A 71,354-nucleotide genomic window follows, 5' to 3' on the forward strand; every position below is an offset into this window, starting at 1 on the left:
AATCTCCTTCTTTCTTATTTCAAAAGTGTTGCCAAGAAGACCAGAAAGTCTCCTGCCTTCCTGAGCCAGATCAGCCGTGTGGTGTTGGTGAGGGCTCAGCTGCTCTGACCGAAGACTCCCACCCTGCACCTACAGCAGCTGCTGTGGACACGTGGTCCATGGAGCACTCCGAAAGTGGCACCAGCTCAATCAGACCCAAAGACTATTTTATTATCAAATCTTTCACTGTTGACTAAGAGCACTTTAGTAATTCTGGTGGTGATAGTAGGCTTCTTCACCAATGGCAGTTTTTGTATTGAACCAGGAAAAGAACTTCCCTTTCCCAAGGGATGTACCCAAACCCAGCCCACCGCAAATCACCAAGGGAGAGTCTTTTGTACAACACGGCGTTATAACACTCATCTTCTTTGGTGAACAAGGAAAGGAGGAAATGCAGAGGGTACACAGGTGCTTCTTCTGGATTCCCACCAAATCCTAGCTTGCTTTCAGGTTCAAAGAAGTGGGTGACTCCTCCCATACAGACACGTGTGCTCTACAACAGAGTTTGGCACAATTTAACACATTATCATGAAAAATGTAAAGGCTTTAACAACTTCAGTCTGTTATCCAAAGTATAAATTGAATTGGGAAACAGGAGGATGTTAAATTCAGAGACTAATTTTTATTTTTTAATACAGAAAACAATAAACCAAGTTTGCATTTCATATAGAAGGCTGCCTATTAATTTACACAGCTTGCCTGGTGCAGCCCTTCAGGGACTAGCTTGAGCTATCTCATTAGACCTTCTGAGCTCCCTGACATGACTTGCCAGCTGCCAAAACCTGCAGACATCTCTTTGTAGCCAGGAGCAGACCATCACCAAAGGAAGTCTCTTTAGGACACAATATGCTTCAGACCTCCAGCTCTTTGCTGGAATGCCACTGAGAGCACTGGGGCAGGCCCAGTCTCTCTTTGGTCTACCTCAGCATCTCAATTATTCCAAGATCATTTACATCATGATTTTTTCTCTTTATGCTCTTAAATATCCTTAGTATTTATTTTCTAAGCATGGAGCTTTTGATGCCAAAGCCCAAGAAGAACCAGCTTTGCTGTGACAAGAGGACTCTGGTGGCACTGTTAGGAGAGGCTCACATGCAGAGGGACACATGACATGCGGGAATAATGTAGGACAACACTTTATCTGGGAAATGTTCTAGAGGAACAGCTCTTCCTCTGGAGAAGAGCTCTGGGGGAAAAGCCCAGTGCTTGCAGTTTCAGCAGATGCCTTCAAAACAAGGTTTATGAAGACAATGTGGAACAGCTGTCCAGCTTTCTTCCATAAAATGAGGGGTAGGAAAGAGAAACTCCTATGTCCTCTTCCCTGGATGAATGGGGGAATTGGTCACAACACTTGAAGATCACAGCAGAAAGTGCCTAAAACTTTGGGTCTGGAGCTGTACTTGGAAATGGGGTCACCTTCTTTGTGCTCCTCATCACAGAAGTATGGGTGCTTCCAGAACCAGCCTTAAAATGGGGAAGAAACAGCTGGTGTTGCTTCATCTCAAAAGGCTCACAGTGACTTTGACCCTCTTTAGGATACATGGAACAGTTTTTAATAAACAATATGGAAAAAATTGATGATCCTTCACACAAGTATTTGTTGCTGGCTGCATTTAAGGATTCATCCTTTTCATGTTGCCTATTTTTTACTGCATGTATGTAAAACATGTTTTTTAGATGGATAATATCATATGTCTCCAGGGATAATACTTAGGCAGACTATTTTTTAATGCAAATAAATGGTATGTTCATCTGCCTGCATAATGTGAAATGGATCATGAAAGAATTAAACTGATGAGTTCATAACAAGGTGTGTATCTGCATGATCCTGCCCTCATGTTGCCCAGGTTTGATCTGTTCAGTGCTCTTTGGGTGTAAAGCCCTGAGACCCATGTTGGAGTTGCACAGTGATATTTCATTATATTATTCATCCAATTAAACCAACTTTGAGATTGGAGCCCAGGATTTGTCTGGACAAAACTCTCTTGTAGCTCACACCTGCCAGAAGGAGTTGTCAGGGAGAGCCATGGGCAACTTGGTGTGGAAAGGGAGCAGAGGGCAGAAAGTTACTCTAAATAATATAAATTCATATTTTATATATATATATATATATATAACATAAATATAAAGTCATGAAGATCAAGTGGAAGTGAATATAAAGCTTTGGCCACTTGATGGCATCCTCATCCCTGGCAGGGCATGTGCTGCGCACTGGAACTGCCAAGCAACCCCTCTGTGTCTTCTTCATTCTGCTGCCCAACCAGTACACATTCCCCTCCCCATGGGCAGCCCCACACTGCACAGCCTGTGGATTGGGATGATTTTGGGATAACCCTGCCCTGCTAAAGGCTGCCCTGGTCTGGCAGCACTGAAGGCAAGCCCTGGCTGGACACGCTGGTTAATCAGTGCATCACACAACTAGCATTCACAGACAAACCACAAAAGAGGCAAAGCAACTCCGGGCTACAGCACAAGGGTTTCAAGGGTGACAGCAGCACAGGCCACTGTGAAGGAGATTCAGCTGCTCTGGGCCACTGCTGGTGACCAAGGACACCTTAGGGTTGGGACAAGCAGCTTTTGAGGCACAGCACTCTGTGACACCCCTCGCTGTGACCGATCACACCCCTGGGAAGAGCTCAAGGCCAGGTTGGACAAGGTCCTGGTTTAGTGGAAGGTGTCCCTGTCCATGGTGAGTGGGCTGGAAGGAGATGAGCTTTAAGGTCCTTTGCAACCCAAACCCTTCTATGGGTCTATGATCCCTGCACATAGAGACTGATAGACTGGTCAGTCTTGCTTTTGCAGTAGTGAGTGTGTGGCTGTGTCACCAGTGAAAGAGGTCCAGTGGTGCTGGGGTTGTGTGACACCACAGGGGGCTAGCCCTATGACCCAAAGATGAGGGATGGCAATTAAAACTTATACACACAGAGAATTGACAAGTCTGTGTCTTGTGAATTATCTTCTGTATGATATATCAAATGCATTAATTTTTGGAAATAAAATCACTATCCCTATCCATGGATAGAAATTAGGATCTCCAAAGAATTTTTCAGAGACCTGGTGATGGGAGTTTAAAACAGCCTTTCCTGGGAGGCAGACAGACATACACACAGCTGATACAGTGGGGCACTGATTACATATGTTGGCAATTTTGTCTCTGAATTACAAGAAAGAAAACCATTGTGTCAACAGAATTCAGAATATGGACCCAGCTCCTTTGTCAGTGCTGTGTCTGTACTGACCTGCCATCAGTGGCACGCTCCCCACACATGCTGGAGTGGTAGAAGCCATCTTCTTGGTAGGTTGTTCAAGGTGTTTACAGAGCCCTCATTTCTAAAATAAATGCAGTACATCCTGAAATGGTTAAAAAGTGAGAAGGAAGACCGGAAAAACCATGGATACATACTTCTATGTGTTTGTTGCCTGGATTATGAAAGCATATTCAGACCTGTCATCCCTCAAATAAGTCTGTAATTGCCCAACTTTCACGTCTCTGGTGGCATTCCAACTCTTACAACAGCCTGTATTACTTAATGAGATGCAGGCTGTTTTTCACACTTTATAAACTATTTCGTGCTATGAAAGGAAAAAGTGGTAACAGCAGCTTATTGCTTTCATTGAAGAAAACCCAATCAAACAGGAACCAATTTTCCAGTGAGAATCTGTTTTTCTAGAAAACAGCCCTGACCTGGATTAAGGCCTTTGGGGCTGGGAGAAGCTTCGTGATGTCTAAAGTGCATAGAGTGGGAAGAGGCTTCCCAGCAGTTTTAGCATCTACTGAAACCCTGCCTGTAAAGGTCTTTTCCAACCTAAATAATTTCATGATGGCTCTAGGCCAGGCTGAGATTTTCTCATGCCTCGGAGTCCCTGCCTGGTGTTTCCCCACCACAGGGGAAGGCAAGATCACAGTCCACATCTCAGTTTCTCTTTTTCTGAGACAGAGGAGTAGGTGACGTCTTTGCAGGCATTAAGATATATCTCTTTGGTTTATCTGAAGATTTTTGTTTCATCATAGAAGTTGTTATAGTAGAGATTCTTCTCCTAGGCGTGGCATTCATGTCAGCCAAGAAGGCCAATGCCTGTCTTGTACTTGCTAAGGAAAAAAATTAAAAGTGTAGAGCCAGAAAAATTATGAGATCCAAGGAGACAAGTGGGAAGAAGTTCAAGTGCTAAATTGAATGTAAACTGAGCAAGAAAAGCTTCCTCTCTCTAAAGCCATTTTCTTCCCGTATATGCTCCTTCAGTCATGCACAGACTGATCACTGTCAGCTTAGATAAGCAGTATGTAGAGTATCCTTCCAGAGACGGGCTCCAAAAGGAATGAAGCCATGAAGTGAGGGGAAATTTAAGTAGTCACACTGATTTTCAAGGCAGTTTTCCTAAACTGTAGATCCTGTGACAGCTCCAGGATCAGACACAAGTGGAACAACCAACCTGTCAGGAGCCACTCGTGCAACAGAAGCATATTTTTAAGGAGTTTTAGAGGTCCCATGTGCAGTTTCACTGTAAGATATTAAGTGCTGGATACATCAAGAAATCCTTGCTTAGTAAGGGTGAAATTCTAAGGCTACTGGGCTGTACAACACCCAGTCTCTGAAGAGAATACAAAGGTCCTCTTTGAGTGATGGAGAAAGTAATGGATAACCTTGAGTCACAAGGAGAAAAATTTGGAGAAATCAGAAACTTGCAAGTAGGAAAAAACATGTTAAGGTGCCCTGCCACCAACACCTGCTGCACCAAACTGGCACATGCATGGCCTCACCTCTGTGAAAGCACCCGGACTCAGCTCATCTTCATGGACTGCTCTATTCTCCCATGTTTCAAAATATTTTATTATTAACGTAGCATACTTCACACACAGTATAGAAACACATGGCATAGAAATCCTGCCAATTCTCATGGATAAGGGCCAGCTTGTTCTTACTTATGCAACCAGGTGGGAACCAATATCCTTTGCTGTCAAATTACTATTCCTGTGTTTCCACGAAGCAGCCTGCAGGTGGATTTTCAACGCTTCCAGCATGAAAAGTGAGCTGCGGCGTGGGGCTGGCTGGTGAAGAGCTCTAACACAGCCATGGAGTGAATGCCTTGTGCTGTCTGTGTGTCCTGCATGTTCAGCCTCCCTCTGCATGCTGTGCTGAGTGGGAAATCCAGCACACAGGGTCATCGCACAGTGGGACAAGCAAGGAAGGGTGAGTGGACTTCTGATGTGAGGGCCCTCAGTGTTTCCCTTTCCTGGTATGAAAGGCCACAAAAGAAGACACTGGAAGAGGACACTAGGAAAAAATATTAAAATACAAGAGAATGGTGACCTCTATGATCAATTCCTTCTGCCTTCTGCCTGGTTTTAGAGATGGCTGGTTGTGGGAAGCATTTTCAATATGCATGACACACATCATGGCTGGCCTGTTGCTGTCAGGGCTTTTTTCTTTTAGATGTCTTGGCTCTTGCTAAATATCATCGCAAGCTGGAAAGCTTGGCTCAACCCAGGCCAGCTCTGGTGACTGTATTATTGCATGAAACAAGGAGGACTTGCAGTCCTGAAGGTCTCTCTCATGTGCTCTCCCCTCTCACAGCTCCTGAGTGCCACTAATGTTTGTTAATAAGCTTAAATGGTTTCAAATTAATTAAAACTCTTCTGAAAGAAATGAGAGTTCTATTACCTACAAAAGCTAATGTGAGTCCTGAGGACACCCTGTGGTCCACCTGCCAGTGCAGAGCACAGCATGTGCCTCTCAGGGGGTGCACTACCCTCTTGGATTGGATTGAATCTGAAATGTTCATCAGGATTTGATGCCTTTCTGTTATAAGTAATCTTGCTATTACTATGCTATGGTTTACCCTTTCACAAAGGGATTAGAATGCCCCTATTTTCCTTGATTTCTACATTAGCATATGTCATCTTTATTTAAGAGAAGGAGAAAAAAATACTCCAAGCCACCTTATCTCTGGAAAATGAAACTATGAATAGCATCTCTTCATTTGCGGTCTTTGCATCTCTTCTATCTTGATCAGTGCACACAGCAAACGTAAAACAAACTGCTTTGTTACCTGGGTGTTTTTCCTCTGCAGGGAATTGGTTTTTTCCACATTAGAAAACCCAAAATGTGTAGAGATTCTTAGAAACTCTACACTGGGATGCAAATTCTCTCATGATAACTGATAAACTCTGGAGGTTATGCAAACCAGATTAAAATACCAATCTGGAAATTGCATGTTTTATGCAGCATTTCTGGCCATTCAACCTAGCACCAAAGTAAAGGCATTATAAGAAAATATATATCCCAAAGTATTTACACATAAACCAAAAATGTGCCAGATATCAGGACATTAGAGCCTCCAAAGGAACCAGAACAAACTGCCTGTAAGCTACACAGAAATACATTGGAGAGTTTTATATATTAACCTTTTCCAAATAATCTGTTCAGGGTTGGAATCTTAATACCCCATCACTTGAAAGTTGATGGGCTGCCCTGGTGCTGGCAGTACCTGTGGTGATGCCTCTACCTCTTCCTTACTCTGCTCCTCCACTGTACCCTGCCCACTGCATCCCTCAGTGCGTAGGGAAGTGGCAGGACATGGGGACACTCCATCTGCTGCTGTGTGGCTCTGCCCCAGACTGAGCACAGAGCGTTTCCCTCCTCAGGTGTCCCCATGGTCATATAGGGGATGTTTCCATGAGCTACTCCTCTCAGTACCTTTAAGGCTGGTGATCATTATTTTATATTTTTGAGCAATGGATGAAAAACTTTTATTTCCTCACCTCCACATTTTGGTCTGTGTTGTTGAAAGAGAGATTAAGGGAGAAGAGTAGATGATCAGCTACCTAGACATGAGGACAGAAAATTAACTGGCAAATGACAACCTATTTGCGAAAATATGTTGCTGCAGCTTGTCATCATAATGAATATTTTTAAAATATCAAAGCTAAATGTTTGAAGATTCTATTAAAAAGTTAGTCTTTTTGATGGGATGGCATCAGATATTAATTTCTACAGCCTTGGATCAGCCTTTAAATGCCAGAAAATAATCTAAACTCTCTAAAGAGAAGCTGCAGCTGGTGCCTCTCACTCCTGCACCTCATCCACCTGGGCTCTAACCAATACATGGAAAGATCTTTCAGTGCCAGTTTGACTTCTGGTGATTTCTCTTTCACTGTAAATTGAATGCAGCTTCTCTGACAACTCATTTAGCCTGGAGCAACAACAGTGTGAGACAGATCTCACTAAGCAAAAAATAGACAAGCTAAGATGTAGAGATAGTGCTGGCACTGCTGGCAGAGTGACCGTGGGCAAGGAGGAACCACGGGCATGGGAACAGCTCAGAAGCAGCTCTGGAAGCTTGGCCATTCTCATTTGCACTTAGGAACAAAAATACAGACCTTGCCTTTTGGGCTGTAGGCTTGGGAACAAGTTCTGCTCACTGTCCAATGTCCATAATTACACCTTGTGTATGGAAATGTCTTAATTATGGGCTCTGTACACCTTCCACACTGAATCACCTAAGAGCAAATTGCAGTGAAAAGGCAGCAAGCATCCAGGCCAGGCCAGAGGAGGTGCTGCTGTGCAGGCAGGGAGGCAGGGGCAGGAGCAGCAGGCAGGTCCTCCTCTGCTCCCCTTGCTGGTAGCAGAGCCACACTCAGCCAGGTGAACCCATTGCTGGTTGGCAAATGCCAGAGAAAAACAGCTAATTGTAGCGCACTGTTTTCTCTTTCCAGGATAGTTTCCAGAGGGATCACACTTATCCTTCAGCCAGACTGACCTGAAGAAGTCTCAAGCTTTTGGAGGAGACCTTTAAGGCATAATGGGACTTATGGCAAACAGAAGGGATGCTTAGAAGTCAACACTGGGATTTAAAAGAAATCTGAAGGGCTACTTTTGCTCTGCCAAGGTGTGCAACTTGCAAAAAGGAAACTTCCGTGGCCAGGGAGGGCTCTCACCAACACTCAGCTGTATTTGGAGAGGCCACCAAATTTCCAAGAGAATTTCCAAGATAATAGCATTTGGATTTCCTAGGACTACTTTTGCATCCAGTCCTTCCAGCTCAAAAGGCAATGGTGGGATGCAAGGCTGTTTGCACTCTGAGGGCCCCACGCTCAGCCGCACACTGCTGCACCTGCGCTCAGCAGAGGTGAGATCATGGCCAAGGACTATGGGATGGCTCTCTGGATGCAGCAGCTGTAACTCAGTGTGACAACTTGTCCAGGCAGTGCTCCACAACTTCATCCATCTGTATGTCTGTGCCACGGACCCCTGCAGTGTCACCAGCTTTCTTTGAGCAAGGTCCTGCTCTAAATCTGGGGGAAGCCACCCTGCAGCACATCAGTTTGCTTTCTCAGGAGATTTGGCAATGCTGAAACGTTATAATCTCTTTGCTTTCATGTAACTATAATTTACATAAGTGCAGGAGGCAAACCCCACATGTGAAAAAAAAAAAAAAAGCTTTCATAGATTTTTAACCATTGTTTCCTGCTGGGGTGTGATATCATAATGTTCAAATTAATCACTCCTGAGGAGCATTTGTGAATTTCCGTAGTACTAAAGTCACTGAAGTAGGTGACTCAATTCCATGTTTGATTTCTTTAAAATGCTGTCCAAGCTATGGGAAAAAATAGTGGGCACCTGGTATCGATTTTATAATTGGGTTTTTCCATACTAGAATGGGAATTTTGTGAAGACTCAATTAAAAGGAGTGTCCTCCTGTTCTTCTGTCACCCATCAGACTGAGCTGACATGAATGCCAGCATGCTGTCATACATACTCTTCTCTTGTCTGCTGCTCTCTGTGCAAACAGAGTATTGTGGTGTCTGGGAAATTATCCGCTATACAGAGCGCCTACTTGTAAGTGGCTGTTTAGCACCTTAATCCTGAAAAATGCATGCTTGTGCAGGAGATGATAGTAAATACTGACTTCTCACTTGCTCTTCTTCCAGAATGATAGCTCCCTGAGTTGCCCATGTAGGCAGACAGCTACCAGCGTGAGTACATGGCTTTTGAGAATATAGTGAGACTAAAAAAATCTGTTCTTGTACATTGAATACCGGATGTTAACACTCATTCTTTCTTGTTTTCAGTCATGTTCGTGTCTCCCCATTCCTGAAGTAAGTATATTTCTTTTCAAGCTCTTGTAGATGTTAAGGAAGTTTGGTATTAACTAAGTCTAAGTTGGTTCACTTTGCTCCTTATGTAACTTTTGCTTTCAGTTATAAGTAAAATTTTAATACACCAATAGCAGCAAAACTGAGCTTGATGAATAGTTGTGGGGAGGGAAACAGAATCCTTCCCACTACAGAGCAATCAGAATCAAGGCCAGAATCAGACAAAAGTCCTCTGAGGGCTTGACTTGCATATCAAGAGATACAGGCTCTTGCTTTGAAAATCTCTGCAAGGCTTTGTGTTATGGCCTAAATACTAAGTGAACCTGGGCTAGAGATGTCAGGCCTCTGACTTAGCTCTAGGTGTATCCAGCACTATTTCATTGTTTTAAACCTCCTCAGATGTGGTGAAGCCCCAGCACTAGCTAAAACTATGCCTCAAAGAGGTAACTTTTACAGTTTGAGGGTTTCTGAGAGATGGGACAGTCGTTTCTTGTGGCATACATGAGATTTCACTGTTTTACAGTTTCCCCAAAGGTCTTCTATCAGTTTTCAATATATTGCAAAACACGTTGCATTTGACTGTGACATGCTGCCACATTTAGGAATACAAATTTCTTCCTTCTGTGGATAAACACAAAATGCATTCTTGGTTTTTCTAATGCCTTCTTTGTTGAACAGCGAGGCCACGAACTGGCATGCTTTGTGGATGGAACCAAACACCTGATGGAAAACAACACATCTTCCAATCCAGTAATTACAAGGCTTTACTGGACCTTCCAGGCTCTACTGGATAGAAGCCTCTGTAAAGTAAGACTTTCTTACTCTTCTACAGATCTTTATCTTTTACAAAAGAAAAGATTTTTAAAATAATTTAAACATTTTCAGATAAGTATTTCCTTAATATCAGTTGTGCTTTAAATATTCATATTGTGGAGGAGCCAGATAAAACTGCAACATGTGTGAGGCAGTGAAAAGTTTTTTAAGTTGGCAGAGGAAGAAGGGGGATGGGCTCTGCCCCACTGTGCCCTTTCTTCTCCAAACCCTTTGAACACAGATCTCTGGGAGAGGAGCTTTATTTAAATTGCTTTTCTATTCTCCTTTCTCAAAATGTGCTTTGGTATTAAATAATAATGACCTAACACTGGGGAGTGGATGTGCAGGAGTTGCATGGCTGGAGCCAGGTGGGCAGAGCATCCTTCTCCTCTGCAGCTTTAATTCCACCTAAGCAGCAGTGTCTTCATTGATTCTTGGCTTTGAAATACAGCTGTGACCTGCAGCATCTTCCAGCTTGTGCTGATGTTCAGGAAGGCTTTTGGGTGCCTCAGGTGTCTTTTCTGAGGCAGTGAAACATCCTTTATTCACAGACTGAGCAAAGCACCCGTGTGATTCAATGAGACACAGAAGATGTCTCACTGCAGTGTCTCCAGCTCTTAAAGCTGCCTTCAAACTTGCAAGGAGGAATAGTTAGGGTGGCCTTGAGACACTGACCCCTTGTCCCAATCTTATCCAGCGCCTCGTGGTATCCACACTGTTTTCTGGGTTGAAAAAGACTAGTTTAAATTACCTCAGCTATAACTGTATATATGAACTGAATATACAGAATTATATGACAATCCACCTGCCACCTTCTTAGTCACCAGGAAAAGCCACTCTTACACTCACTGCTCAAGGAACAATTCTCTGGGAAATTATTTTGAAATCCTTGTGTAGCTCCAAATAATGTATATTTTCATTGGTTCATCTAAACTCTTTATTTAATTTTTAAATCTTTGCAAACCCAATCTTTGTTCTTTCTTTCACAGAGACTGGCACATGGCAATCAATGTCAGTATGAGACCAAGGGAAATGTGAAGGAATTTCTGGAAAAAGTCCTGAAAACCTATCAAGAAATCAATAAATTCAATGCTTAATGTTTTGGTTTTTTTGGTTTTTTTAAAAGATTTTTAAAAATCCAAAGTCTTTGAAAAGAACAGGGAACAGAAGAGTTATTTATTGTATTTATTGTCCACCTGAAATATAAAAGGTAGACATAATCATTAATAAACCAATAAAATTATAATTTACCTGACCACAAAATGTATTTGAGTCTTCATTTTAAGTTCTGTACTTGGTGAAAGGTTGGAACATCCTGTTATCATATCTGTAGGTGTCAAAATGCTTCTACAAAGCTCCAGCCCAACAATTTCACCAATATGAGATGCTCCAGCAAAATTCACACTCTGCCCACTGTATAGCACAAGAAATATTTCAGGACTGAGATGGAAACAAAAATTATGTGTTTTCTTTCTGCATCACTTATTTTTTAATAATACCTACACACATGAAAAAGTCACTTAATTTCTTCCTTGCAAGGCTGCAAGTTTTCCCGCCTATAGCCACGTTTTTTTTTTCTTCTAAATAGTCAGTAGTAGACAACTCATGAACATCTTAACTTACAAAAACAAGACCAAACCCAGCGTTAATTACAAGCTCTTAACGGGGTTGTGCATTTTGAATGTGTTGCGGACAACTGTTTCTTTCTCAGTATTTAATGCTGGCTTTTTCTCTCTAGAGCCATGAGCTCAGCAATGCTTCTCTATCACTTCTCTACTCAGCTCAACAGAAGAGTCAAAAATGGAGCTTTGTTGGAAAAAGAAACCAACCAATGTGTAAGAGAAGATGATTATCTCAGCCAATTATTCCAGTCTTACCAACATCTTACTTAGATCACTGCACAGCAGGGCAAATCCTAAATTTCATCTCTGTTGTGGCTCAGAGAGAAGCAAAAGCATTGTAACAGGGTCTTTGAGATGGAATACCTTAAATATCTCCAAGGACTCATATCCTCACCAGCTCCAATGCAGTGGGGTGGATTTTTCAGAACCTCCAGAAAGAGACAAAAAGCATATCATTTCCTTTCTTTATTTCGTTGATGGGATAGACATGTTTCTGGGATCAAAAGCTTGATGGAAATGCTCATGTACACTGCTGTTCTTAAACCTCCCATTTGTATGGGCTTCAGGCAAAGACAGAACTGGGTTACAGAAAATACATCTGGTATAACTATATAAAAGGATGATGTAACATATCAGAAGCATTTTCTCATGTGTTTCTGCTGCCTGTTTCAAATATGACAAAGAAATAACAAATGCTAAGATATAAAAGACTATTCTCTGATAACACCTACAAAGATGAAACCAAGAAATAAAACAACTATTTCATCTCTCTCATATTTTCATATCTTCCTACATTTCCTATACCATTCAGCTCAAAGAGCTCTCCCCTAAATAACCAATTGGGTTTTTGCATTCTAGTGCAAAGAAAAATCATCCATGATTGAACCAGCACAACGATTCAATCCCAAAATATCCATCTGACAAATCAGCACAATTCTTATGTCTGCTCCTGGCCCTAAGCAGAAGAAAAAGGTTCATCAACACCCATATTAAATCTATGATGCTAGATCCCAAAATTCTAAGAACCATCTCCACCAAACTGATATTGTCTTGTTCATATTTCCCAAGTGCAAATCCAAGGTATTCCAGTCTTCCTGTTTTGCTGATGTTTTGCTTTGTGTGTGCAACTCACCTGCACTGTGTCTAGACATATTATGTAGCAAGAGGAAAATCTGAAAGAAGTTGATTCATTTTCATTTTCATAGCCAAGCAAAAGATTTCCCAAGTCACAGGACTGCAAGGAAAAATACAAATCTTTGTCTAATACTTTTTATTCCCAAATTTACTTCATTAAATTTATGAAATACAGGAATGGTGAAATCGTGACACAAGCCAAAGATACATGACAAATTCAGCTTTGTACAGCATAAGTTGGCAAGAGTGGAATACAGTCAGTCAATTTCCAGTCAAGAGACAATAATAGGAAACTCTTGCCCAGAATTTGAAAAAAAAAAAAAAACCCAACTTTTAAACTGCAGAAAATACATCTGCAAAATATCTATTATCTGATGCCTCGGTTTGCACTTGCGTGAGAGAAGTGATCACTGTGTGCTTAAACCATTGAGTGCAGGATTGCAACCTGAAATAAGAGCTCCACTGCTGACTGCCACTGAACCCCTGTGAGCTGCTGCAAAGTGTTTGATTGCACTGGTGACCTCCCCAAGCTCCTGTGAGTCCAGGAATGGGGCAGTCCTTCATCCTGAAATACTTTCACTGTCTGCCTCCCCACAGTCACGTTCAGATCTTCTCCCCAGGACTCTTACAGCCTGCAAGTCTTTGCAAGCCCCAGGGCAGGCTGTGGGCAGGGCTGGATGTCTCTTGGCAGGCCAGAACATCCCTTCAGCTGACCCTGGGCTGGCTCCTGGGGGATTTGGAACCCAGCAGATGCCCATGGTCCTCTCACTCTCATGTTTGACTCTCAATAGGGTTAGAAACTGACAGATGAAAACAAAAGGCAACTAATCCATTGAGTTACTTAATTACCGTAACAAGTACCTTATTCTGTTATCTCAATTATCTCTCTGTTGCAGCTCTCTAGCGGGATGTGTCATATCATGTTCTGATAGAGAGGATGTGGCCTAGGGCAGGGGGGACAAGGGAGGTGAAAAAGGTCAGATATTCCGTGTGCAAGATAACTTGCCTGCACAAGTCAATTAAATTGTGGAATAGATTGACAATTCTTAATTGTCAATCAACAGTGACTTGGGGAAAGAGCCCTTATTCCAGCACTTCAAACCTGCCCAGGAGCCCATGGCAGGGTGCATGCTTGTTCTCAAGGGTGCACAGCTGCTACAGCAGCCAGCACATAACTCTTTCTTTTAAGTCAGCCAGAAACCCACTCACAAAATCTGCAGTTCCACAGCAGAATTTTCTTAGTTCAGGCATCCACATAGAAGCATGGACATTGCAAAACTTGCAGTGTTGTCTTTAGAAACCCTGCTAGGACAGCTTTATGTGCTGGAGTCTCTGCTGGGGCACTTACCAGGGCAGAAGGAGGGCAGCAGAGCCAAAACTGTTGTGCTGCAGTCTGTTATCCCTTATTTTATCTAACTCCATGACCTGCTGCAGGACAAGCCCAAGCCCTGAGCTGTGCCAGTGGTCCAATATTAATCTTTCTCCAATGACAAATAAATGAAAACTGCTTTTGAAGATAATTCTGGAGGCACTAGAACTGTCCCAGTGCATCTGGCATGTTGTTATTCTTCCCTTAATCTCCTGCATCCCTGTAAGAACAAGTCTGGTATATGCCAAGCTATGGGAAGGAGAGGCATAGGCTGCTGTTGAAATGCTCCCAGCCATTAATCACACTTGGTACATAAAAGCAGCTTTGCATATTTGTAAAAGAAAGCTGATCTTATCTGGGTTATCCTCACAACACCCTCTTGAGGCATGTGGACAAGCCTCCCTGTTGTAGTTTTATAGGAAAGGAAATTAGTTTGTGAAGATGGAGAAGTCATTTCTCTGCATTTCACAATTTTCTGAAGACTGGTAGTGTTTGTTTGTAAAGTTCAACACACACCAGGCTTTAACATTGTCAAGACTCAATATCACATAAGTTATATCATACTAATACTATCAGGTGGTGGTACTGGGAAGACTAAAGCCAAAGGAACTACAGTTCCCAGTCCCAGATAAACCTCTGCCTGATCATAGGTGCTTGCAGCTCCCTTCCCATCTCCTCTATTGGCCTCCCACTTTTGATTCAATCAACTGAAAAATCTCCAAAAGTGAGAACTAAAGATTCTTGAGGACCTCTGGGGGTATCTGTCATGGAAGCAACCACAGTGATCTATAAATTGCAGCATCTTCATGGATACACTCCATAGTACAAGGTGCACATGTTCAAAGAATAAATCTTTTAAGATCTTCCATGAACTTCTGTAAATAATCCTGAATTTTTACACCACTGTTATGAGATATACGATAAATGCTGTCTTCTTCCTTTTGGGATACAGATATAGTTCAGGTAACAAAGGAGTAAAAGAACTGAAAAGAGAAGGCAAAACCTTTCTTGTTTTTTGTGAATCACACACAAAAAATCAATTATGTCAATCAATTATGAATGATCAATGTGTCTAAATCACTTCTGCTATCTTAAATCTAGTAGTGAAGTAACAATCAATATGTAAAATCTATATCAATCAATAAGTAAAATCAATAAGTACAAAACTACCTTAAAGATAATTTTCCATGTATTATACCAGTGATATTTCTTTTTACTCATGTTAGAAACAGCATCATCAAGATACTTCACAAGAAAAGAGATGCCCTTGATTTTTTCATTGTGTCCATATTGCTTATTTTTAATTTGATAAATTTCAGACTAAATAAGTATTTCCCAATAAGTCAACAAAAAGCCCAGGAGTGAGGGGAGTTCCCCCTGACTCCCCACAAACTGGAATTGTAAAAGAACAAAAGAAAAGGGAAATCATGACTTAAGAGATGAAGATAGTGATCTGCCTAGTTCTGACTTTGCAAGCAGCCTGTGGGAGAGAGAAGACATATTTTGTCTAACATTGACTTCAGGCAGGATATAAATCAGTCACTGAGATATAAGATTGTTCCACAGTGGCACAAAGTTTCTCACTCTCATTTTGCCATACTTCCATATGCCTGACATCATGCAATTAAGTAAAATGGAATAGAATGGAAAGCATGAAACTGAAGATCCCTACTGACCACAAGGGATTTTCAGCAATACAGTGCACTTAGAAATAGAGGCTGTGGCATTCAAAGAAAAGGAAAAGTGCAAACATGCATTTAATTGTTGTCACCTACTCAGAAGCAAGTGCCCTATAGACCATTTGCTTTAGCACATCTCACAAGGGTTTAAGAGCATTTAGGGCACAATGAACCCTTCACTGATGGCTGACTGAGGCAGCAGAAGTTGTACAATAGTTTTGAGGAACAGGGAAGAGAAATTTATCAGTTTTAAAGTACAGTCTCCCTGCTCTTAAAACACTCTGATACTGAGGGCAAGATGTGCAAGTGAAGGATAATTTAATTCAGTTTCACAATTCCAATAATCCTCTTACTGATCTCTGTGGAATTAAGAAGATATCTGACCACAGCACATATTCTGCATATATCAATATAATGCCCTCATTAACACAGAGCATAAAGATGAGGGGGAAAAAAAGGAGTGGCAAGAATCAGGGAATCACAGAACTGTTTGGGTCGGTAGGGACCTAGAGCTCATCTCATTCCAACCCCCTGCCATGGGCAGGGACACCTTCCGTGAGTCCAACCTCCTTCCTGTACAACCTGGCCCTGAACACCTCAGATTCATCAGATCTGTTTGATTTTGATGAATCAAACACACTTCTTGGGTTACATGGGAGCTGCCATTCCATGCTGTTGTTGGAATATTGCTGGTGTTGCCACTGTGCCCCTGCTTAGCTGTGCCAATCCCTGGGTCAGACTGGAAGGCCAGACCATGCCAATGACTGCTGAAAACTTTGTTCCTTGCTGACTACCTCCTGCAGAGGTCCAGGAGGTAGAAAAAGCTTGGGCACTGGAACAAACTGATTAGAGGGATTCAGAGATTCCCAGGCATCATGAGAATTCCCCTTGCATGAAGGGAAACCCTCGAGGGCAGTGGAGCAGTGTGGATGAAGCAGAAGCAAGAAGTGCAGGAACGGTCTGCTGCCAACCCCATGACTGCTGACAGCAAGACAATATCAGCTACAGAAATGAACAGAGAATATTATATTACTCTCATTTTATACTTATTTAACATAAGGAAGAAGGACTATTACCAAGTTCACAAACAAAACCTCTGTCTGGGTATGCAGATGAGAGATGCATCAGACAGTAGCCAGTGGAGGCATATAGAAGCCTAGTCTGGTACTGGCTTGATACTAGAGATATTTATCCAATGACATGTCTTAGGAATGGTCGTGCTCTGCAATACAAATATGTTATGAAGTGATTTAGAATGTACTCAGTCAAAATACAGACAGAATTCCTGCTATAAACAAAGTATCTGAAGGTATTGGCAAGTAGGCTGACTATAATATCAAAACAGAAGCTCCAAAAATTCTCCAGGGAAGCAGTGATTAGAAGATACTGACCAGCAAGTAACACCTTTGCTACTACTGACCCCAGGAGGTGATGGGGTGACTACAAAATGCCTGGGACTTTGCAACAAGGTGGCTGTACCTAAACAGTTTTGTATGCAGGAAATGTGGCTATGTGGGATGGAAAACTGTCCCACCCAAAAATAATTGTTCACTTTCCATCCGACTCTTCACACAGGAGGGAGAGGGCAAAGAAGAATGAAACTGCATCCTCACTGGGTGTCCTCAGTTAAGTAAGTGTATTTTGAAATTAGATTAGGCATATCATTAAATTATACTTGGACTAGTTGTCAGTTCTTCTGTTCACAAATACCAAGTCCATGTACGTTCACTAAAGGTATCTTTTCAATCAACACCCGGGTAAGTACTTGTGGCAGCAAGTTTTATCCATTCAGATTTATCAGTAACGAAAGGAAATCTGCCAAAATTATCACTCCTTACAAGTCTTATCTGACACAGGTAAGATGGATGGATCTATGGATCTATGACGAATCCTTTCATCCTAAATATCTGTGTCTCAAAACAAAACTATTTTCAAGCAACACCTATCTGTTCTTACTGGAAAACTATATTCTTACTGAAAACTTTCAGAAATGTTGTTCATTTTCAGCAACTGAAAACTAAGGAAAAACTCCTATTTTTCAATGAGGTGTTCTCAGAAAATCTTAGGAGAATTAATAATGAAGAGTACAAGCTTTTTGTTCCCACCCAATTTTTCCTCGAAATTTCTTGGAATCAAGCAAACCTATCACATGGTTCTAGAGCTGGCACACCTCTGGCTCCATTTTGAAATGAAGTTCCGTTATTGCTGTTATACTTCACATTACAAATTTGCAGTCATCCCTATTGAAGTTCCTGATCAAGCTGGAAAACCAGTTATTGCAGATTAAGCCACAAGCATTAGATTAGCTAGAGCCCAGACTCAAAAATAACACACACTCTTTTCCAAGGAGGACCATCCAGGCTTGTAATTTGGCTGTATATATTACAAAAAGACACACCAGTAAAGGGCATCTAAAAGTATATCAAGACACAAACCAACTCCAGAATCAGCAGCACACAAAAATATAGCAGTTAAAAGATGCAGCCTTGAGAGGGTCTTACTTCCCTTTTCTGGCAGTGCTTGTGCCCACATCCAGGTTGTGGTACCACACGGAATTACAGAATTCCAGAATCATTTAAGTTAGAAAAGATCTCTGAAATCACTGAGTCCAGCCTGTGACTGAAAACCACCATGTCACCAGACCATGGCAGTGAGTGCCATGTTCAGTCTTTCCTTTAACACCTCCAGGGACGGTGACTCCACCGCCTCTCTGGGCAGCCCATTCCAATGTCTAATCACGTTTTCTGGGAAGAAATTCTTTCTAATGTCCAACCTAAGCCTCCCCTGAAGCAACTTAAGACAATGTCTTCTCATCAGCTGGTTGCATGGGGAAAGAGGCTGACCCCCACCTGGCTACACACCCGTTCCAGCAGCTGGAGAGAGTGATAAGGTCCCCCCAGAGCCTCCTCCTCTCAAAGGATGTGGTAAGTTCTCACAGCATGAGACACGTTCTTGGCTGCTACACCTGGCTTGAGGTCTAATTATTTGTAGTTTTTCTGGACTAATCCCAGTCTTTCAAGATTTTGAAAATTAGATTGTGCAAACTTTGTTATCCCACAAAGTCAAACTAACAGGATAATGGCATGCAGCTGTGGTGCAGTTATATAGATAATTAGACTGTTTAATAAATCAGATGTAGAGATTATAGATAATGATTACTTACGCATCATCTTCTCTTGTAAGTTTCAGGACCAGGAGCTGTATTATCTATCAAAACTGACAGATATCAACTGTGATTCATAGATCAGTAAGCAAGTTCAGGTAAGGAAAGCTCACTTCTATCCTTACTGGCTTTCATTGAATAAACAAGAACCAGTTTAACAGAATCAACTCTGGGCTTCTTGAATCCAAACATCTTCTCCCAGATCCCAAAATATATAGTAGTTCTTCTAATAATCCCGTTTGGTGCAGGACACCTTTTTTCCCAAAGGGCCCCAAATCCATTGCAACACATGAGTGACATGCAGCCCAGCACCCCTGCATCTGCAGCAGTCTCCAGCCACGGTGGGGACGTTCTCCACAAGGCTGTAGCTGAAAGGTAGCACTTGTACAGAAATAACACTTGAAGGGAGCTGAGGAACTCACACAGACACAGGACAAAATTGAAAATATGCAAAAAGGACAGGTCGCACCTGACAGACAAATCAAGCAGTTTGCTTTTGTGCTGCAAGTGCCACCTGATGGTCTACCCCCTGCTCCAGTGGGACTGCAGTGCTTCACTGCCATAAGGGCCACTACAATCTGACAGCAGTGCTTAACAAATATGTGTGAGGGACCAGACACACCCCAGGGGTGAGACAAGGGGGTCAATGTTCACAGAGGAATCTGACTTCTCTTCCCAGGAAACCAGCCACCCTGAGCATCTACAGCTCCAACAGCAGCAAACCCAGATCCTCAACTGCAAGCTGTGCATAGGCTGTCTTCTCCAGGAGCTGGACAGAAACAGCAGCAAGGTTCAAAGTAAAGTTCCCATACTGTGCTCTGTTTATTAGGGAGATTTAACAGGTGCTTTTTTTGAGGAACCTGCAAATACAATAGCAGGATTATTGGCCAATTTCTTGGTTGGGAACACCAGCGTAGGAAGATGTAGACACCACGTTCTGAGGACAACATTAGTTATCAGGTTAGAAAGTTCTGGATTTATAACAATTTATTTTAGAAATACGAACCTTGAGTAGATTGGATAACAATCCATTATGTTGCCACTGGCACCTAGCAGAAATTAGAAATTAATTAGTATTTGAGTCTTCTGCTTTAGCAAAGGCATTTAACAATCAAATTATATTCACATATATTAAACACCATAAATTCTGGAAAAGATCCCAAGTACTGTCAAGTTTTGGCTAGCAAATGACTCTCTGAAGAGGTGAAGAGCAGACAGTTCAAATAAAGGGCTGCTCAAACTTTTTGGTGGGAACAATCCCTGCTGGTCAAGCTCTGATGGACAGAGCATGTTCTGCTCCATCCTCATACAATTAGTACTGGTTTTGAGATTTACAGAACTGCACAGTGGGAACAGAGATAAGCCATAACCCATGAGCATACGTCTAAGAGTGTAAATATATACCCATGAGCATAAAAAAGCTATTTCTGGTTCATTCTAAGGCTCTTTTCTACTGCCATGCCTGCCAGGGTATGTTGGTAAGGCATTGTTCCTTATTTCTATGAGTGGTTTCCCTTCTTTGGTGACTAAAAGGCATGGATATATAAATAAATGTAGATGTATATGCACATATTTACACCCCTGGCACACATGCATATCCTACTATCTCTTTATCAGTCTGTAGAGTCCTCAAAGTTCTAATATAAAAATAAATCCCAGAGACTGATATGCGAGTTCCCTCTTGTGACCAAGTGATGTTATAGCAACACCTGAAAGTACAAAGAATGAGTTTTAAAAAAACACATTAAGAGAGAAAAGAAACAATGCAAACTGCAGAGAATCCGTCAGTTTTGCATTTTTTTGTTCACAAGTCATTGCTCTAACATTAAAAATAAATAAAAAACCCCCACCACCTGTGCATAGTACAGAAGAGAATGAACAAGAATATGTCTGTGAAGAGACTGTCAGTAAAATGAATCAAAAAGCAAGACGAGGTTGCTAAAGCTAAATTATTATTTTATCTATGCATGAATCCTAGGCCCCACAGATAAAATCCAGATAAGGTGGAGGAAAATGGTTGATACCCCTTCAATAACCTTTATTGTTGTTAGAATTTCCCTTCCTGGCACAGGAACTGCAACAAACCCACTTCCTCCTCCTGTCAACTGGGTGAACAGATTTTCTCAAATCTGTGAAAAAACCCCAGCACCTGGCAATGGCAGAAGAAGAAGAAGATAAGGACATAAAGAGAGCATAAATGATCACAATGGAGGATTGAAGGGGAACTTGCACAGTTGTTGAATCTCTTCCTTTGATCTGAAGCATGGACTTTTATGTCTACACCATCCTTACCCAAAATTTTCTTACCTACTCTGAGATTTTCTAAAGAGGGCTCTGGAGGCTTCATAAGCAGCTTTGCCAAGCTGTAACTCAGCTATAAAACTACAAAGCTTTTTCTGGTATTAAAGCTCAAAATGTTTGCTGCTACATCAGGTGCTGACTTATCAGGTATCTATTTTATCAGCTATTTTTCTGATCAAATCAAATCTTCAGCTGCCTGCTATGGACAGCCTTAGTTCTCTAAGGCCTTTGTTTTCTCAGTGTGAAGGGCATCTATTTATGAAAGAGGGTAATGAGAACCAAAACTATTAAAGATGACATCTTAAAGACAATTTTTTGTGTGCTCAACTCAAATGCATTTATCAGAACCTCAGTGGATATGGCCATTTCAGAGGATTTCACTACTCAGGTCAGACACTGTGATCTCTATACCAACACCAATAAACAGAAGCTGAATTAGCTGGCAGGTTATTTTTAACTCTGCTTAGACAATATTGAGTCAGAGGATCAAATAACCTGTGCTTTACAGATTAGTGGGCAGTTACTCATTGAAAGTGTCACAGCACTAATACATTAATAACCTAATGGGCACTAACAGCCCTGAGCAGCCCAGGCCTCACCCCCAGCCTTGCTCCAGGGCCCCAGGTGCCCATTTAAGCTCAGCCCTGGCCTGGCAATCCCTCCCTGAGCAAAGCAGGAGCTTGTGCTGGAGCCACTGCCACCCCTGAGCCTGGCCAGGAATCCTGACCCGGCTGGACCGTGGACCTGCCACTGCCCCAGGGCCCTGCTCCGTGATGTGAAGCTGGCTGTCACCTGTGGACCTGCCCTGCTGAGCTGGGTGGTGACCCCTGCCCAGCTGGCTGCCAGACCCCTGGCTCCCAGCCAGCCCTCGTCACACTGGAATCTTCTTCAAAAAGTTAATGATTGAAAAACTGGGTTTTTGCTAGATAGAGATTATAAATATATAAATATAAATATATATATTTATATTAAAGAATAAAACACATTGGCCCAATGGGGTTTGATCAGCATGCCTACAGTACACCACAGGAATACAGCAGTTTCTCCACAGAGTTTATTTTCAGACAAATTATAAACTATTAATGCACCTTTGTGCTGCCTCTTTCCACAGAAAAGACAAACAGCACCTCTATCAAGAATTTTCTTATCTTGCTTTGCAGTTTGATGGGCACTGTTAACTGTATCTATTAACAATTTTGTCTAAAATATACGTCTAGCATAAATATATATATAGGAACTGTAACATAACATCTTATAGAATCACAGAATTAAACAATGGGATTGGATTGCAACACACCTAGAGTTACTCCCTTCAGTGATTCATTCTTTTTTCTGGAGAGACAATATTAGACTGCTGTTGCATTTCCAAAGTGCATCTCATAAAGGTTTGCTCATATAAACCCATGTTTTACCTCATAATTATAAAGGAAGGCTTTTGCAAAGAGGCATATAGATAAGCCATTGCTTTCCTAATTATATTTCAGGTTCAGTGTGTACACTAGAAACTTTTACAAAATAACTTGGGTGATTTCTATTCCCAAGACAGGCTGTTTCTTGCTGCCTGTCTGTGCAGCAGCTGGTGTCTGGCAGAGCAGCTCATGAGCCTCCAGCAAACACGACATACTAACCCACTTTCTGGGCATGAGTCTCATTCACTGCTCCAGTCTGCAGTGTTAGCTTTAAATTGTTAAAGCTGCTGAGATTGATCACAAAGTTTAAGTATTTGGGCTTTAAATTAGGAATTATAATTACACTTTTAAAAGGAATGGCTACAATATAGAACTTATTTGGCTTAGCACACTGATACAAATGCAACTGTTTTCAGGGCCAAGCTAAGACTGACCCTGAATACCCTTCAGCATGGAAATGATGGGGCCTGTGTGAATTCCAGCCAAAGCCCAGCACCATGGCCTCCTCTGTGATCTTCCAGGAGTTGAAGACAGCACTCAACCAAGAGTTGTGTCTTTTGGTTATGTGGATTTGTCAGAATCATGATCATAATGAAAATGAAGCAGAGCTTGCATTAAAATATGTAAGTCCTGCAACGAAGTTCAGCTATGCCAAAGCATGGGTGTCAAAAAAGCTGGTGGTGAGTTCTTTTTGAGACCTCTCTGTATGAACTGGCTTTGTACAGCACAATCTACTGTATGGCTTCCTGCCTAATTTTACAATAAACATCCTAATATCCTTAAATTTTTTCTGAACTCTTTCCTCTCACTTTTGCAGTCTATCTGTTAAAAACTAGTTAAGAAATGGTGAATAATTTCTAGATTTTTCACACAGTCCTTGTAAAGCTTTCAAGTTCATGGCATACTGATTCTGAATTGACACACATTCAATCTTGGTCTCAGGGGAATTTTGATTTCCTGAATGCTTTCTTGTACTAATTAACTCATGGTTTTATTCAAACTGTTTTTCTTGATTACTACTTCAAAGCCTAGTGATAAAAAAATTTGAATATCACTCTTGATCAAAGTGCAGAAAGAGTATGTATTATGAAACCTGTGTGAATTACTACTCAAAACATTCCTGTAATCACCGTAAACATGAGAAGTGAGTAGACTGCATCTTTCTGTAAATCTGGTTTGAGGAGAGACAACCACAGGAGGGAGGCTAAGCTTGACTTTGAGTGGCTCTGACGTGGGCAGTGAGGGCTTAGGAAAGCAGGGTCTGTATCCAGTGCAGCTGCCTGCGTCAGGGCCAGGCTGGAGGGGGCTCTGAGCAGCCTGCTCTGGGGGAAGGTGTCCCCTGCAAGGGCTTGGAGCAGCCTGACCTTTAAGGTCCTTTCCAACCCAAATCATTCTGTGCTTCTATGAGCCAGTGATGCAGCTTCCTTTCATGTTTGCATCTTGTGTATGACATGAAGGATTTGGAGACGCCAAGCTCTGGTGTCAGGCCTCTGAGGTATAAGACAGAATCTCCTGGGTGGGCTCATGTTTGTGTCTATTTCCTTCCATCTCTGAGGTATGAGTAGAAGACAGAATCTCCTGGGTGGGCTCATGTTTGTGTCTATTTCCTTCCAGTACTGTCAAATCCATAGCTGACTTTTTTTTAAATTCATATATACCTGTAAGCATTTGAGCAATAATGACTACAGCTATAAAATGCATAGAATTCTTCTATATTATTTTATGCTTGCCCATTTTAAGTTAGGTATAAAATGTGTTTCTGCTAGATCAGATCAAAACAGGAAACTCTTCTATAAAGAAAGCCTCAGAAATTAACCTATATGAATCTGTCTAAGGTGCATTTGAACCTGTTCCTGCACAGCAGCCCAAAGGTTACTGGCAATGCACCAGAGAAACCCATGACTGGGGGATTTAGATACCAGCTGCAAATCTGCACTAATCTGTGTTTACAATTTATCCTCTACTACTGTCTACAGAGAGTAACTACTAAGCTGAAGATGGCTTTCATAGCAGTATATACCAAAAAAAACCAGTTTTAAATAACCTACTAGGGACAAAATACTTGAAAAATTTATCTGGAACCTAATCTCCTATTTCCTGTAAACTCTGAATAAAGCAGTCAAGAACCATATAGGTAAGAGTAATTTTGGTACATTTTCTGAACTATATTGATTTTAAGAGTGTGGTGCATTTTGTCTCTCTGAGGAAATTGAAGACGACTTGAGGAATTGAGGAATTTGAAGATATCACAGTGACTGTATGACAAATATTCCTTTCAGTTTGTTTCATTAGCCTTTCAACATGCTAATTTTCTAGGCTTTTAGATGTGTGGGAATAAACTGTATTTTGAGGTCACACGAATAGTCAGTTAACTTTTGCCAGCTTTGGTTTTATGTAGGGCAGATATAATCTACCATGGAAATGCTGCACATGTTTAGCATTACCTCTTCATAAAAAATTATTTAAAGGCTTATTATTGGTAAATAATTGCTATATGCAAGAGCCAGGAAACTTGTGGCTGCAAGTGTTTTGCAGTTGGTAATAAAAGCTCCATTGTTCTGATACAGCAAGATAGAACTACAATAATAAAGCAGCGATGAACTGTTAGGCAGTATCTCTGCACAGAGTAAATCTGCAAGGCTTTTTCAAAATTATGCTTCAGATAACACATTAAAAGGCATAATTTGGGCATCTGCAGTTTGGACATGATGCAGTGCTCAGCCTTCTCTCAGTGGGGTGCTTTGAAGAGGCCCCAGAGAGGATACACACAGCAAGCAGAGAAAGACTTGCTGTTCAGGATTGGGCCCTTTTTGACTGAAAGATTGCTAGAAGATCAGAAATAGCTGCTTGTATGCCATCCTTCTCTGAGTCTATGATTCTATGCCTAGCTCCCACGGGAAGGGCAGGGGATGGCTCTGTCTGGAGGGAGCAGCCCCTGGAAGAGGCTCGTGCGACAGTTTCCAGCTAGGGCTGCCCTAGCTCAAGGACGATGAGGGCTTACAGGCACTTCATGTCAGGAAATGATGGAAAATACATGTGGCAGGAAATTAATGCAAGCCAGTGTGTGCCCAGGTGGCCAAGAAGGACAATGGGACCTGGTCTGTATCAGCAACAGTGTGGACTGGGACCAGAGAAGGGCTTGACCCCTGTACTTGGCACTGGTGGGTCACCTCCAGGGCTGTGTCCAGTTCTGGTGCCTTCACTTCACAAACACCGCAGGACTGCAGCGGGTCCAGAGAACAGCAACGGAGCTGGGGCAGGGTCTGGAGCACAAGTCTGGGCAGGAGCAGCTGAGGGAGCTGTGGGGCTCAGCCTGGGGATAAGGGGACTCCAGGGGGACCTTCTTGCTCTCTACAAGTCCCTGACAGGAGGGTGCAGCCGGGTGGGAGTCAGTGACCAGGCAACCAGCAGCAGGACAAGAGCACATGGTCTGAAGCTGGACTGGGGGAGGTTTAGGTTGGGCATTAGGAAGAATTTATTCCCAGAAAATGTCATCAGACGTTGGAATGGGTTGCCCAGGGAAGCAGTGGAGTCACCATCCTTGGAGGTATTAAAGGAAAAGCTAGACATGGCACTCGGTGCTGTACGGAAAACCATGCTAGGAAAACCCAGGGTCCAGGAAGGAGACAGAAGAGCCCTGAAACTTCATTCCAATAAAGGGGGAGAGACCTCTGGGACACAGGCCTGTGGGGTCTTCACTCTTTTGAGCTTTCAGAGGGCACAGTCTCCTTTTATCCTAAATTTCCGGCCGCCCGGGAATTGCCCTCTTCCTTTCCCCATCAGCTGAGGCACTAGGAAGGTACAGCCTTCCGCAACCACCCACCCCACATCCCCACCTGAAGCTGTCATTTTACCCCAAAGTTCAGAAACTCAGGCTTGTGCATTTGCCTGTTTCAGGAGTCAAACCATCTGGGGTCTGTAACAAACCCGCAACTAGAAGTGGGTAGAAACATCAAGACCTGTTTCAAAGACGTTGACACCCATACCCTCACCCTTGGAAAGACATGAGCACACATCCTTCCTTTCAGTGCCACGGTCTGTTTGACAAATTGGTGTTTGGTCACAGGCTGGACTCGATGATCGCAGAGGTCTTTTCCAACTTAAGTGATTGTGTGACTCTGAGGGCTAGTGAGGGGGAACCGACCGCCCCCTGCTCTGCAGGCGAGGACCAGGAGCACACCCCATCCATTTGGGGCTATCGGCGGCCACTCCTGACCCCAAACCCACACCTCGGCCCCCCCATTTTACCGCGGGCCGAGGGCGGCGGGCGCGAAATGGCGCCGCCGTCACGTGCCCGCCGCCCGCGGCCTCGCCCGGCGCCTGCGCTGGGGCGGCGGGGCCGCGGCTCCGCCCTCGGCGTGTCCCGGGCGCTGCGGGCTGAGCGCGGTGCTGGCCCTGCTCTGCCCCTGCTCGGCGCCTCGGCCCGGCCTCACGCTGCGAGGGAGCCGCGCACCGGCGGCGGTGAGCGGCGGCGCGGCCGCGGGGACCGGCCCTTGCGCGGTGGCCGGGGGGGGAGGCGGGTGGGGGACAGGCCGCGGGGGCGGCCCGGGTTGCGGAGACAGACGGACTGACTGACTGACGGACGGACAGACAGACAGACAGGCGCACTCCGCGCCTGGAGACTTAAATTCTCCCTGAGCGCCAAACCTCGTGAGGGGCTCGGTGTGCGGTGCGCTGGGTTTGTGCCATCCCCGGAGCTCTCACCGAGCTGCGGCAGCGCCGTGCCTGGGAGCTGATTTTCCCATGTAAAGAGCTTCAGTGGCTTGTTAAAGTCGGCTAGGAAGGTCTCAAGAAAACCTGTGGAAGTAGTGATTGTTTTTCATTCCTGCCGTGGGCGTGTAGGTGAGCCCTCCAGAGGGCTTTTCTTAAGAGCTTCAGATGTGTCGTTGAGTAAAACGAGGGGTCTTGGGCGTTGGGCACAGGGGGCTGGCTTCCTTCTGAAAAGAATGCATCACTAGAAGTCCACTAGCTAAATTTCACCACCAAAATAGTACTAAATGTGGCAATGCATTTGTATTTTTTCAGTTAAAATTAATGCAAGCATTAAGATGTTCAGCTGAATATGGTTATTTTTAGAACTCTGAGGGTTTGTCATAAACGTACTAAAAATGTGGTAAATCCCTTGAGTCAGAGGCTCAGTTTTGAGAAAAATAAGGATTGAGTAAAAAAATGAAATAATCCTCTTCAGAAGCAAAAATGCCACCCATTAAAAGTCTGATATGCCCTAGATGAAGAAAAAGCTTAATCTCTGAGCTCATCATCCTGAAGGACTGGATCTTCTGAGAATTAGGCTTAAAATGTGTTTTTTACCTATGTTTTGCACCGTACGCAGTGGTTGAATTTGTGGTGGCAGCAGTTTTCCAGGGCTGCCTGCCCTGTGCTGCTCGTGTTCCCCAGGCAGACTGAATCCCGAGTTCCCTAACGCGGTGAGGGGGTGGCCTCGGGTGCTGTCACTGAACTGCGATTTCTTTAAAGACACTGTGATTAATGGGACCGGTATTTCAGCCGTGTAAGGCAGGTCCGTAAACATTAATTTCCAGGTGTTAGAAAGTTAAAGCTTAATTATAAAGATGCTGACTTTATCCCAGAAGATTTCCAAGCTTGGTTATTTGGAAGGGTTTTTATTTTTCAGGAACTCGTTTTTTGCTGCATTTATGTTTGGTTGCTACTGTTTCTACTAGAAACCTGATTTTAGAGTGTTTTATTAATTCCTGTTGAGTCCTGGTGTTAAGAACTGGAAGGGAAATCGAGAAATCTAAGGAAGCAGTGACTTTTTTGTGGCTTGAATCTGTGATATGCTTGGTTACAGTAATGAAACCTTTTTTTGAACTGATGTAGCCTGGGATTTAGTGAACAGCTACTGAAGGCTTGTTTAACAGAGCCACTGCTGACCACTTTTCAAATCCCCCACCAAGCCCCCATGCCACCGGAGAGGTCTTAATGTCTTAATTTTAGCAGAAGTTTACAGTTCTTTTGGCAGGATAAGTTGCAGAAACAGTTAATTACCTTGATTTTTTCTGAATCCTGTTGGCTTTAGTGCAATTTGAGGTAGTTTGAGTAGGATAACGTGTAGCTGTCAACATACTGGATCACAGGTAGAGCTGTATGGGGGGCGTGCCCCAAATTTTGCTACTTTGCTTGTACAATTGAGGATATGAATAGATTTGGTGAACCTCAGCAGTTCTCAAAGTGTTTCATTTCAGTTACTGTGTTGGTGCTGTTTATCTTTGATAATCATTTGGATAGCTACCTTAGATAACAATTCTCTGTTGTTTGCGTAACAAGCTTGTATTTGATTGCATCTCTGATAACTAATATTTTATTATATATATTTCTGCTTACATAAGCTAACATTTACATTGCTTTGGATGGTTCTTTTGGCCTTAGACACTCAGATGTACATTGGATGTACACCTGATTGTTTTTATTGCTAATAGTCACTTCCAGTAACTTTTTTAAAAAATGTATTATCTGAAATTCTGCTAGTTCGTATCTGCAGTGTAAAAGTATGAACTTCCTTCTCTTCTGAGGGGTCTTGGGGACAGGTCTGTTCAAGAGAAGCTCTCTTCCCCAGGGGTACTCTTGGTTATTTGGCTTTTACAGGTCCCATCTCTGTGAAATTCAGAAGCCTGCTGAGCATTGTAGGTAGTCTTAATTGACTATATATATTGATACAATTATTACTACAAAAGGATATTACTGTCCTTTCCTTGATTTTCAGATGTCGGTTTGCTGTTAGTAATTACTTTTGGCTGTGGCCACGTGAGAGGTGTTGGGGAGAATACTGAAATCCTGAGTTCAGAACAGGTGGAAGGGTACTCATCCCCCCACCCCCATGATGGGGTGTGTAAAAACAATGTAAAGCTTATCACAACAAAGATTTCAGGCTTTTGTTGTGTTTTTATAAAAGAAATTTCTTTGTGATGTTCCTGGGGGTAAAGCTTTGAATGATTACTTGTGATGGAAGACTGAAACATAAACGTTTCTGTAATGTCATATTAAAAGAAAATAACGTGGAGGGAGGCAAGGGACTTTTGATCTGAGCCCCTTGATGAGTGCCTTGTGATCCGCCTTCCCAGGTGGCCCGGGCTGTCACCTGCACGCCGGAGCTCATAAACAGGGAGGCGGCTGCGGGCTGGCTGCTCTGTTGTTGTGGGAGCGGCTCCTGCCGTGTGACTGCAGCCAGGCCTGGGCCGCCGCACGTTCGTGGTGGGGAGCTGAGCCATGTGGCCTCTGTGTGTTCATCACACAGCCCATTAGACAGCCTTGCCACGGAAGGGAAGGAGGCAGGAAAAAACATTTGGGTGTTTTTTTTTTCTTTTGTTTTTCATGACTCTTAGATTACTTTAGTAATCTACGGTGTTGTTTACCAAGATTCACTAGTAGTGATAATGATAATGCAAATACTGAATAACTTGTTGTTTACATTGTACTGTTGACCACTAAATGTAAATGCAGTTGCAACATTTGTTTCTCATCACTTTTGTACTTAATCTGACCTCATGTTTCTTTCAGTGATAATATTTGCATTGTGGGATAAGCTACCTTGTGTTAAGATGATCCCCTCAAGCTCCTTTACAAAAGCAAAAAAATTTATAAATTGATGTCAATGTATTTCCCCATAATTTTTGCATTGGATGTAATATGATTTTTTTTTTTTTCAAAACTAACACATGTTTTTGTGGCATTTTATCTGGGCAGGAGGGGAAAGCAGACAGATGCATGTGAGTGCCCCATGGCTGCAGCTGCCTCAGTTCACTCATTTATTGCCTATTGTAACTTGGAAGCATTCTTTAGGTAAGAAAGTTGCTTCAAAATATGTGGTTTATAAACTTAATACACTTCTCTGTTGAATCTTTAAATTGCATCTCAGTGTTTCATGCTCTCAGTTATAATGTTATTTAAGCATGCTCTTTATATGGGGCATTATAAACCTTTTATCTGTTAGACACTGACAATACTTATGAATATGAGTTCAATGCTGTACAGACTCTGCTCACTTCACAGGAGAGAGAACATGTGATACTTGCAGACTGCAATACAGGGCCACCATAAATGACAGATTTCTTCAGGTGCCGCCCACAAACAGAGTTACTAATGAGTATCAGCTTTCTCTTTATAGACAGGCATGACTACTCAGCTCCAAATTTTCTGTTGTGTGAGCTGAGCAGCAGCAGATTGCAGTACTTGAGTTTGATTTTGTGTGGAAGATGGGGGCTACTTCTCATGTATTCATAAATAATGTATACTACACCTTTGTTAAGCTTGGCATCTGTAAAGCTGATACTAACTAGGTAGTTTTTCTAAAGATTATGATATGATCTGGGAGAATCTAAAGTCTTGTCCAGTTTTTAAAGAAAAATAGAGAAATTCAGCATTGGAATATTTCTATAGATGTTATTACTGGTTGAACACAATACCTGGTAAACAATTCTGTTTCTACAATGTGTCATGATTTAGTGAGGTGGGTGTTGCTGTTATTGTAGCTTTCCATTAAAGCATCTTCAGATAATGTAAAATTGGTAACTGGGTGTGGGGGGTTTGGATCTGTTTTCTTATAGTGCACTGAGATACTCTTATACTAAGACACAGGATAGTTTTTTCATTAGTATGTGGGAGGATATTTGTACATTATTGATATATTTTTTTCCAGATACAGTTTAATTAGCCAAAATTGTTTGTTTACTGTCAAGATTATCATGGTGCAGTAAGCATACTTTTGGAGTAAAAGTGAGTAAATGTAAAGTCAAGAGTCTTTAAATGTCAAAATATTAGAGGTCCTGTCTTTAAGTATAACTTTTGATTCACATGGTTTTGTTATAGAGTGGGCTGAAAAAAAACAAAACCATTTGTTATCAGGGTTTGTAGTTTTCTTTGGGTAATACTCAAGAATTCAGAGGTGTATCTGTGTTGCAAGAGTGGTTATGTGACTAAAACTGTCGATAATACAAAAGCTGTTTTTTTGCCAACAATTACACCTTCCCCTTAGTTAAATGATATTTTCCAAATGTTTGGTAAAACTAATGTGCTTGTTACATTCTGTTGCTCTGCTTCCACATCTGCCCTCAGAGCAGTGGGTTCTGTTTGTCTCAGTCTCTGTTCCAGGATTGATGTTAGTCCTTTCTATGGGTTTCCCAGACAGTGCAGAACAGTTTTTCTTTGGTTGGTGCTTCACAGGTCGGTTCGTCTTCTGGGACCCTTCCCTGCCTTCTGGTTAAGGAATCCGTGCACACATACAGGATGACTCAACAGTGGGATGGATGTTCAGATACCAGAAAGGTGCTGGTAACTTGACAGGAATCTCCACATTCTTTGGAGGTAGGGTTGTGTGTGTGTGAGTGTAAACCTCTCATTTGAGTGCTGCCTGGGTTATATCACATGGGAAAGTCATTTAGCCAACTTCAGTTGTGCTTTAAAATATATACTGTTCATAAGGACTTAGAATGAAATAAGGATTCTTATTTTTGCAGTAAATACAGGGGCTTCATGTTTGTTAAAAATGTTACGATGCATAACCAATGGAACCTTTTTCTGGCTTTGCATCCCACACAGAATAATAGGAATTCATTTTGCTAGATATAAAGGACTGTAGTGTAGAATACTAAACATAGACATTCTGGAGACAGCAGTTTCTAAAGGCTGTAGTAACAAGAAAAAATGCTGGCCAAATTCCAGCAGGCAGAGCATAGATGCTGTGTATACCAGCAATACCATGCTGCATCTCTTCCTGCATCTGGAGTGCTGCTTCTGGTCTGTAGCTTGACCTGTGGTTTAGGGAAATGCCCTTTATGGTTGTTCTCAGATGTCAGAGCTTCCTTGTGGGAGCCAAATCAGCACCCATGAAGTTCAAGTAAGATAGGAGAAATTTCTGTTTTTATCCAAAACCTGTCTTTAACCAAGATGTTGCTGATCTGCATGAGAGTAGCAATAGCAAGGAGGAGTGTCTCAAAAAATAGCATGTGTTCAATTTCATTTTTTTTTGTTCTGGAATTCTATTTTAGTAAACAGCCAAGTCTGTAATTCTTTTCACATAGGGAGGAAGAAGAACAAGCAACAGGTATCTTTGACTCAAAAGGTATTTAGCCTTTGCTAAATTTAGCAAGGCTATGATCAACTGTAAGAGAGAGTTTTGTAATGGTTAATTACTACATCCACACTTAATGGTTTGGAATGCCCATTTGTTGTGTGACTTAAAGTAGTCTAAAGTCATAAAACATGGTTGTGGAGATGATAAGTTGATGGTCTAATAGCAAAATGTTTGTTCGTGCTGAGCCTGCATCTTCATTGCATTAGTAACACTATTAGTGTAAGCCATGTGTCTACTCAGGGAAGAAAAACTATTATTTAATGTAATTTAAAGAGTATTGCTGGCTTATCCGTCTGCATATATTGCTGATGGAAATTTAAATAGACTGAGTGAATATGTATAAGAACTGCTAAAATAAATTCCTTGGTGATTGAGATAATTTGTCAGGAGGTCAGGCAGTAGTGAAGCTGGTCGTATGAACAGCCCTTAATAAATTGGCTGCATTTTTTCTTTCCAGCTTCTCAAAGAATGCACATGCTTTCTTTTCATAAAAATGGAGTTTATCAGACACTCATGAGCCAAACAGATCAGGTTTATACACTGGGGAAAATGCCAGGTAAATTTTTGATAGGATAGTATGTATTTTGGCAGCTGTTACTGCAATACACAAATTTGTATTTGTGCAATATACAAATTTTTTTTTCTTCCTTTCCATTTCCCTTCCATAATAAAGATACTATGGAAAATTTTCAGTCCAGAAAAAGCAAGCTGTGGAGGTTGCCATGGAAGTTCGTTCAGTAAAAATAGATAATATGCTCTGTTCTTTCTTGAAAAATGCATTGTTGATTTGAAAATACTTCACACATGTTGGGAAGAGAGAAGGTCTGGATTAACATCTGGTTAGTGGGACATTTGAGAAGGGGCTTCAACCTCTACTAAAATGAAATGGCAAAGCCAGTTGTTGAAAATTGACTGAACAACAGAATTCAGTCTAGAATGGACTTTGTTAGGTTGCACTGCTTCAGCCTGTGAAAGCAGAGCTTTTTTCTTATGCTGCTCTTCTGAGCTCTGGCTCGTGAGGCAGACGTCCCTTGCTGAAGCAGATCTGTGCAGTTTGCTGATTTCCAAGGTCACTGTGCTTTTCCTGCTGAAAAACAGCATGTGAACCTCAGTTACTTTGCCCTGCTTTGATAAGTGGCCTCTGAAGTTTTTTACTGTTAGTTGTACAAACACTTTGCTCTGCTTGGCATTATTTGGAAAAAAAAAAAGCAAACTGAGGAAGGTGGGCAAAACTTTTCATTCTGACTCTTCTGAACATGTCTGTTCCGGGTTTATCTGTGTTTCAAAAAGGAGTTTATGAATTAGGTTTTTTAGTTGATAAACCTTTTTTAGAGATCATGAGTAGATTCCATAGTTTATCAACTGAATTTAAATTTAAACAATCAATTTTCTACTTCTAAATTAAATTGCTTTAAATACTTCTTGATCCCTACAAAATGCTTTATGTACTATGAAATACTACTACATGAAACTACACTTGTTAAATCAACAAGTCCAAGTTCTCCAGATTCAATCCAAGTTGTACAAAATAAAAGGTACTGAGGGAGAAGGTCCTTGACAATATCTGTGCACTGGATATTGACATATGCATATGCTTCTTTTCAAAATATCATGCTGTATTTAAATTTTTTTTAACTTGTTATTGCTTACTGCATTTCCACTGGCCTTTGTCCCTTCCTCCCCTGATCTTCTGTGTTTTTCTAGAGACCTGTTGTACGTGAGACCTTTCAGGAACCTGTGCAGTTTGAATACGTTGGACTGTTACATTCTGAAACTTTCACCATGAAGAGAGCTGGGCAGAAGGTGGTGGCTGGAACTGAAGCTCCTGGAACATCACAGACAAGCAAAAAACAGAAAACTAGTTTATATGGCTCAGGGTTTGGGGAATCTGAGCCGTGCACCTCGATGGACTGGGGCAGCCTTCCACACCACGTGATTCTGCGTGTTTTCCAGTTCCTGACTTTAGTGGATCGAGCCAGGGCATCTTCTGTTTGTCGAAGGTGGAATGAAGTTTTTCACATCCCAGATCTCTGGAGGAGATTTGAATTTGAACTTAGCCAGCCAGCCACTTCTTATTTAAAGTCTACACATCCCGATCTCATTCAGCAGATTATCAAGAGGCACGCTGACCATCTGCAGTACGTCAGCTTCAAGGTAAGCTGTGGATGAGCTGTGGGTCAGTGGCACGTCACTGAGCACGAGGGATGCAGCTGTTCTGTGTCAGCTGCCTTAAGGGTTGTACCTGGCAAGTCTTATGTTTAAAAATGCAACTACTGCGACATTTTATTTGCACATGTGCAGACAGTTTCATACAATTTTGTATACTCTAACCTCTGCAGAGTATAGAAATAGTGAGTGTGGTGCAAAACAGAGGTGGAAGGTGAGGCAAAATAAGAGATTTGTTCGAAGTTATTCTTCAGGCTTATGAATTTTGAATGAGTTCATTATTTAAGATGCAAAGGTGTTGTCCATGTAGATAAAATTAATTCATTTGCTGGAGCAAGGACATTGTCAAGTCTTTTTTTGGGCTCTAAAAATTGGCATTTTTAAAAAATGCATACATATCACTGTGTATTGTAGCACCAGTACTGTTACAGTATTGCAGTAGCATGAGGTTATTTGAAGACAAGACTTAGATTTAAGGTATGTGTTCATACTGGAATTACCCAGCAGTCACACTCAGGAAAATTTTCTAATAGGAACTTCCCTGAACTCTTTCTGGTCTTGAAATTTTCAGTCGATGTTGCTCTTTGTGCCTGTGGTGATTGCAGTCAGGAGCTGAGTAGATGTAGAACCTGCAGTCTTGGGTGTCCATGATGATTTCTAAATAATATTGCAGAATGACTTCACTGTTTTTAAATTGCTTTTATAGGTTGATAGTAGTACTGAGTCAGCAGAAGCAGCCTGTGACATCCTTTCTCAGTTGGTGAACTGTTCTATCAAGACACTGGGTTTGATCTCTACAGCAAAACCAAGCTTCATGAATGTCTCTAAGGTAAACTTCTACAAATTGTAACTAACATATTTTAATTCATTCTTAAACCACTTTAGCTTTCTTAATGTTCTCTTCGTAAGTTGATGGTAATTTTCATGAAACAATCTCTAGTTACTTTGAAGTAACAGAAGAATTACTTACTGGAAAATAAAGTCCATTTCTGTTTTTCTACAGAAAAACTCCAGATACTTTAGGCTCATCACTGTGTCCTGTTATCCCTGTAGTTATCAATGTATTGATACATTGTATACATGTATTGATAGTGAAATGATAAGTCAGAGTAGATAAATATTGAGTGTAAGGTTAATTTTGTCACATGCAGCAGCATGTTTGTAAACAAAGGTCCCCTCTGTTTATGTTGAAATAATCCTTTGTTACCTGAAAAAGAGGATCCATGGGAAGTGTTTATTTTTATACTTTCTGCCTGTATAGAATGTGAGGTCAAAGCCCTGAAGTTTTGCTCATCTTTTCATAAGAATTTTTTCCCCCTTTCAATTTCTCTAAATAGGCTCATTTTGCATCAGCACTGACAGTAGTTTTTGTGAACTCCAAGTCATTATCATCAATCAAGATAGATGACACACCCCTTGATGATCCTTCCTTGAAGGTTCTTGTTGCTAACAACAGTGATACTCTAAAGCTACTAAAAATGAGCAGCTGTCCTCATGTTTCACCTGCTGGTGAGTACTGAATGTATGTGAAAAATGGAGTCGTAAAGTATCATAATTGACTTAGTCTTGAGTTTGGACAGTTGGAAGGTGAAGAAGAAGTTGGTTCTTAGTGAATGAGTTGGATTGATGCAGGTGGAGGTGCTACTTACTTGACTGCATCTTCTGGAATCCTGGGGATATTTTTTCATTTTCTCCAGCTGCTTTGCTACCTCTGATGATAGGCCTTGAGGAGGAAAAGCCTTCAAAATTAGTGCAAGCCTTTCAGACATGCTCGAAGGATGTGATGTTCATTGCTTTACCATGTGAGGGTAACCTAATGGCTCTTTAATATGTGTGCAGATTTTTAAACATAACTAACCGGTGTTCTGTGGGAACACCACAGAATCCCTGATCCATGAATCAGCTACTGCTTGGTGGGATAAAGGAGATTATAACAGCTGTCAGTAATTGTTTTGCAGGGTGCTGAGAGTGTGTACACATTTCAGAAACCAGTGGTGTGTTAGATTGTGTTTCTGGCTTCCAGAGTGCCCTCATGTGTCCAGATCTGGGACTGGTGACTTCCTCATTGGTTGGTGAAGGACTCACTCCCTTCGAAATACACCCTTGCTGAAAGTTCAGAGGGCTTCAGGGTCCCGTCTCACTTTCCTTTCTCCTGAAACCTTAGTGCTGGGGAAAGGCAGTCTGGGTCTGGTCTGTTCGTGTATTCTTATCTGGAGTTCACAAAAGATGACTTAATCTGTGTTCTTCATATTCCAGCAGATTAGGAGGAGTTAACATTACTTAGGTCTTAATTCACAGAAGGTTGTAGATGTTAAACTGGGTGGTGGTGACTTAAATAGTTGAAAGGTGGAGGAATGAGTATTAGGGAAGGGAATGGCAGCAACTTCAGCTGAATCTGACTTGATTTCAGTCGCTTCTTCAAAGCTGAGCAAATTCTGCATAGGGAGGGGCAAAGAGTAGATACACAGATCCAAGATGAATGTGACTTGTGTCTTTTACTATGAAGTGTTAATGGCCAGAACTCTGTAAAAGGTTGTGGATACCTAGAATTTGGGAATTTCGTGGGATTTGGATATAAGCATGAAAACTCAAGCCAACATTACAGAGAACAGCTGTGCTTTTATTGGCTTTTCATTTTAGAGAGTAAATTTTTTTGTTCCTCAGGTATTCTTTGTGTGGCTGATCAGTGTCATGGACTTAAGGAGCTGGCTTTGAACTACTACATATTAAGTGACGAACTGCTGCTGGCTCTTTCAAGTGAAAAACATGTTGATCTCGAACACCTTCGCATTGACGTCGTGAGTGAAAATCCCGGACAAGTTCAATTTCACACCATTAAAAAACAAAGCTGGGATGCTCTTGTTAAACACTCCCCCAAAGTCAACATTGTGATGTATTTCTTCTTGTATGAAGATGAATTTGATGCTTTCTTCAGAGAGGAAACACCTGTCACACACCTGTACTTTGGTCGTGCAGTGAGCAAGGCCATGCTGGGTCGCATTGGCATGAACTGCCCCAGGCTGATCGAGCTGGTGGTGTGCGCCAATGGCCTTCAGCCTTTGGATGATGAACTGATCCAGATTGCTGAGCGCTGTAAGAACTTAACGGCCATGGGGCTGGGGGAGTGTGAAGTCACCTGCAGAGGTTTTATTGAATTTGTAAAGATGTGTGGGGGCAGGCTTACTCAGCTTTCCATCATGGAGGAGGTGCTGATTCCAGACAGTGATTACAGCTTAGATCGGCTTCATCTGGAAGTCTCCAAACACCTTGGAAGGATGTGGTTTCCTGATATGATGCCGACGTGGTAAATCCTTTCTGTCGATAAAATGGTGGGATTGGGGTGTTGCTTTCTATGCAAATAAAAAATTTAAAAATCAAATGTGAAAATTTTCTTCCAGATTTGAGTTTTTCTTCCTTGAGAAAACCTCTATTAGACTAACAGCAAAACACTCTAAAATATTAATTATGTATTGAAATAGAAAATAGTTTTAAGTGTACTTAACGGTTCTGAAAGTATGTGTGTGGTTTACAGGTGCTTCAAACTTCAGTGAATTTGGGCTTCTCTAAGCTTCAGTTTAAACATTCCATTTACTTTAAAGTGGATTTGGGTTTTTGGGTTTTTTTTTAATGTCTTCGTTTACTCTTTCAGGTCTAGTCAAAAGAGAAACTATTTTCTTTTAGGAAATCTATCTGTGGAAAGCTGGATAGAACTTTGAGTACAGTATTATTTATCATGAATGTTTTACATAGCTATTTTTTAAATAATTCATGTTTTAATTGTAAAAGCTTGTATATTAAAATACACTATCCCAGGTTAATCAGATATAATCTAGCTTAAATTCATGGCAGTCTAAAAAAATGTTAATAAGCTTATGCTTACAAAAATTTTTCCAGCTTTAAATTGCACTTTAAGTAATTTTGTCAGATTACAGAAACTAGGGAATGTATTGTACAGTATGTTGTTTTTGTCTTATGCGTTAAAAGGATAAGAAAGAGATTTTGTTAAAATTACTGATTATAAGTTTGGTTCTAGATTGATTACTTGAGTGAGTCATAAAGCACTTTGGAAACTGTCAGGACAATAAGGAATAGCTTTGGATTTGGGCTCAAGTCTTTGTAATCAAAGACTAATGTCTGAATGCTGTTCCATGCTTTCATTGCTAAGAAATAAGGATTTCATAAATGTAGCTAGTAAGAAGGAAAGATGAAATGCAGTACAATTGTCTTTGATCCATTTCTATTTGGAATCAAGAATTTGCAGCCCTTAAAATTGTCACTTACAGGACTAAAAGGACTGTAGTAATCTCATCTGTTTCTTCCACAGCTTTGTGTAAGCCTGATTTCTAGAGAAAGGCTTGCTGAAAGTAATCCTGAAATATTTATTTCAGGACTGTTTAATACTTGTTGCTATTAATTGCTTTTTGAGACAGATTGTATTATATTTATTTTCTTAAAAAGGGAAAGGCATGGTGAGTTGATGTAAATTAGAGGATGTATTTTTGTGTTAACATTTTGCACACTGTAAACTTAAATGCATTGTATATAAATTTTTGCTGTAATGATTTTAGTGCCACACTTGTTGCATCTTCCTGTTGATAATGAGAAGTCTACAAGAATTTGCTGGTGGTGGTTGTCACTGTCGTGGCTTAACCCTGGCTGTCAGCTGAGCCCCTCACAGCCAGAGGAACGGGGGAGAGAATCAGAAGGTAAAAGTGAGAAAACTAATGGCTGGACATCAAGAGTTTAATAGTAAAGCCAGAGCCACATGGGCAGGCACCCCCCAAAAAGGGAATCCATTCACCACTTCCCTCAGCCATGTCCAGGAAAGCAGGGCTCCATCACCCATAAACACCCCCCTTCCGGCACCTTCCCCCAGCTTTATATGCTGAGCCTGATGTCATACAGTATGGAATGTCCCTGGGGTCAGCTGGGCTCAGCTGTCCTGTCCCTGTCACCTCCCAGGCCGTGCACCCTCAGCCTGCTGGGGCACTATAAAGCAGAGCAGGGCTGGGCTCTGTAGGCACTGCTCAGCTACAGCAAAAACATCCCCATGTTACCAGTGCTGTTTCCAGCACAAATCCACAGCTCCATTCCAGCTCCTCTGAAGCAAATGGACTACCCCAGATAGAACCAATGCATTTACAGCAGAGAATAAATTAGTTTCTTTCCCACTTCCACAAAACAGCAGCTAAAGGATTAAACCACACTTTTCTTGGACACACTTGTTCCCAGATGGAAGCCCAAGGATTCAAGGTAACACACAGACCTGAGTCAGTAATGCTTCATTGCTTGTTGCACAGTTAAGCATTTATCTGACTGGTTAGTAGAGGCTGTGAGCTGAGCACTTCCATAATCCAGGGGATTACAATTTAAACACAAAACTGAAATATTTCCAAACAGTATTTGGTTCAAGATGTGTGGTTTGCTTCAAATGGAAATGTAATAAAGTGGTTTAATCCATGCACTAGACTCATCCATCTGTTGCACTCTGTCCTCTTGGGGTTCTCTTGTGCTAGAAGCAGTGTATGTGACAAGCCTTAGGAGAGACTGGAGAATGGCAAATTAGTCATTATCATTTCATGTTTGTGCCTGGAACCTGATTTCTGACATGCAGACTGTAAAATGGACTGTGGACAAATGGACTTGTGAGTTGTTGGGAAGTCCTGGAGTGCTCCCTCTAGCCAACAGAAGAGTGTTAGTGTATTTAGAAACACTGGTGACAGAGTTACACTTCAGGGGGAAGTTCTTAAAAGGCTGCTTTGAATATTTTCCTTCTCTCAGTCCCTGTCACAAAGGCAGTGTTTCTGTGAAGCCACAAATCACAGAATCACTGAGGTTGGAGAAGACCTTTAAGGTAATTGAATGTGGCTGTTTAATGTCAGCTTGCTCCAGCTCCAAGCTTCCAGTTAAATAGGCCTGTATTGATGAATGTTGGGGTTTTTGATGCACTGATTTTCTAGAGCATTTGTTCTTCTCCCTGATCTGAACAAGTGAGGCCAGCTGGTGCTTGGGGGAGAAGCTAACAGGAATGCATCTTTCCTGCCACAGGAGGGAGTGAGCACTTTGCATTTTAGCTGATTTTTCAGACTTTGAGCAAGCTTATAGCTGGTCATTGCTAATTTCCTGATTCTCTGGTAAATGCAAATTCCAACAAAAACTCCAATCTTTTTTTGTTTTTTGAGTCCCTGTTGCCATCCAACAGACACTGCTTGTGTAAGGCTCAAAGTATTGGATAAGTGATAGTAAAAACTGTTGTACATGGGAACAAAAACAATTTTTGGATGCTGAGATAGATTTATTTCGAATTTACTGCGTTTCCATTTCAATCTCTTTGCCCTTTCCCCCTTTCAAGATTGCTCGTAGGGTCCGAGTGGTCGCAGTTCTCAATGTGAATATGAGATGTGATCCCAGGAAATACTCTTTGCATTGGCAACATTCTCCCAAGGACTTGTCCCTTGGAAATTGCACCATTGTATCTTATGGGATGGATACAGAGTAGTTTTACACAGAACTCTGGTGAAAAAACAAGACAGAAAACCTCAATGACTGATGAAACATTTGTTCTTCTGTACTATATTTCAGAAATAGTAACAATGTCTGTCTTGTCCTTTCCACTGAGACAGCAATAGTGGAAATTCCAAAATAGCAGAAATACTGTGGTCATGAAAATTAGGTAGTGGTTGGAGTCATTGACTTGGTAGAAGAGGGAAGGCAAGGAGAAGGTGGGAATTTGTGCCATAGGAAAGGGAAAAGCTTGAAGACATTCTGCAGAACTCAGTTGTTTGCATTGTAGCAGGAGCAAAAAGTTCTGAATGTAAGTGGATAGAAGAAAATATGGCTAAACTAACTGGCTAACTGCAAGATAATGCATCCTTTATGAGCTCAAGACAAATAAATGTTAAATGACAGCTATTTACCTGGTCCCCTGATTTGGACTCCATCATCAATGGCATTTCCATTGTGGAAGAATTTAATAGGCCCAGAGAGCTGGCCAGAGAAGGGAGCGTACACGGTGGCTCCGTCAGCACAGATGACATCCACTGCCCGGTGCTTCCCTTTGCCACTGCGTCTGAAAACAAGCACATCTTTACAGAAACCTCTGCTCAGGCCCAGCGCTGCAGAGAGAGGTTAGGCAGCGCATGGTGAGATCTGGAAAGGGGTTTTAAGACAGAAACAGTGTCAGCAAACTGGCTGAAGGATCTGCAAAGGTGTGGGTGAGGTAGTGTCATGTAAGGGTAGATGACCTGCTGGAGAAAAATGCCTTTTTTCCAGGTCTTTATTAAATAAAGACCATAGAGTCTAATAAAACCATAGAGTCACAGAAAGTTTGGTTGTGTGAAGGACATCAAGTCCAACCCTCCACTTGAGTCAGGAGTGCTCCCAGCACTAGGTCCGGTCAGGCATGGCTTAGTCTGATAGAAAGCTCCAAGCAGAGAGGTGTCATGAACAATGTGGGCAGCCTACAAGTTTCTCAAGTCCAATCCAAGCCTTCAAAGCTGTAATTTTTATGTGACTCAAACAAAGTTCAATTCTTACTTCAATGGAAATCCAGCAAAACCCCATGTGTTCCAATTATTATATTACCTTGGAGCTCCATAGTATCCACAGCCATACTTATCGCAGCCTCTTATCTCATTGGTAGGGTTCCCAGAGCACACTGCAGCCCAGCGCCCGTCCTGTTGTGGCAACGGTGGAACATCTTTGAAACACAGGAACACAGCACATCAAAGTTAACCTCTAGATTCTTTTATCACTTGCATATTTGCAACTACTATGATTTACAGTTAGTTAACATGCTGACATTACATCCCATGCTTCTAGTTGGATATTTCTCCATAAAATTTGTAATCCTTTAGGAAATGTAAATGGAATGTAGACCTAAGTGGGATGGAAATATTTCTAGATTAGGGTTATTTCATAGAAGAAAATGCTTTAAACACAAAAATTCAAAAAGTGTATCACTGGTCCTGGAGTGCAAATCTACTCGTGTTCTGAGTTACATTTTCTGCTGTTAAAGGTTTTTTTACCAGGTGTAAGCAGATGAGTAGGATCAGAGTGGTCGCAGTTCTCAACGTGGATATGAGAAATAATGCCAGGATATACTTTCTGCATTGGCAGCATTTTCCCCAGTCGTTGCCCTCTGCGGATTTGGCCGTGGTAGCGGATGGGGTGAATGCAGACGAGCTTCACACAGTAATCTGGGAGAGACGGGAGAGGAAGCGGGGTCAGGAAACATCAGCTGCAATTCTCCTGGGCTGAGCAAGCAGCATTCCCTGCCAGCCTCTTACTGAGGCTGTTAGGATGAAGCAGAAATGTAGTCAAGGTACCAACAATGGTGAAATCAAAATTACTATATTTGCCAGGGCAAAAAGGAAAAAAGGGTGTTGGAAAATAGAGACAGGAAAACATCCTCTCAGCAAAACTGAGGATGTATTTCTGGTGCTTTATTTTTACTGTTTCCTATTTTTTGATTTGGGGTTGTTATTTTCCTGCTACCTGTTTTTCAACTCCTTTCTTCCCTCCTCTCCAAGAAAAGCATAGGAAAAGACTACATCCTGCTGGTGCTGTCTTTCAATATTTCAACGTACTAGAGAGGATGTAAGATTAATCAACACTGTGCTTGGATTGAAAAACCACAGAAACCTTGCTCAAGTAAATGAAGTGATTTCTTGTGCACATCTCACAGCACACCTGCTGTTAATTACTTGCCTGATCCCTTGATTTGGACTCCATCATCAATGGCATTTCCATTGTGGAAGAAGCGGATGGGTCCCGAGAGCTGCCCGCTGAAGGGAGCGTACACCGTGGCTCCGTCAGAGCAGATGACGTCCACACCCGCATGCTTTTCTTTGCCACTGTGCCTGGAGGCAGAAATACAAAATTAGGGACATCTCTCAAGGTTAATGTTATGTTTCAATTGGTCACTTAAGGCAGGGTGGTAGCTGAAGCTTGTCTAACAAAAATTTTTTACCTGCAATGAAATTGAACAGAAGTAGCAGGTTTGAAGCATCTTTTTTGTTGTTGTTGTTGCAAATTGTTCACATTACTCTGACCTTCTTCAGAGTGGGATGAAATTTCAAATTTAAGCTTATTTTTTATTTTCCCAAGTTCATGGGGTATTTCAAGCTGTTAGAGAAAAGTGCCATTTTATCCCCAAAAAAATCTGTGCCATGTAAAACAGAATCTTGGCTGGCATTTTCTCACTTAGAAATTTGAATTTGGAAACTGCATGATGAACGTGGACACTTTTAGAGCCTGAGGAGAGGAGATGACAAGAAAATGTGGGAGTCATTCTACATATAAAAGCATTTTTTCAGAGAAATATAACCTGTTGTGGTATGAGGTCCCTGCTTAAAGACAGTGATGCTGACAGATTTTGTGTAATTGAATCTACTCGGCTTCCTGTAAGCAGTTGCTGAGTGTTGGTTAAATTTCTGGAGTATAAACAAGGGTAAATGACACAAATCCTTGAAATACTTCCATTTCCTTTACTCTGTGATTCATGTATCAATCCTGCTCCTTCTCCCCTGCATCTGTTGTCAGCAGCGTATCACTGTGCTTCTGTAAACGGCCAAGGAATATCCCAAAAATCAGCAAGAGGTCCTGCAGACAGCAGTATTCTCTCCTTCTGAGTGTCGGCCCTGTGTAACTGCAGTCTTTCTCGTGCCTGCACATTTAATTTAGGAAGCGAGGTGACCCTGGTGGCCAGGCAGCTGTGTTACCTGTCAGCGCCGAAATTCCCGCAGCCGTATCTGTCGCAGCCGCGGATCCGGTTGGTGGGATTCCCGCTGCAGATCTGTGCCCAGTGCTTGTGCTGCTGTTGGGGCGGGTGTGCATCCAGCTGCTTGGTGAAAACTTCACATGGAAGAGAGGAAAAACAGGAAAAAAATCAGCCATGATCTTTGTCCAGTGCAACAGAAGCCCTTCAGGTACAAAACAGGGTGTTTAAAGGGAAAGACATGAGCCCTGAGGAGTTTGTCATTTCAGAAACTGTAGGTAAAAGGACATTATACAACCTGCTGTATAGACTTGATCTATTTTTTCCTGATGTCTTGCTTTAAGGTATGACCAAAAAGAAAGCAAAGCTATAGACAAAGATGTTTAAAAATAGTTTGTGAAATAAACTGTTTTTACTTTCTAATGGTGCTGGGTTGATGGTTGGACTTGATTATCTTAGAGGTCTTTTCAAACCATAATGATTTTATGATTCTTTCTGAAAGCTCCAACTACTTCAATATGTATCTCTTATTGCACACCTAATTCCATATTTTATAATAGTCATAACTGTCCACATTACCATCATTCCTCATAAAACTAGAGGGAAAAAAAACCTCAGCATTATTTACGTTCAAGTGAATTTCAATAATTCATTATTGTCTGCCTAAAGCCAGAGAAGCCCAGCTGCATGACAGCAATCTCAACTCACCAGTGGACACCAAGCTGACCAGAGTGACCAGACTGAGGGCTGGCATTGTGGGGCCGTGTCACCCGTGTTCTTTGATCCAGTCAAAGGCATTGAACAGCTGCTGCCTGAGGTATTTATGCACTTTTGAAAGCACAAGTCTGTTGTCTTGGCCAATCAGTCTCAAGCAAAGTATTACAGCTCCAGGCAGGTGGTGTTGCCATATTGGGCACTGTGGTGGTCTGCAAGCTCTGACAGTTGTTAAAGCTGGTTGGGAAAGATGGATAGAATAATTGGGCTCTTAACAGTAAGAGGTGGAAATGACCCCACATTCCAGGAAACTCTGGTTGAGCTGTTTCTTAACACCTTTTCTTCCCCTTCCTAGAGTAAGGTCATATTTAGGCCAAAAATGGTAGGAGCCAGAAATGTGGTTCAGAGGACTGAGCTGGAGGAAAAAGGTGGCCAAAGCTCCAGAGTGGATGTCACCAATTTGTCCTTTGCTGCTCATTTCTCCCTGGGTGTTTGTGCCCACCAGAGCTTTTGACTGAGAACACAAGAAGTGTTTGGCTTTAATGACTATTCACTTATGCAAAGAAAAACAGATGCTTTTGCATTGAAACATTTCTTTTTTCTGGTTCAGCTGAAATGGTCATTTATTTCACTTAAACCCATGAAGTCTGTTCGCTGAAACCCTGGGTTTTTAACAGTGTAATACTTATTAAAACATCTTCAAGAACTGAAACAACAGCTGCAAACCCACGTTGCAGGGGCAAAACTGACCTGGAGTTAAATAATTCTAGGTTTTAAAGTGATGCCTTCAGTGCCTTCTTGGTTTCAGCTATTGTACTATAAATAATAAACTAATTGTACTTTGTGTCTCTGGTAATCCTTCAGAAAAGCCACAGATTTTCTTCACAGACATGTCTTGGATAATATGAAATTTAAATGGCTCATGGTGCTTTCACATAAATTATTTGATATTTCAAGTTACAGAAACCTCTGGAAATCCCACAGATTTTATTCAGAGAAGAAACAGATATGTCTCTGCCCAACCTCAAGTTTGCAAAAGCATCTGTACATTGTGTTTTCTGAAAACCTCCATGGAACAAGCAGTTGGAGACAAATTTTTCACTTGCGTTTCCAAGCTTTTCTTTACAGCCAATATTTAATCCCCAAACAATCTTTTAGCCCTCCCTGGGGTTATGACAAGTGGTTCGGCTGGTTTTATCCCTGCTGCTTTCTTCTCCATGCTGCCAGGAAGAGCTGCTGGTTTCCACACTCTTAACCACCAAACAGATATTTATGTAAAAGTTATGTCCCTTCAGTCCAGTTTGGATGAGGCTTTTGGTTGTAATTTGCTTCATATAAAGGAGTCTTGGCTGCTAAATGACACCATGTGCTGGTAAGGGCTCTCTGTGGGTATTCAGGTTTGGGAATGCTGCTTATCCCTGAACTGAAAGATGGGTGGCTTGGTATGATCCTTGCCAGAAACAACATTCATTGCTTATTCTCCTTCATTTGACACAAGCTCTCTGCAAACCCTCTCAGCTCTCCTTAACAGCAGGAGTCAGCAGGGGAGGTGGTATGGGTGGCACTTTCAATGAGGTTTTCATAGCAGAGAGGTTGTAAAGTGTTTCTGAGCTTGGCTAGCTCTGTACTGGCTGCTGGAAGCTTTTCCCCTTCTGCAATCAAAACCATTTAAAAATAAAGATTTTTTTCAGGGGATGCCTGGCCAACCCCAGTTGAGGGGTTTCCAGTGGGATTTCTGCAATAATGATCTCTCTCAACTAGATTTTATTTCTGATTTATTTCAGTTTGCAGTGGGAGAGTTTTAAATACCTCATTAGATAACTTTAGCCTGGGGCAGACCTGCCTTGAAAAACTACTGATTTTTATAGACTCCCGTGAACTCACATGCTCCAAATTTTACCAGGGAAAGAATTGCAGCACTCCAATCTGCTCTACAAAGTCTTGTGAAGGAAAGGCTTAGTGTAAAGGCAGCCAAGCTGGTAGGTACAGGCAGGGGAGGTGTTATGGGTGCACAGACACTGAAGAAGGTTTTCCTTGACTCCTGTTTTGCAGTCTGGTGCTTTGTAAAATGGCTCTAAGCTGCTTGCTCTTTGCAATTTTTTTTCCCATCTCCTGTGTGCAGGGCTAACTCCAAATTGCTCATAACTGTGCACATTTATTCTCATTTCTTCTCTGTAAGAGATCCTAACAGCATTGTATCTTGCTCTGGTCTTTCAAAAACACGTCAAAATGCCATTGCTACTGCAATATATCCAACGCACTTGTGGTAAAGTACTCTTAATAAAATAGCTTTCAAGTGAAGGATGATGCATTTGGGATGTCTCAGTGCCTTCCCCATCTTCCCTGGGTGAGCTGGCAGGTGCAGACCTCTCACCTGGAGCATGAGGAAGCTCAGAACCGAAGTTGGAGGGATTCTTGGGTTAATTTATGCTAATTTAGCAGTTGGTAGGTGCAGTTGTGAAAGACATGAATTTGCCATGTAGCACCCAGTAACAGAAGGATATGGAACAACCCCTGGCATTGCACAGTCCTGGGAGCTGCAGTTGCACCATTTCCTTCCCTGTGGTGGCAAGCAGGCATGAAGATGGAGGGTTAAATTGGGAAATGCTGATTCCCTTCTTTTGCACGGGGTGTGAGGTCCCCATTTTTCCCCTTTAGTGTCAGTAGTAACTTAAGTGGCTGTGTAAGGAAACCCTTCAAGGTCTTCTGATGGACTAAGCAATTGCTCAGCAGGCAAATGGGAGTGTTTGGGCTGATATCACTGAATCACAGAATAATGGACTGGTCTGGGTTGGAAGGGAACTCAAAAACCATCTTGTTCCAACTTCCCTGCCATGTACAGAGACTCCTTCCACTGTCCCAGGTCGCTCCAAGCCCCATCCATCCTGGGAACACTTCCAGGGATCCAGGGGCAGCCACAGCTTCTCTGGGCAGCCTGTGCCAGGGCCTGCCCACCCTCACAGGGAAGAATTCCTTCCCAATATCCCATCTAACCCTGCCCTCTGGCAGTGGAAGCCGTCTCCTTTGCCCTGCCACTCCAGGCCCTTGTTTAAATTCCCTCTCCAGCTCTCTTGGAGTCCCTTTAGGAAGAGGCTCTGAGCTCTCCCTGGAGCCTTCTCTTCTCCAGGTGAGCACCCCAGCTCTCCAGCCCAGCTCCAGAGCAGAGGGGCTCCAGCCCTCAGAGCATCTCCATGGCCTCCTCTGGTCTTGCTCCAGCAGTCCACATCCTTCTGGTGTTGAGAACCCCAACAGGCAGAGAAGGAGTCAAACCTGATGCTGTCCTGAAGAAATCCCTCCTTTGCTGTTCAGCCTTTCCAAGGTACCCTGATTCTGCTGTGTAAATGATGTCATATTTCAGGAGTGTAAACTGCCAGTTACCAGGGCTTTTGGGTGGTACCTGCCACCAATGTGTCCATAAACCTTGCAAATATTAGACTAGTCCCCCTTCACTTATTAATTATCTTAAAATATTAAGAAAAGTAATAATTGAATTATTAATTAGTATAATATCTTAATAAAGTTGCATAATTAATAATTACATTAATAAATTAAAGTTGCATTAATTAATATAATCTCTTAATAAATAAAGTTGCATAGTAGAAGAATGAAATAAGATTTTTGGAGGAAAAAAACCCAGAAAACTGAGATATGCCTGGGCAATGATAGCAGTGCCTTTGGGCAGAAACATCAGCAAAGCCAGGGCCAAACTGAGCCTAAGCAAATCTACCCCCACACCAAACCCCGTGGTTTCCTTCCAGCCATGCTTGCCCACAAATGGGGGCTGGTTTCTCCATTGTTTCCTTTACACAGTGGGATGCAACCAACGTCCAAAACCTGATAAAGTCCTTCCTCTTTGCTACCTCTGAAGGGCTGTTCCCCAGTGAACTGGATAAATGAGTGCTGAGCATTTTATTTCTTGGTCTTTTTACAGTCTCACAGCTGTAGGCTTGCCAGGTTTGTTGGCAGGTGATTGAAAAGGTAAATTCTCTTCCTATATCTTACCTTTGGCTTGGTCCCTCTTGGCTAGCCAAATGTTTCACGTGGTAACAAGTCAGTGCTGAACTCACCTCCCAGCTGAGCTGTGGACAATAAGTTATTAAAAATCCCTAAAAGCTGTTTCTCTGAAAAATGAATCATATTGTATGATTCATTTTTCAGAGAAAATATGAAAATATGAAAAATGAATCTATAATTCTATGATTATAAATAGAATAATATTCTATTATTCTATTTATTATCATTATAAAATGAAATATATTTCAAAAATGACTGTAGAAGAATTTACCCCTGCCACTTGCAGCGCAGGCTTTTGTGGTGAAAATCCGGTGGGCACAATGTAAAACAAATTGCACTGGCTAATAATTCCAGCTTCTGATCGTTGAAATGGGAGGAATTTTGCCCAGGGATCAGCTAAGCCCCGTGCACACGCGGAGGCTGCAGTTCTGGTGCAGTATCAGCAGGTTGTGCTCGCTGACCAGCAAAGGACAGGGCTAAGCAGCTCTCGGGCTGTGGCAGATGCATCCTGCCTTTTTGCCAAGTATGAGCTGAAGACAAAGCTGAAGTTGTGCACAATTCTGCACAATTCTACTTGAAGGCTCCATCTCAAATTTATTTGCCCTCATTAACAAACATACCTCAGCCTGAGGTCAGCTGGTTTCAGGGGGGTGGACTAAAGAACAGAAAATATCCTTTTGCTACCTGTGTTCTGTCTCCTAGGGAGGACAAAGCTTTGGCTGAACCCTCCAGAAGTCCTGCAAGGCTTGAGGATATGGAAGGGCATAGCTTAGATTTGGGTTGCAGCTTTAGGCAGTTAGTCTGGGACCTTGTGGTACAAACTTAAAAGGATAGAAGGGAATGAATCTCTGCAGAACCTGTGCAGAAACAAAGCAAACCTGCATGGCTGAGTTTGCTAGCTCTCTGCTCAAAAGCCTAATTGTCCCTGTTCCTTCCCCTCACCTAAAACATTTCTAGAACTGTGTATTTTACCAGCTCTTTATTTCCCTCCCAGAGTCAGCTGCACATTGCATTTTCCCTTCCTCTAGACCCAGTTAATTTTTAATAGACTGAGAAGAGAATACTGGATTTCCTTATACTGTTTGCCCCAACTGGTCTGTAACCTGAAATAGAAAATTATATTTATTTGTTCTCTGCTGCCAGGTGGCAGCCCCTGCTAAAACTGTAAGGTTTTCTGTAGGAGCATCCCTCTGCTGCTAGAAAAACTCTAATTAAATAATTAATTCCTGAAAATGCTTGGGAAACCAGTCTGTGGGACACACTGGAAAAGTGCTGAGCTGTGGCCATTAATGGTGAAAATCTTACTCTGGGAGGGGCAAAACTGGGGTTGCTGGAGGCTCAGAGCCCTGCTCAGTCACAAAAGTCATCTCAGTCCTCATTAGGGTTTGCATGGAAAGGTGGGGGTTTGAGTGGGTTCTTCTCTTCAAGTATAAGCTGATAACTGTGTTAGAACATGGAATTTTAAACAAGTGAATCGTAGGTGGGAGTCTTTCTTTCATAAGGGCAACCAAATTCCTGATATAAATTTTAAAATATTTGTCAACCTCGATAACATGGGAGACTTCTGCTGAAATATAAGCAAAAAAAGGAGAAGAAGGAAAAGTGCTGGGGTTTTTTCACAACAAATTTTCTCAACTCAGTTGTACTGACTTGTCTTCGATGTCTGGTCACTATCTGCCTCTGCAGGTGGGGCTGAATATTTATCTGGACATGCTGATTTTTCATTCATAACAAAATTAAAGTGGTTCCTGGGGAGGTGAATAAGACACAGCAGGTTAAGCACCTCTCACAGGTGCAGCAAACACCTTTCTGCAGTCAGAAGAAATAAACGTGCTGCCAGGACATACACAGCCCCCACAGAAGCACCTTCCCTGCTGTGCTAGGAAATACGTGAGCCTGCAGCACTTGCAGAGCACTTCAGCCCTTGACACTCCCAGTAGCATGTTGGCAGCCTTGGCCTGGGAAGCCCTGTCCTGTTAACAAGAGCTTGTTGTCCCAGGAAAGTCTTCAGCTGATTTACTAATGGAAAGAAATGCCTCACTTGGACAAAAAGAAACCTGAGTGTGCCAAGGCAATCCTGAGGCAGGAGTCTGGGGAAAAGGAATGAGTTACTTCATCAGTGCTGTTTTATGGCTCTGGTGATGGGCCCCAGGGAAGATTTGGGTTTCAGCTTTATACAGGTTTTTTCTCCCCAGCTGCCTTAAAAAAGCAGAACCTAGCCCAAACTCTATGACAGCACCAAAGAAATTCAAAGCAATTTGTAGTGAGGCAGCCCTTTAATAATGTGATTTTCCATGTTTAAGCAAAGTGAAATTTCTGACTTATTAAAGAAATCTTCACTTTTGGCTGAAAGAAAGCAGCAAAATCCAAGAGGAGTGAGCTGCAGCAGGGCTCAGGCTGCTGAGCACTGAGGATCCGTCCACTCCCACCATCCTCTGTCCCCACTGCAAGAACAGTGATGGACTGGACACAGTAACAGCTTCAAGGCAGGTGTTGGACCTTACTCTGAGTCTGGTCTTGCTCAGATGAGCACCAGGATGTTGTTCATGGATACATCTGAGGCTTGAGGCTCAGTGGTTTCACTCCGCTGGAGTGACTGCCTGTGCCCAAGCAGTGCCCCTCAGTGGGGGCTGGATGTTTGACCCTGATGTGCACCTCCTGCTCACAGGCTGGGACAGGATCTCTTGAGGCACAGTTCTGGATATGGAACATCCATGTATCCATGGAATAGAACTCCTCAGTCACCCTTTGCATGGCACCAGGACACTGATTTTCACTCCCTTCCTATGGGGCCACTGTACTCGATGGGTTTGATGTAAAACCTCTTCACACAGAATCCTGTCAACACAGGAGAGACACAGGGAGAAACTTCCTCCCATGAAATGGTTTCAAAACTTGCCAAAATTGTAACATTCAGTAGCAAAATACAAATGGCAATAAAATGATAAGAGATTTGGCAGCAATGCTTTAAGAAGAAGCAAAGAGCTGACATTTGTGTGTGGGAAGAGCTCAGCAGGCATCATCCCCTTTGGGCTCTGGGAAGAGGAAGGGAAAATTACATGCTGGCACTGGAGGTCTGACCTAAAAGAGTGCAGGAAATCTCTAATGCCTTCCCTAAGTAAAAGAGCCCAGGTCCTAGGCAGTCCTCATTTATTTTATGAATTGTGTATTCTTTGTGAAGTCAAAGGTGCTTGCATTAAAGACAGAAACATCTCTGGACACACTCTGTACTGATCATCAAGTAAAAGGCTTTTAAGAAGTCAGGCATGCTGGTGGTAATCAATACCGGCCTCAGCTGATTCTTGCTTATTCAATCAATATTATTTCTTCAAGAAAAATTTTCCACAACCCTTGACCAGCTGATGATGGGCTGGAGTTGGCTTCAGAGTCTGATTCAGCTCCAGACAGCCCCCTGAGATCAGCAAGATGAGAGGGAACATCGTGCTGGTCCTGTTACATGAGGGGTTTTAGGCCCCCACTGTCTTTCCACTCTCTGCTCTCCCATTTGTATCCCTGAGTGATTTTTTCCTCAAGAAGAAACTCTCTTGGTGTACTGTTTTCCTGCTTGTCAGATGTCATACATAGAGAGGGGAAAATCTATTTGACAGTAAAATTTTGGAACAACATGTTTAGACAGGCTATATAGACAAAAAAAAAAAAAAAAAAAGTAGTAGCTACTTCTGTGCACTGCTTCCCATGCTCAGGGCTCAGCTAAACCAGGCCAGATAACGTTGCACCATCCTAAATTAATTTTGTTAGTTACCAATTTCATTTGAGAGATCAAAGAGGAGAAAAGAATGAGTGAAGTAATTTTATGTTTCCTCAGGAAATTAGTAGTTTTTTTCCTAATTATTCTAATAGACATCATGAGGGCTAAATCCTGTTGGTTTCTTGTTGCACACTCAGTTCAGAGCAGTGGAGGTGAATGCACGGTGGTGAGAGGCCACCTGAAAACCCAGCAGCTTCAAGGGTATCCTTCAAACACAGCAGCAAGGTCACCAGCCTATGACATCTCTGATGCTCCTCTGGCCCACAGGAGAGCAGCCACCACAGGTGAATTCTGCTCTGTCCCCAGAGAGGGGGTCACCAACACACTGGGCTGCAGAAAAGTGTGCTCCAGCTCTTGTGCCACACTGGGATATCTAGGTTAAGAGCTCTATGGAAATCTTGGATTTCCATTGGCAGATGGGTTTGTATGGGGTCTTTAATTAAACTTCTGCCTGGCTGCCACTAGTGTGGGAGAGGAGAAGATGGTGAGGGTCTGCAAGGCATGGCTCCTGGCACCCCTCTGGGACAATTGTTGGCTTTGCTTTGATTTTGCTAGCTGAGAAGAGAAGGGTTTACACTGAGTGAATTAAACATGGAAAAGACCAAATTACTTGCTGACATTTTGCATTGTACCCTGAGATATAGATCAGGGAGGTAAAGAGTGATTCATGGAGGTTTTGGGTGAGCTGTGCAAGAGCAGTGGATGCTTTGCTCACCTTCTCTGCCCCCACCATGCTGCATCTCAAGGGGGTTTGGCCTCATTGTGTACATGAGCAACATCCCAAGGCTTGGAGCAATGCAGCTAACCAACCAATTTCTTCACATTTTGCTTACTTCTAACTGGGCCCAAAGGTGGGTTTTTTAAATTTCCAGAAAAAAGTTTGGCAGACAGGTGGCAGATTGGCAATTACTGAATTTTGCATTGATGGCAGGAGTGTGGAAGAGATAAAGCAGGACAAGGGGAGCAAAACAAGGGCAGCGGTTGTGTGGTGGAGAAAGTGAAGGGTCTCACTGGCAAGGAGAGGGGGCAAATGTGTGGGAGGTGAGTGAGGCAGATGGGATTTGCCTCATCTCTAACAGTGCTGGGAGACACCGGGCAAAGGGGAAGGTGTGTGTGAGGTACAGGCAGTTCTCTTTAGCTATGGCTGCAGAGCCTACATAGTGTGTATGTCTGAAGGGGGAAAAAAGTCATAAAAACCCCAAACTCTGCAGCTCTGAAGGCTTTGCAGGTCGCTCTGTGGGGCAGGAGTGCCCACTGCTCTGTGTTTGGGGGTTGAGCAGGGAGGGTGGGTGCCTGGCTTGCAAAGGGGTGAAGAAGTAGCAAAATGGTGAACTGCTTATGTGCAAGTAAGCACCACAGAGCAATCAAATTAAATGTAATTCAAGTAAGATTAAATTTAAAAGACAATGGCATTAAATTCTAGCTCTCAAACTCATAAAACTCTCTAAAAGCAATTTCCAAAATCGTAACCATGCTGAGATCTAATAAAGTTTTCACTGAAGAGGAAGTGCTTGACTCAGTCTGTCACTTAGCAATAGGAGAGTTGTTTTCCCCTGTTATGGAAGGGATGCAAATAACTATAACAGTTTCCTTTCTGTTTTACCAAGTGCCAAGGCATGACTAAAGTGTTTGGCAATGCTCTAAGGGATGTGAATCCCCAATTTATGCTAAAAATGCTCTTTTGGTAAGACAGGTGTCTGAAAACTCACAGCCTGTTCTGGCCTTTGACCCAACAGACTAGATCCTTGTTTTCTTCCATTCACCAGTCAGTACAACCTGACAGACCTCAATGTGCTTGAAGAGAGACCCAAACAGAGAGAAATCCCTGGGCATGGGGAGATGGCAGAGAGGGAGAGACGGTGATTTGCCTTCCTGAATGTCAGGTCTTGGAAATACCCAGGTTTTGCAAGGTTCTATTTTAATTTCTTACAGGAGATAAGCCCTGGGGCACAGCCCTGCAGATGCCTATTAGCAATGTCTTATTTTTCCTCAATTTTTTTTTCTTACTGGTGATAAATGCCACATGAACCATATGAGATGATAAGCTGCAATCCCATGTGCCAGCACACTTTTCCTCTGAGTTGTGTCACTTCTATTTCCTAGATGCTGCAGGCTGCATAAAAGTGGGCCTAAATTATTGCAAAAAAGAGCTGTTTATGGGGATAATAATTTATTGTTCCTGTTGATTATGCTTATAAAAATAATAATTTGGATGAACTAGAGGGCACTGTGATGTCCAAAGGCAGCTTTTGCCTTCCCTTCTCTGATAACATTTTAGACCTTCAAAAAAATAGGATGTAGTTTAACATCAAAAAGTCTTTGTAAATTTTTTTTTTCCAAAGGAAACATTGTTGTTAGCATGTAATGGATTCCTGAAATGCAGTGTCCAACTTGTGTAATGGGCTCTGAGGGAAAGGATGGTAATGAAACCCAATTTAACTAATGAGTGTAATTTAGAAAGAGACTTTACTGCAGAGTTTCACAGGAAATCGTTTAGAAACATTCTGCCTGTGGAGAAGAAGGGGTTTGTGGTTCTTCAAAAAGCCTTGCTTCAATCTGCAGAAACACATGGTGGTTTTTTTATTGGTCAATGTGAGCAACAGAATTGCTGTGTGCAATCCTGGCATTGCCACTGTCCCCCAGTGCTGCCCTGGCTGAGGGACAGCTGCCTCTGCCTGTCCCATGGGATGCCCAGCCAAGGGGCCATTAGTGACTCTCTGCACCACATTGGTAATTTACTCCACTATCAGTTTAAAATCCTGCAGTTTTCTGTGCACAGCCGGCTGTTGGTTCTTGCAGAAAGGAATTTCTTTGGGCTCCTGGGTCCCCATCAGCGTGGCAGGGATGAGCTGCACAGCCCCAGGATGTCCCTCGTGTCCCAACAGGTTAATGGTCACTCTCTGTGGTCCCCATCAGTGTTCTTGTCTCTGCTCTTGTCTTGTTGCTGGGTTGGGGATTATTTCTGGATGCTTTTTTCTCCCAAAGTACTTGTTGAGCAAGAGCTCACCTTGGCACATCAAGGCTCATCCAGGACAAGCCTGTGGAAACCTGTCCCAGCCAGGACCTGGCTTTGGGCGCTGCAGAGCCAGGGATGGGCAGCTCCAGAGCAGGAAGGTGTTGGTGAGGTTATCTGGGCTGTGCAGGGGACAGTGGAAGTGGCAGGGCTGCCACTGCCCTCTGATGGAAGGCAGGTGAAGGCAGTTCCACTGAGCAGCCTGTCCTGACCTCCCTGGAACCTCCCTGGATCCTCATGTCTGTGCATTGGCAGAGATAAAATGTTTCTGGGGTGTGTGTGTGTGTATGTGTATATATATGTGTGTATATATATGTGTGTAAAATGTTTCTGGTGTGTGTGTGTGTGTATATATGTGTATATCTATATATATACATATATATATGTATATATTTGACACCTATCCTGCTCCTTCCCTGGTTAAGTTGAGTTCAGCCCCAGTGCTGGGGTTTATGGGGATGTTTTGTGTGTGCTGAAGGGCTGTGTAGTGCAGAAGTCCCTTTTCCTCCTCTGCTTTTTAATCTGACATGAAATGATGACCTGGTGCCTGCTAATAGCAGATGTTTGTGGGCAAAATGGAAAAATTGCTTTTTTTCCCCTTCATTTCAACATCTGTTTATCCCTGCACCTCCTGGCATCCAAGGTCATGCTCTAGCACCTTTGTTTTCACCTGGAAGAAGGAAGAGATATTTATCTCAGCTCAAGTAATTTAAATCAAAATCCTCAAACAGGCTTTGTGTTGCCCAGGATCCCAAACCTCCCCTGTCCAGGTGCCTCAGCTTCTGGGATCAATCCACAAACAACTTCTCAGAGCTTTGGCATTAACAGGGTGGAGAACTACAATATACTGGATATCTAATTATGAAAACGCATAAAGGAGACTATAAAAATAAGCCATGCATCTATTGTGGTGACTGCTACTCTTTTGTGTTCAGCAGATTTCTTTTACCCTTTAAGAGGAGCTGTTGATGGATTTAGAAAAGCTGCAGACAGAAATGTGGTGCTGCAGTGGGGCTGGTGTTGCTGACAGGCAAAGGCAGATGCCACCTCCCCCCTCACCTTCAGGCTGGCAGAGCCCTGTCCCCACTAAAATACAAACTGTGTGGGCATGGCCTCCGGGCAGGTCTCTGAACAGAAACCATGTCATTATAAACCACTGTCTAGCCTGCAGTACTGCTAAAGTTTGAGCTATCACATTTCCATGGCTCATTCAGGGGTATTTTTAGTGCTGGTGGAGAAAGTTGCTGACTCCAGGTCAAGTAATCCCTCCCAAGGTCTATGGTCCTGATTCAGGGAAGATTTGGTTAAATGTTTGCTCTGGTGAAGCCTCTCTCCCTGCCCCTGCCCAAACCTTCCCATGGCAGGGGACAGGGCCTGGATTGCAGGCATGAAGAGAAAAGATCAGCTTGCATTGGCATTCAAAGCAGAAAAGTCTGCCAAAATCTAGATCTCTGTCTAAATGTCATTTCTCTTACCTATTCCCATTGCTCATGCCAGATTTTCCCAGAGTGGAGGCAAGCAGCGGGGAGCTGCCTCCATACCGAGTGCCTGGGGCTGTTTGGGGCTCAGGAATCCAGCTGTGCAGCACAGCTGGCTCAAGAGCTTGGATCTGTTTGCTTTACACAGAAGTCTCTTGGTAAGACAATGGAGGGAAGGCATTGTTAAGCTGTCACTCACACAGCAAAGCCAAGAGGCAGAAGCTGGAGCCTTGCATGGCATTTGTGGCCCTGTCTGTGCCCAGTGACTCCCGTGGCCACGGCTGATGGTCCCCAGGTGTCCCTCTGCTCCCTCCTGCAGGAATGCGTGAGAGCCACACCCAGAGGGGACTCAGGGCTGAACCACAGGAGGGACAGAGCACAGGGACACCACGGTGGCCAGCAGCAAGGGAAGGGCTCAGCTGCCTTTTCCATGCAGGAGGGAACTTCCAGGGGACAGCTGAGGAGGGTTTCTGGGTGGAGGAGAAGAGCTCTCCTGCACAGGAGAATAGCTGGATGATGGAAAGGAGCTCTCCTGCAGGCAGCCAAGCAGGGGACAGGCTGGAGTTTGCCTTTGGCAGTGGAGGTGAGTGGGGCCGGCAGCTTGCAGTGGGTGTTGATGGTTTGACAGCACGTGGGAGAAGACCAGTGTTGGGATGAGCTGAGGAGCTGTGAGAGGAAGATGAATCGACGTGTTTGACATTACAGGGGAGCCATGGAGAGAGAGGAGTGATGTGGTTATGTTGACAAGCCAGAAAATGAGCCTGGGCTCCTCTGAGGAGATATTCTACAGCAGAGCCACAAATGCTGGGGCCAGAGTGCATTATTGAAATCATCCAAATTCTAGCTTAATTAAAAATAAATTCTAGAAAATATATACCATTCACTTTTAACCTGCCAGTGAGTATCCAGCAGCAAGTCTTTTTTGTGGGCAACAATCCCCCAGAGTGGAGGACACGAGCAGGGTCTCCCTTGATACATTTGAGGGGTCACAGCTGCTTTGTGACACCTTAAATGCCACTTCCAGTGGTATCAGCTCCCTGCTGCTGAACACGTGCTCCAGGTTTGATAACTACATTTCACCATTAAGACAGGGTTTGCTAATAACTCCTTGTTGTGCCATTAAATTCATTGATCATTCCCTGTGGTTTTATTACCTTTGTGCTGATAACTTTCCTCTATGAGTTCTCTCTGAAAACAGTATTTCCAGCTAAGAGTTTCCTTTCACTGGTGGGTGAGGATTAATAAAAACATCCCTAGGATTTGGTGCTTTGCTGCAATGATGGATAGGGCAGGGGTTTTTCCCTTTTAAGAAATATTCATCTGCAGGTAGTCTGCATGCTCCTGTGTCTCTCATAAGAAATTCCTACATTTTTGCAAGGTCTTTCTTGGACACACAGCTTTGAATTAGTTGATCATATTGTGAAATGGGGAAGCCATTGTGAATGGCTCTAGAAAACCTCATGGATTAATGGTTTGTAGTGGAAACTAGGAGTGCTCTGTCTCAGGCCATGGTTGTCCAGCTCTGGAGCTCGATGATGCCTCTGGTTTGTTCTGTTTCCCCTCAGAATTTGGCCATGCCCCTCCAAGAGCAATGGGATGTGATCAGGGGCTCACATGGGGCTGAGGACCCCCAAAACCTGTTCAGGTTTGGAGTATGCCCTGGGCTGTTTCAGCTGATTTGTGGGTGCTCTTCACCCCAGCAGCAAGGGCTGCCTGGCCCTTCTCCAGCATTTCTGACCCAGACATTCCCAAACCAGTAGTGTTGCATCTCCCCCATTTGCTCCTGGATGCTGCTGCAAGTCTGTCCCTGAGCACTTTGGGTACTCAGGCTAAAAAGAGGTTTAATTTTAATTATTGCTGGAAGCAAACCTGTCTGCTGCCCTATTACCTTGCAGGTGTGGCTGACACCGAATTTATAATCCCTCTAGCTAGAGCACAATTTGCACCACTGTTCATCCCTCACTGGGATGAGAGCTGCCGTGGGCCATGCTGTGCTTTCATCTGTGCTGTACAACTGGAAAGACACAGTCAGGAGAAATTGATTTCTCTTGTACAGCACAACACACAATGTGTGCAGCTTGCCTGAAGTGTCTCAAGGAGTCCCCCCCAGGCTCCAGCAGAGGGTGCACTGGCTTTTTCTGTCTCCAGAGCCAGCTTTTGGGGAAGGTTGTCTTCCCTCACTTCTCTTTATCCTTTTTGTTTGATTGCAAGGCCCTTTTCCTTCCTGAAAACTGAAGTTGTCTAATGGCCATAATAAAAACAAACTCTACTTAATATTAGAGAAAAATATAGCAGTATTATAGTCCATTCAGCAAACACTGATATCCAGATGTCTGAAACCTTTGTCAATAGGCAACAGATGGGAGGTTTATGAGTCCTTTTATATTTAATCTAACATTTTTTTAATTAAGCCTTTATCTATCAAATTGTGTTGCAGCTGTTGCAATTTTGTAATACTTTTTGGGATGTGCTGATCAGTGTCTGTAGTGAGGGCAGGATATTTCTTTCCTCATGTTACCAGTTCCCAGTATGACAGATGCCACAGGAGAGCATTATCTAGTGCATCACCTGAACTTTAGACTCTTGCTTCCAAAATGCAAACACCGTGCAAAATTAGCTTTCCTTTTCAGCAAGTATGAAACCTCTCCCAGTGCTCAAAGGCTGCTCCTTCCAGTGTCTCTATAGACTGACGTGAGCTTTTCCCCTGAGAACAGCAAGTTTTAAAAAGTGTCCATGCTCTAGGCACAGTTGGGTAGCAGGAGCCTGGTACCACAGTGTGAAGCCCTCCCTTGTGGTACTGGGTTCAGAAGTCACTTTGATGCTTTAAGATTTTAGTCTTTATATTTTTGAAATCCTGTACTGCATTAGTGCCTAAACTCCACACAGAGTGTTAGCTACTCTCTTCACATTTTGGGCAGACGAAACAATGCCTCTGAGCCTGAAGCTCAAGGACACCCTACAGCCTCAGGCCCTGAAAAGTATAAACAAATGTGAATTGGGGGGAGTGAACTGCGGGAATATGACTTCATCACCTGAAGCTGTAATTGGAGGATTAACCCCTGAAATGCAAATAGACCAAACTTATAATTGTCTGAAAAACTCATGACCCTTGTCCATCTTGGGTGTAGCCTCTGGGAGGTTTCTGAGTGCCCAAGGTGTACCTATTGAAGGCCTTTAATAAATTCCCACTTTATTCTCTTAATCTTGTCTGCCTCTGTTCTAGGTAGCCACTCCAAGGCATCAGCTTGGTTATGATCCTTATATCAACCAGTTGTGAATAATTCCACTGCCAACAAGGGTCAGCCAAGCTATGCTAGAGAACTGCTGGGGGTCAGTTTTGGTCAGCAAAGTCTGGTTCCATGCTTTTTTAAATTGAAAAAAAAAATAAAGAAGAAGAACAAAAGAGCAAAAATCTCCAAACACTGGTACTCCAAAGAGCATGAAGGCCTTTGGCTGTGGTGAGGCAGGAACAGCCGTGGTGAGAGCTGGGCACACACTTGCCCGGGCGGGCTGTGGCCTCTGTGTGCTGGTGCTGAGAGGGGGCAGAGGATCATTTCCCTAGATTACAGACCAGGGTTTGAGGCTGCAGGCAGTGTTGATCAAGGCCTTGATATTCTCATAGCAAGGAGCTTCCATGCCAAGTTCCCCCCCTGGCGAGCAGTGTGACATGAGTGCCAAGTCTCCAGAAGGTTCCCAACCTCTTTGCAGCGGTCTGGGGGCTTATTTATTTCACAGTGCCAGTTATGATTGACAGGAATTGGCATGGGGATAATGAGGACTGCTGCAGAAATGATCAGTGGGTTTGCAAAATCTGCTCTTTGAACACCCAGCATGTAAACTGTACATCTCCAGTGGGGTGGGGCTTTTGTGGTCTCTGTAAGACCTGGAACATGGCAACTCAATGCAGCCTAATTGGACTCAGCCTCCTAATTTAAGTCTATATTCTCTTCATAATGAGCTACAGAGCTTACAAAGATTATTGATGGGATATCAGTGTGTGTGTTGTGAGCAATGCACCAGATTTTTTCTTCCTGCAAAGGCAGGGAGAGCCAAGACCTCGACAGTGCTGCGTGTGCTGGTGCACCCAGGCAGAGCCCCCTCGCTGCCTGGCTGCTGCAGCAGCGTGGGCATTGATCTAATGAGGGCCAAAGAGTGATCTAATTCCTGCAGGAGCCTCACTGAGCACTTCAGCTTCCATATTCAGACTTGCAGCTCCCATGGACAGCTCGGCTCACGTCCGGGTACAGCCTGGGACCACGTGCTCTTCCTGCTCTTTGACTGATCTCTTCATTCTGAGCTGTCTCTAGGCATAACTAAAGGGCTTGCTAATTTGTTTGAAAAGCCTATTATTTCTCTAAATTCCCTCATTTAAATGTGACATTTCTTTGTGTTTCTATGTGCCAAAATGATCCTTGTTTTTAAACCAGGCTTGGAAAGTTTCGACAGAACCTGCTCAGATGGGGTGGGGTCAGATGATTCAGCTGCAAGAAGAGGCACAAATTCAGCAGCTCCTTGTCACTGTTCCCCTGGTAGAAAGAGAAAATAAGAAATTCCTCATCCCAATGAATGGTCTGAGAAATTGGGTAAACTTCCTACATCTCTCAAAGAGGAAACCAGCCAGCTGCTGGTCAGGATTCCAGTTTCCCCATTACTTGTGCTGTGGGTCAAAGCTGACCTGTGTGAAGGTCAGCACTTTAATTTCTGGAGGTAATTTCTCTGTGGAAGGGCTGAGACCCCCCATTTGCTGTTGGGGCTGGCCTGGAATGCAGTAGCAGAGCAGAAGAGATCTCTGCAGGAGGGTGGTGTCTGTGCAGGTTGGGATGGATTGATATGGAGAGCAAGATGAGATCCTTTCACATATTTCTGAAATTAAACCATGGAATGGTTTGGGTTAGAAGAGACCTTAAAGCTCATCTTGTTCCAACATCCCTGCCACCTTCCACTAGATCAGGTTGCTCCAACCCATCCAGCCTGGCCTTGAACAGTTCCAGGGATGGGGCAGCCACAGCTTCTCTGAGAAACCTGTGCCAGTGCCTCACCACTCTCACAGAGAAGAATTTCTTCCTAATATCTGATCTAACCCTCCCCTCTGGCAGTTCAAAGCTATTCCTCCTTGTCTTCCTTCTTCCAAGGGTCTCCAGTGGCCCCTTGGTTCAGAATGGAGACATGGTGGGTGAGGGACTCAGCTACTCCGTTTCAGCAAATTTACAATGGAAAAAAAGGAATAAGAAATGAAATAAAAGGAATAAAAAAAGGAATAAAAAAGGAATAAAAAATCAAGTCCCCTGATACACCTTCCTGTGGCATTGCTTAAACTCTTGAGCAAATTCAGTCTTACTTGGACTTAGGGGGAAGAGAAGGGGAGTTGCTCAGGCTGCTCTGCAATGAGCAGGGCTTGTGAGCTTGCCCTGAGCAAACAGCTGCCCTGTTCTGGTGATAAACAGTCCTGGAAAGCTTTCAGCCAGCTCTTGCTGGCAATTAAGAGGTGACCAATTAATATGATTCCATAGTGGGTGTTTCCAACAGGGTATTGAGTTCAGTGCTCCATTAGGGTATTTCCCTGATGACCAAAGCAAGCTGAAGCCATGGTGTGCAAGCTGAGCTGCATCCTGTGCTCTGCATCCCTTCAGGGAAGGAAACTGTTCCCCCAGCTTGACATGCTTCCTAGCAAAAAGTTCAAATCCTAACCTAGCTGTATAAACGTTCTTCAGAAATGATGAAGCAGTATTTTCCTACTGAAAAGTTATTCCACCTTCCCTCTCCCTTCAAGCAAGCCTTCATTTTCACTCTCCTTGAAAAAAAGTACATCTTGTTTCAGCTTTGTCCTGGTCTCATTTTTTTTTCATTTGCAGTTAATTTCCTACTTCAAAGAAAAACAGAAATGTCTTTGATTTACTAAATTGTCTAAATTCAATATCTTTTCCAGAAACAGTGGCTCAGTGTTTCTTAAAAATAAGTTCAAACATTTGAGTGATACAATTTCCTCACTTCTGACACTCATCAAAATCAGCATATTGCATCCAGTATGGGCTCCTTCGTCTCCCTGTGGCAAGCTTAGCATAAATTTTATACACTTTAAACAATAGCTGTGTTTGCCACACAGTGTCCTAAATCTGCAAGGTCTGATTCGTGATACAAATAACATGCACAGTTGGATACCTACATTAAGTATGTATGATGAGATCACTTCCAGTAAAATCCTGAAACGCAGTAATGTGAAAAACATCTGGTTGTTGTGCATTTGATTTAAAGCTGGAAGTCTTGGACAAAGAGACTATACATTTATTAATGAGTTCTCTGTTTTATGGAGGTTTCCATGCAATTTACTCATTAGACTTCAAAAGCACGAAATTATACCACCTCTTGATTGAAATTAGCTTATTAGACATCAAAAGTAGGAAAATATATGACCTTGGTGGAAAATAATTATTGCACTGGTTTGGTTTTTAAAAAAAATATTTGAATTTAGCAATTTAGCATAGCAATTCCTTCCAAAAAACCCTCCACTGATGCAATATGTCTGTGTTTGTTTATGTATGCATATGCCAAAAAAAAAAAAAAAAAAAAAACAAAAAAAAAAAAAAAGTTGGCCACCCTGAGCCGTGCTGATGCCTTGGCTGGAGGTGCTGCATGCACAAGGGGTAGTCCCAGAGCAGGGACCTGAGGGTCAGCCCTGTGGCCTTGCCAAATGTTTAAAGGCAGAGCAAGCGGCCACATCATGTCTGCCCCCCAGAGCAAGGAGAAGCAAGGACAGAGCACCTTGTCCCCATCACCTGTGGCCTGGGTCAGTGCCTGCCACCCCCTCTGTGCCCTCACGGGGACTCAGCTGCACCCACTGCTCTGCTCTGGGTGTCTGCACCCCCAGCAAAAATGCACTGTGTGTTTGAGTGCTATCCACAGCAAGCTGTGGTAACCATGGAAATCCCACTGTTTAGCAAATTGTAGAGAGGAAAACACAACAGAGATGGTTAGAGCTGCCCCTTGGCAAGCACAGCAGAGAAACTGGTGGGTTTGGGTTTAAAAAAAAACCAAAAAACCCTCTGCGCATGTGACATTTCTAATTTTTCATTCACTGCTGACTTCCTGCTCTGAGAAGTGGAAAATACTTGCAGGGGCATTGCAAATTCTGCCACATTTCTCTTGTGGTCCTGCCCACCTTGCTGGATTGGCGTCTCCCTGAGTGCCTCTGGGCTGAGGTGTCCCTCTGCCCCCTGCCCCCTGCAGGAACGTGCTCTTGATGTCCCCAGAGTCACCTGTCCTGAGGGAAGGTCCCCAGGTATGTGGGAAACATTGCTGGAAATGTTGCCAAGAGCCAAACCGGCAATCAGCTGGCCCTGTGTGACCTATTCATTTGCTCATCACCTCTCTTTCTATACATAAATCTTTGTATTGGACCTCTCTGTTGGTCTCCTGTTGTGCCCAGTTCCTCACAAGTACCCAGTTATGGTGGTTTTTTAGTTTTTTTTTTTTTTTTTTCAAAGATGGAAGTCGTGTTGGCAGATTAGGCTGGAAAATTCTAAGAAATGTGTATTATAAGGTATCTATACTTCTGGAATTGCTTTGTGCTACAGTCTTTCTGATGCTGCTCAAAGATGCATTTGTTTCTGTATTTTATTTGCTGCTGCTGAGGATTTTGCTGCATTAATCTTCAGTTTCTAATAAACTGCTATGTATCTATAGAGAGAATTATTATTTTAGCCCCTACAACCTCTGGTGTAGGGAAACAGGGATGGCATAGCAGTGTATCTCTGCAGCAGTCCCTGTGTTGCCCTTAGAAATATGGGCAGTGAGCCAAGCAGAATTTAAACAGTTTATTCAGAAAAACAGTTATTTAGATCTTGCCTCAGGCTGCATATTTGGGATGTGGATACACAAGTCCTTTGGCTTGGGCACAGTGGAGATAAATACAACCAGTTTCCACCCCATGTGCAGTTCCCCATGAGAAAGAAAGATGGAAACCTCAAGACTTCACAATGTGTAAACAGTTTTTCTGACCGGTCATTTTTAACTCGTTCTGTTCTGGCTACTCATCTTTTGGGTCCAGCAGTGATTAAAACAAGACCATGCTTTGCTGTATGCCCCTGCATGGGCCAGGAAATGTCTGAGGAAACCTGTCCTCTGGATGCACAGACCATTACAAATGAGCAATTACTGGAAATTACTCTTCTAATGAAACCATCTGCGTGCAGCCTGACTCATCTAGGAGCTGACCAAGCAGACAAGCCACCTCTCCTGTTTCAAAAACCAGCTAGCCCCATGTATAAATGCTCTTTTCCAGTAGCACCATGACTTTATCCAGTAGGCATGCTCTGCTGAGCCTGCTGTGGGTCGGCTCCCAGGAAAGCACAACCAAGGCACGACAGCCCCATGGGCTCAGCACATCTGCTCTGTGTTTTCACATGATTTATGGCAACATGGTGAAAATATATGTGCAGATGCATGTGTGTATAGATATGAACAAATAATACCTTATCACTGATCAAAAATCCTGCTTACTACTCTAATGCCAACAAACACATTTTTTAGGCTTCTCGGATCACTTGCTGCCAAAATTCCCACATAGCATGCTTGCATAATAAAGTAAAATGAAAACAGCAACTGCATTGATCTTGAAAACACACCGCACTTCATTTTTCCACATGAAAAGATGATGGAGAGATTTATGTATGATATTTCTATATTCCTGCAGTTAAGACTAAGGTACTTAGGAGTACGGTTCAGCTTTGGACTGTATGGAATCATTTATCTCCATGTAATACCACTGAAGGTCTCTAATTGTTTAACTGCTTACAGGGTTTATAACATTAGCTCAAATTCCTCACATTAGGCTCTTTATTGGCTTTTTATTCTGAAAAAATGTGATAGCCTTTGGAAGGAAGAGAAACAGGGTTTTTTTCTAGATAAGCAGAAATTGGAGCTATGACTTGGCAGGAAATTTTCTTGATGACTTTTTTACAGACTAGATTTCACTCTTTCAATGCTTTTGTGTTTTCTTCTTCCCAATCTGCCTTTCTTTTCTTTTTTTCCTTTAAATGGGAAGGACCCTTTCTTCCTTCTTTTCTGCTTTTTACAGACTGAGCACAACATGACGCAATAGAACTGGGGACTAACGTTAGTGCCAGACATTTCCCTGTGGGCAGACAAAACAGGAAAGTCGAATTCTCACTTGAAAAATATGAAAAACCCTCAGTGCAGATGCCCAAGGGCTTAATGCAGTGCATGGGCCAGGTCTCAGCTATTAGATGTGTGGATCTGTGAGCAGCAGTGAGACATCCCTGGCTCCTTAGTGCTGGGATTACACTGGGATTTACAGCCTGGGGAGCACGGAGAGCTCAGGGCAGGTGACAGCTTGATGTGCCAGGTTGATTCCAGATGTGGCACAGCAATAAGCAGCTGTGCTGTTTCCCCCTGGCTCCTCTCGCTGCTCCTGCTGGTGAGTTCATCCTCCCCAGGTGACAGCCGGAGCTGCAGCCCCAGGTCCCCTCTGCTGGCAGCTGGCAACGCCAAGGAGCCCCCACGGCAGCCAGGAGCCTTCTGCAGGCAGCAGGATGGGGTGGATCATGACCTGTGATAATGTCAGACTCTGCTATCTATTTCTCATTTGCTGAACTAAGCCTTTATGGGACAGTAGTGCAGTGTGTGCTCTGGAAAAGCCAAGGGAGTGAAGGACAGCAGGGAAACCAGAGGAACAAGAACAAAAAAGCCCATGGCAGGTATGGAGCCTGCTTCCTTCTCTGATTTTTGTTTTAAATTCAGTACTTAGATAGCATTGGACCTATCCTCTACTAAAATCAGTATTGCTCCATATCCTCCTTTCTTCCTTTACCTTACTTAGAGTCTTCCAAACTTTAGGGAAAAAATTATTAATCATTGTTAAAAAATAATAATTTAATGCAGTTGTTCATTAATCCACTGATCAGGACATATAGGAATATCAAGCTCTTCTTACCACAACCAAGCAATCCAAAACCTTTGCCTGGTGGAGGTTACCAGCCCTGTTTTCAGTGTTGAGGTGTGGTGCAAATCAGGGGGCTGTGCTCAGGATCCCCCCAGGGCTGCTATTCCTGGGGGCAGTGTCCCCATTTGCAGGCTGTCCCCAGGCCATGGAGCAATCACAGCCACTGCAGGACGCTGCACACATGAGTGCTCTGCCATAAACACTTCACATAAATCCTCCACGGCTCATAATGCCATTTTTTTGTAATGACTATTTTGGCTGAGAGCAGTATAGACTTACTGGAAAATGAATAACCACTGTTACGAGTGTCAAAACTAAACATTTGCTTTGCTCCCCACTTTCACCCATCTCCTTTTGCCCTCAAGGTCTCTGTTTCCATCCCACCTTGCTTCCCAGGCTGGAGCCAGTGCCTGGGGGTTCCTGGGTGTTCTGGACCAATCCTGTCACTCACTGGAAAATAATTGCCTGTTTTTGTCCTTCATGGGGGAGGAATGAGGTGGCACTTGTGCTTTCCAGCTCCAGAGTCTCCATCACCGAGATGAGCTGTGGGAGGAGGTGGAGGCAGCCTGAGGTGGGCAGGAGGGAGGTGCTGGCAGGCATTAGGAGGCAGGTCTGCTGGGTGCAGCCTTGGGGATGCACAGGCCTCAAGGGAAAAGGAGGCATGCTGCTATATTAGCACAGGAGATCCCAATTTTGTGGGTTTCTGGGGTTTTGGTGAGTTTTCCTTTATTTCCATTTACTTTAAGGAATAATTTCTATGAGGCAGCTCCCCAGGGCACTGGGGAAGGGAACAGAGAGCAGGGAAAGGGTGGGCAGATGGAAAGCAAAACCACCTTCCAGGTGGGGAGAGGAGGGACAGGGCTCTGGGAGACAGGTTTCCCTGAATTTCCTCAGGGAAAACCTGAAGCACCCAAATTCTGTGATCCTGTTTTGGAGAGAGCCAGTGGTCTTCTCCTAGGGCCAAGGATCTGATAGCAGTAGAGGAAAAGGGAAATAAATCATCACTGGGAGCTGTGTGAGAGGCAATGAGCTGAGTCAGCACTTGTGGGCTCAGTGTCACACAGACACATCTTCCAGTGGTTTCATGTCAGGAAATTTGGAGGACTGGTTCCAAGCAGTGTTGACCATGCTGGGCTCCCCTGGCTGATGTGAATCTGGGAAGGGTTCAGCCTCCAGCTGCTTTTGAAATGGATGTGATGTGAGCTGTCCTCTGCAAAATTAGTGGATTTGAGTTAAAATGAGGCACTAATGTCTCTGAGGAGGTATCTGTGTTCTTTTACAGCACATGGTTGTGCTGTTTTGCAACCAAACCTCGTTGTTTTTTGCTGAGTTGCTCTATTTTCTGCTTCACCCATTTATGATACATTGCTGTGGAAGTGATGCTGGTGGTGAAGCTGGTTTCACACCAGGCAGAACATCTCCACCCATGACATCTCTGCAGCACAAATAGGAGAGCAAGGGCTGATTTTTGGTTTATCTAGCAAGTGTTTGGTGCTTGTTCTGAGGCTGCACCCAGTCTCACACACTCAGAAGTGTTTGCCCACCTTCCCTGGTGCTTTGTGTGTCCCCATTGGGCACCTTGTAACCCCGCCACTGAGGGTCCTGTTGAGCTCCAACACAGGCTGTGGGCTGGGTCCTGCACAGGTCAGTGCTGAAGCCCATGGACAAGGAAAAAATCTCCAGGAGTTGAACATTTCATCCTGTCAACCTGGGAGAGATTTGCTCAGATGACTTACATTAAGTTTAATGGAAACTGTGTGCAGAAACCACAAGCTTAAATCAAGAAGATTATGTCAAAAGAGCAGACTTCATATTCATAAATCCAAATGACAGACTCCAAGTGGGTTTTTCTGTTCACTGCAAAGAACCCATCTCTATTTTCAGCTTCTTAGAGCTGACACAATGCCCAGCCTTCATGGGGATCAAGTTTTGGAATGGTTTTTGTAATTCAAAGGATAAAGGAAGAAATCTCCCCAAGTAGGGTCATGTTAATAAGCAGCTGCACTAAAGGAACAGTTCTCAGAGACTTCAGCCCAAGTTCTGGCTTGGCATCTCACTGCAGATTCTGTGCCAAGGTGGGATGGGCTGCTGAATTACATTTCCTTGTGGTGATGTGGTTGGGAGCATGGCAAAGGATGTTGCATCAGTCCTGCCTGCCTGCCCATCCCAGTAAGGAGACTGGCACTTTCCATGGAAGAAACAATCTTTCCTGTTCAGCTATACTTCAAAAATTCTATCCATTAACTGCAATGAAAGGAAGGGAAAATATAACCTTCAGAAATCTCCACAATGGATAGTATTGATTTTTTTTTTTTGAGGATAATTTAGCTTGACAAAGTACCTCTTGATCTTGTGTGGAAATGGACGTATAAGACAAATCCAACACAGCAGTCACAAACTGATCAAAATGCAATTGAAGAAAGGGATGACATTTGATGCATTGCAACAGGTCAAGAAAACCATGACATGTCTTTGGGCAAAGAGAAGGACCTGGCAGGCAGGTTTGGAACCAAAATCCTGTTGTGTTCTGTGCCTGAGAGAGCCCCTTGTCACAGCCTTCTCCATGAACAAGACAAGAACCCCAACACAGGGCTGTCCCTGCTTGTGTGGAAGGAACAGTCAGAAGATTCCCCTCTCTTCTATCCTGAACTGCTCCCAGCCAGCCCTCCCACCTGCTCCTTTTCTCCAAAGCCATCCTGACCTCAGTGCCTGCCTGAGTTCCTACCTGGCTCTCTGGGGCTGGCATTACCAACACAGAAGTCTAATGCCACCAAACTTTTGGAGAACCTCACAGCCTGGGGCTGTCAAACCCCACTGGCTGGAGACAGATCTGCTACTTGTTTCCTCTCTACAGATCCTAAAATGCCTGTGCAATGTGGTGCCCTGTGCCAGTGCTCCAGCAGCAGCTCTAGGGCAGGCCTCAAGACCAGCTGGGATGGAGATCTCCTCACAACCCATCAGACAGCAGCCCTGTTTCTGGGGAAGAAAGAAAAAAACCCTCCCTGCAAACCCTTCCCTGCTTTTGGAGGCAGGGCAGAGAAAGCTTTTCTGCCAGGAAACAGTAGCCATCACTAATGAACAGGGAGCCACTTGTCATTAGGCTCCTGTCAGTGACTGACATGTTTGTGGCTCTGGACATCTGGAAGGGATTTAGCAGAAAGGTCTGGATCCTGTGACACTGCTAATCTCCCTGGCTGATGGATTGAAGGGAATGAGGTAGAAGGAGAAAACTGAAGATCCACGGGCTGATTCTTCCCACATGTGAAATAAATAAAGGACCTGCTCAGGGAAGAGGGTAAACAACACCATCCTGCAGCATCAACCACTTTCTCTTTCTTTTCCATTCTCCAGTTATTTATTGGAGTTAACTACAATGTGCCAAAAGCAAAACTCACTCAGACCCACAGGGTGTGGGTTTCTGCAGGGTAGTGGAGCTCAGGGACTCTCCCCTCTCTGACTCCCCAGCCACCTTCCCCCCTTTGGACAGAGTGTTTGGGGCTCAGTGATGTTTCCCTACCAAGCTGGTGAGCAGAGCTTGAGCAACACCCCAGACCAGCTCCTGCTACAAACTCTCATCCAGACTTGGTGAGTAATTTTGAGCTCAGCCTGTGACCCTGCCTTTGTGCAGGATGACCCCAGCAGACCCCACTGCTGACCTGGGACAAACGTGGGAGTCCCCCCACTGCTGCAGACCTGGGGGAGAGACACGGGGACCCAGAGGTTTTAACTGTTGGTTTCATCTTCCTGTGATGTAAGAAAGAAGAGCTATGGCGAAAACTGGCAGAGAGATTTCCCAAAATCAAGTCTGGGGCTG

At 43.2% G+C, this 71,354-nt stretch overlaps 2 protein-coding genes across 3 annotated transcripts; one reads left to right on the forward strand and one right to left on the reverse strand.

The window, feature by feature from the left end:
* The first annotated feature begins 26,944 nt into the window (after positions 1-26,944).
* Positions 26,945-40,334, forward strand: LOC121361400 (F-box/LRR-repeat protein 3-like). Of its 2 annotated transcripts, XM_041482061.1 has the most exons (8): positions 26,945-27,084; positions 30,325-30,420; positions 31,277-31,353; positions 31,801-31,941; positions 34,415-34,864; positions 35,583-35,705; positions 36,214-36,385; positions 37,541-40,334. In XM_041482061.1, exons 5-8 carry the CDS (start codon positions 34,493-34,495, stop codon positions 38,182-38,184), a joined length of 1,311 nt encoding a protein of 436 aa, XP_041337995.1. In that variant the 5' UTR covers positions 26,945-27,084; positions 30,325-30,420; positions 31,277-31,353; positions 31,801-31,941; positions 34,415-34,492; the 3' UTR covers positions 38,185-40,334. The 2 variants fall into 2 exon arrangements, with proteins under 2 accessions (XP_041337995.1, XP_041337994.1); XM_041482060.1 differs by lacking the exon at positions 31,277-31,353.
* An 864-nt stretch (positions 40,335-41,198) lies between these two features.
* LECT2 (leukocyte cell derived chemotaxin 2) lies at positions 41,199-45,348 on the reverse strand. Its single transcript, XM_041482082.1, has 7 exons — positions 45,303-45,348; positions 44,599-44,731; positions 43,586-43,737; positions 42,904-43,074; positions 42,461-42,575; positions 41,794-41,945; positions 41,199-41,389 (listed from the first exon to the last, which is right to left on the reverse strand). Exons 1-7 carry the CDS (start codon positions 45,346-45,348, stop codon positions 41,199-41,201), a joined length of 960 nt encoding a protein of 319 aa, XP_041338016.1.
* Between the last annotated feature and the right edge of the window lie 26,006 nt (positions 45,349-71,354).

The sequence above is a fragment of the Pyrgilauda ruficollis genome, unplaced genomic scaffold (genome assembly GCF_017590135.1).
Source record: "Pyrgilauda ruficollis isolate IOZ18807 unplaced genomic scaffold, ASM1759013v1 scaffold57, whole genome shotgun sequence".
NCBI lineage: Eukaryota > Metazoa > Chordata > Aves > Passeriformes > Passeridae > Pyrgilauda > Pyrgilauda ruficollis.

Excerpts from the sequence above, each read along its gene's own strand:
- LOC121361400 (XM_041482061.1), top strand. The coding sequence starts at position 34,493 with ATGAAGAGAGCTGGGCAGAAGGTGGTGGCTGGAACTGAAGCTCCTGGA. Across the intron at positions 34,865-35,582 it reads TGCAGTACGTCAGCTTCAAG|GTTGATAGTAGTACTGAGTC; the intron begins GTAAGCTGTGGA and ends TTGCTTTTATAG. Across the intron at positions 35,706-36,213 it reads GCTTCATGAATGTCTCTAAG|GCTCATTTTGCATCAGCACT; the intron begins GTAAACTTCTAC and ends TTCTCTAAATAG.
- LECT2 (XM_041482082.1), bottom strand. The coding sequence starts at position 45,348 with ATGCCAGCCCTCAGTCTGGTCACTCTGGTCAGCTTGGTGTCCACTG. Across the intron at positions 42,576-42,903 it reads TACTCATCTGCTTACACCTG|ATGTTCCACCGTTGCCACAA; the intron begins GTAAAAAAACCT and ends TGTGTTTCAAAG. Across the intron at positions 41,946-42,460 it reads GGATACTATGGAGCTCCAAG|ACGCAGTGGCAAAGGGAAGC; the intron begins GTAATATAATAA and ends GCTTGTTTTCAG.